We start from the raw sequence: 72,089 nt of genomic DNA on the forward strand, positions 1-72,089 counted from the left end.
GACACAGCCGTTGCCTGCATTGTGGCCCACAACAAACGGGCACCGGCCATGCGCACACCGTATCTCGGATGCAGAACTTTTCACTTGAATGGGTCCATAATTCGGAATACGCAAATTATGGTCTCCAATGTACAGAACGACCGGCACACGTTCATGTGCAAGAGCCCTAAGGGCAGGGCCGCACCACCAATTAGGCAAGGTGAGTCGATCACATCTGGCGACGCGGCCTTGGTGACAAGTGGGGGTGGCGGCAAGGCACAGGGAGATGAGCACTTCCATTGTGGAAGTGCTCATCTCCATAGTCTTCTATATCGCCGTCCTCAGGACAGAGATACAAATGGATGCTGCGGGGCAGGGGAGAGGCATCTCCCTTCCCCGTTCCTCTAATAGGCTGCGGGCACTTGTGCGGAACACAAATGACCAGTGTCTGTGTTTTGCGGATCCGCAATTTGCGGACCACAAAACAGTTGAATGTGAATGGACCCTTGCACTGTATGTTCTGTAGTGATATACGTAATGTTGGGAGGGAAGGGGTTAGGTTGAGAATTTGGTGGGGGGGAACTTTTAAAATTTTTGCCTCAGGCAGCAGAAAGGCTAGGTGCACTGCTGCCGTAGGCTATATGCACACGACCATTGTGTGTCCTCAAATTTCGGATCCGCAAAACACGGATGGCACCCGTGTGCGTTCCGCAATTTGCAGAACGGCGCGGACAGCCTTTAATATAATTGCATATTCTTGTCCACAAAGCGTGGACAAGAATAGAACAGGTTATTTTTTTTTTGCAGACCACAGAACGGAGCAACGGATGCAGACAGCACACGGAAGGTGCTGTCCGCATCTGTTGCGGCCCCATTGAAGTGAATAGGTCCGCATCCAAGCCGCCAAAACTGCGCCTCAGATGCGGACCAAAACAACGGCCGTGTACATGTAGCCTTAGGATGTTATATACATCCGAAAATCGTCACAGGAGGTGCGGTTATCTGTGCACTATGTGTCTGGCGTTCCTGAATTTTATGACTATTTTTCAATAAAGGATTCCATTGTTTTAGGGCTCATGCACATATTTTCTTTCCATATGTCCGGTCTGCAAAAAAATTGAACATATCTTATGATTTTACGGACAAGGATAGGACTGTTCTATTATCGGCCAGCTGTTCCGTTCCACAAAATGCGGAATGCACATAGACGTCATCTGTATTTTTTGCAGATGCGTATTTTGCAGACTGCAAAATACATACGGTCATGTGCATGAGCCCTTATCCAGAGAGAATTAACTTTTTTCTTCTATTTGTCATCAGATTTTGAGAACCACATCTGATTTTCACTTACAAATAGTTGTGTTAAGCCATGCCCCCACAACCCCCCCCCTTTGGGGTGTGGCTTAATTTGGAAGGTATTTTTGGCGGCAACTAGTGTTGGTTGAGCACCAAAGTGCTCGGGTGCTCGAGTAGAACACCTCGGAATGCTTGGGTGCTCTACTAAGCACCCGAGCACAATAGAAGTCAATAGACTGTTATGCCTTCTTCCGGCCACAAGAGGCCACTGTGTCTTTAAGCAAGAAAGAAAATAAGTTGTTGTTTCAGAGGATGTAGGAGGAGTTCAAGTTCTCGGGCTCAGAGAGCTGAAGACTGCATCCTTGCCAAGGTGTGCAGAGATAGTCTGCTGTTGTGGGAGAGAGCTATAGGGACTATAAAGTGATTTTTCCTGGCTGCTGTGGGACAGATCAACAGAGACTGCAAAGTGTGTTCCAGAGGAGCAAAGTGTTCAATTCAGAGACCTATGACAGGATGGGTTACTCCTGTCAGAGATGGACTATGTGGATTCCTGCACCTGCACTCTAGACAGAGAGAGAAGAAAAGACCGCTCTGGGACAAGCAAGCGACCGGATCAGGAGCCAGACTGCACCTGCCTTCACGTGCCAGATCAAGACAAGCAGCTACCTGCAGAGTGTGCACTGGTGCTAATCTGTAGTAGGACCAGGGGTCAAGTCCTGGGAAAAAAAGTGTGGGAACTCACCCAAGATCCACTGCAACCCCCCCCCCCCTCCAAAAAATAAAAAAGCACAGAAAATCTAGCATGCTGTAGTTTGTGTCGCTGCGGACTAAAAAATAAATTAAAAAAATAGCACTTTTAGAAAAGTTTGTCCTGGGATTCGATCTCATGACCTCTACACAGCAGAAGCAAGGAATATGCCCTCACAGCTATGAAAGCTGTCTAGCTTGCTACTTAAAAAAAAATATATATAAGACTTCTACTGTAGGTAACTTTGCCCACTGTGTATGGATGTAGCAGAGCTGGATGTGTTGGGGCAGCTGTCATGTGTATGGTTGTACACTAGGTATCAGTACACAAGGTATCAGTAGAAGTATCAGAAAAAGAAAAAAAAACACTTTTAGAAAAGTTTGTCCTGGGATTCGAACTCATGACCTCTACACATTACAGGCAAGGCATTTACCCTCACAGCCATAAAAGCTGTTGAGGTAGTTGCTTAAAAAAAAAAACTAAGACTTCTACTTATACCTAGTGTACTGATACCTAGTGTACAACCATACACATGACAGCTGCCCCAACACACCCAGCTCTGCTACATCCATACACAGTGGGCAGCTGTCATGTGTATGGTTGTACACTTGGTATCAGTAAACTAGGTATCAGTAGAAGTCTTATAAAAAAAAAAAACACTTTTAGAAAAGTTTGTCCTGGGATTCGAACTCATGACCTCTACACATTACAGGCAAGGCATTTACCCTCACAGCCATAAAAGCTGTTGAGGTAGTTGCTTAAAAAAAAAAAAACTAAGACTTCTACTTATACCTAGTGTACTGATACCTAGTGTACAACCATACACATGACAGCTGCCCCAACACACCCAGCCCTGCTACATCCATACACAGTGGGCAGCTGTCATGTGTATGGTTGTACACTTGGTATCAGTAAACTAGGTATCAGTAAAAGTCTTATAAAAAAAAAAAAAACACTTTTAGAAAAGTTTGTCCTGGGATTCGAACTCATGACCTCTACACATCAGAGGCAAGGCATTTACCCTCACAGCCATAAAAGCTGTCAAGGTAGCTGTTTAAAAAAAAAAATATAAGACTTCTACTTATACCTAGTGTACTGATACCTAGTGTACAACCATACACATGACAGCTGCCCCAACACACCCAGCTCTGCTACATCCATACACAGTGGGCAGCTGTCATGTGTATGGTTGTACACTTGGTATCAGTAAACTAGGTATCAGTAAAAGTCTTATAAAAAAAAAAAAAAACACTTTTAGAAAAGTTTGTCCTGGGATTCGAACTCATGACCTCTACACATCAGAGGCAAGGCATTTACCCTCACAGCCATAAAAGCTGTCAAGGTAGCTGCTTAAAAAAAAAAATATAAGACTTCTACTTATACCTAGTGTACTGATACCTAGTGTACAACCATACACATGACAGCTGCCCCAACACACCCAGCTCTGCTACATCCATACACAGTGGGCAGCTGTCATGTGTATGGTTGTACACTAGATATCAGTACACTAGGTATAATTAGAAGTCTTATATTTTTTTTTTTAAACAACTACCTAGACGGCTTTCATGGCTGTGAGGGTAAATGCCTTCCTCTGATGTGTAGAGGTCGTGAGTTCGAATCCCAGGACAAACTTTTCTAAAAGACATTCTAAATGATCTCGTAGTGAAGGAGATGAGGTCATTAGGGGGCGGGGCGCCATGAGAGGAGTCGCAGGCAGCGGCACCGCACAGACAGCTTCCTCTCAACTGAAGCCGCCCCTCCTCCCTTAACCTGCCCTGCACAGTGCGCTCCGTCTCCCCCTGTGAATCTGATTCAGCCGTGTTCTCCTGGCTTGAGGCTGAAAGGGAACGGCGTTCCTGCCATGAAAAAAGTGCAGGAACCCCGTTCCCATGCGTTCCCCCTCCACTCGACCCCTGAGTAGGACATAGAGCAGGAGACTTAGTCAGTGCATTTTAGAAACATGCCCTGAGTAGCAGGGACAGACAGGTGTATATTAGAGGAGAGTAGCTTGCATTTTTATGTGTTTGCGGTTTAGAGCGTATTTTGTTTGGATGCAAAGTTCAGTTATCCTTCTTGTAAATTTATGTAAACAAAATTGCGCTCAGCACGCGGTGAGCGTGGTGACGTCAGCGCAGATCTTCTATCTTCATTCAACAGGACCTGCGCTGACGTCACCACGCTCACTACGTGGTGAGCGCGATTACGTCATCAAAGGTCCTTTTGCAGGTCCTGAAAGAAGAAGAAAGAAGACAATGCCGGCTGCGCGAACTAGTGGATGAGGTGAGTTAATTTATTTTTTAACCCCTCAATCAACAATTTAGTAAGCATTCTGTATTAAGAATGCTATTATTTTCCCTTATAACCATGTTGAAGTCTTCAACAGGCAAGACTTCGCTGTCCTCATCAGGAGGATCACTCTCAATTTCCTTATCCTCTTCCTCCTCTTCTACCCATCCACGCTGAACAGATGGAATAAAACTTCCATAGGTACTACCCTTTGTAGCGGAGGCAACCGTCTCCTGCTCCTCCTCCTCATCATCCAATTTGCTCTGAGAAGACGAACTGAGGGTGGTCTGGCTATCACCCTGTGTACTGTCTTCCCCCATTTCCACCTCTTCCACATGCAAAGCGCCTGCCTTAATTTTGAGCAGCGAGCGTTTTAGTAAGTGGGATGGTTACGCTGATAATAGCATCATCGCCGCTCACCATCTGTGTTGATTCCTCAAAGTTGCGTAAAAAACTCACAGAGGTCAGACATCAACGCCCACTCATCGCTTGTAAAGAGCGGAAGCTGACTGGAAAGGCGACGACCATGTGGCAGCTGGTATTCCACTACTGCCTTTTGCTGCTCACAAAGCCTGGCCACCATGTGGAACATGGAGTTCCAGCGCGTGCTCACGTCACACAACAGTCGGTGAACTGGCAATTACAAGCGCTGCTGCAGTGTTGCCAGACCAGCGGAACCTGTCGATGACTTGCGGAAATGTGCACACACGCGGCGCACCTTCACCGGTAGCTCAGGCAAATTGTGGTAGGTTTTGAGAAACCGCTGAACCACTAGGTTGAACATGTGGGCTAGGCATGGGATGTGTGTGAGCTTGCCGAGCTCCAAAGCCGCCACCAAGTTACAGCCATTATCAGACACCACCATGCCTGGTTCTAGGTTGAGTGGCGAGAGCCACAGCTCAGTCTGGTCCCTTATCCCCTGCACCAGCTCTGCGGCGGTGTGCTGTTTGTCACCTAAGCAGATCAGTTTAAGCACGGCCTGTTGCCGCTTCCCCACTGCAGTGCTACACTGCTTCCAGCTACTGACGGATGCAGATCCATTTTTTATGGACCGCAAAATACATACGTTCATGTGCATGAGGCCTTAGACAGGATTAGGAAATTTTCCCAAGAGCTGTTGTTTTTTTTTTTTTGGGCTCACCCTGTACAAGCAACAGTACGCTGATGATAAAGTGTGGAAGCCATAAGAAATGTGTCTAAAAGAAGGGTACGGCCACACAGGTTTCTACATGCAATTTTGGAAGCCAAAACCAGGATTGAATGTTAAAAAAACAGAAGTCATATCCGTCCTTTATAGTTTCCCTTCTGATGATCTACTTCTGATCTTGGCTTCCAAAACTGCATGAAGAAACCAGACTTTACCCTAAGGGCTCGTTCACACAATCATTTTTTGCGTTCCGTATATGGGCCGTTTTTTTTGTTCCGTATACGGTCCATATACGGAACCATTCATTTCAATGGTTCCGCAAAATAAACTGAATGTACGTTTTTTCGTTCAAAGATAGAACATGTCCTATTATTGTCCACAAATCACGTTCCATGGCTCCATTCAAGTCAATAGGTTTGCAAAAAAACGGAACACATACGGAATGTACTCCGTATGTCTTCCGTATCCGTTCCGTTTTTACGGAACCATCTATTAAAAATTTTATGCCCAGCCCAATTTTTTCTATGTAATTACTGTATACTGTATATGCCATACGGAAAAACGGAACAGAAAAACGGAATGGAACCGGAAACACTACTGAAACAAAAAACGGAAAAACCGATCCATTAAAAACACTCAAAAAGGCCTCTTTCACACGACCGTATGGCTTTTTCAGTGTTTTGCGGTCCGTTTTTCATGGATCCGTTATTCCATTTTTTATTTCCTTGTTTCCGTTTTTCCATATGGCATATACAGTATACAGTAATTATATAGAAAAAAATTGGGCTGGGCATAATATTTTCAATAGAAGTTTCCGCAAAAACGGAGCGGATGACATACGGATGCATTTCCGTATGTGTTCCTTTTTTTTTTGCGGACCCATTGACTTGAATGGAGCCACGGAACTTGATTTGCGGGCAATAATAGGACATGTTCTATCATCTTTCAACGGAACGGAAAAACGGAAATACTGAAACGGAATGCATACAGAGTACATTCCTTTTTTTTTTTTGCGGATCTATTGAAATGAATGGTTTCGTATACGGAACGCAAAAAACGCACCGCAAACGGAAAAAAAAAACGGTTGTGTGAAAGAGGCCAAAGCCATACAGTCATGTCAACAAGCCCTAAGCAGGTAAATATTCTCCCAAACTACATATGTTCTCATATGCTCATTTATCTTGGCATCAGGATGGGGAGTGGGCCAGCGCCCCACGTAACAGGCTATTAGTGAGTGTATCAAGCTGTGCAGAGGCCAGGCATGTGTGCAGCTTGTGAGATGTCCAGCTGGTGGGAGGTAACTTCTAGCATTGTGATCGAATTAGGAGGGGCTCAGCCAACAGCAGGCTTTGAGTAACCACAGCTCTCGCTGACTACAGAACCAGAACACGCTACACCTCCAGCCTCAGCACTGCGTACTCCACTATTCCCAGCAATCATGTCGGTTGATTTCAATGGCTACTGGAAAATGCAGAGCAATGAGAATTTTGAGGACTATCTGAAGGCGCTTGGTGAGTCAGGTTTGCCGTCAGGTGTCCTGTTTTTGGCAGGGTGGGCTGCGCTCTGCAGTCAGGAATGTGATGAGAGGTTTTGTTTGACTTTCTATGGATCAATGTGCAGCCCCATTAACCAGTGAAATCCTTTGTACGTCCGCTGTGATTCATGCAGCACTGGGCAGAGGCAGGAATGCTCTTCCTAAATTCCAACTTTTGGTTCCCCCACAGATCTCATATTACAGCACTGGGTTGAACATGCTGACTTCCCTTCCCTTTTTTCAAAGATTTTGACCTAATTCATAGATTGCCCAGGGCTTCTTTGCGAATGTTTGGTCTGTACGTGATGTTACTTATACGCGCATTTCATAAAATCTAAGCTCGGTTGAGGTCAATGTGATTTAAAGGGATACGGATGTAGCGGGGTTAACACACATGCTTTATGAGACCTGTTATCTAAACTAAATGCGCTAAGCAATTGCTTTTCAATTGCTTTTGTTTCAAGATAACTCAAATTTCTTAACTCATCGCGTTAAGTCTGTGTTTTACCCCTGCTACATCAGTATAGCAACAAAGAAGTGATGTCGGAGTAACTCTTTAGGACTGTATTATCTATTCATTCTAATGACCTAATACAAGTAAGGCGCGGCTCAGATTTCCGTAAAGGGGGATCCTTTTAACACCCCTATAATGGCCGCAATACCGCAAACTTCTGTGATGTTGCTGAACCTAACGCAGATCACTACAGAACCCTATAGACCTCTACATTTGGTTTAGTGCAGATGCTCATTTTTCGCCCACTTTATGACCAACTGAAACTGACCTAACCATAACGGAGTAGGCTTACCTGCATTCCTATGTAAAAAAAAAAACGGACATAACTTCAGAGTGAATTGCGCCATTGACAAACTCAGTCCTGCTGCATCCATACCATACAGAGACTAAGCATCCAACGCACTTACAGTAATTGACGTATACTCTTTGTTCTTGTTTCTTCTTCTAATGTCTACTACATATAAAACCAAAACTGCATGCCTAATCCCTTACATCTATAATACGTGTGCCCGTCTTCTGAGAGCTGGACTACGAGCCATTTAATGCCCAGCTAGCGTTACCACTTGTATCAAAGGGACTCGAACAAAGGCACTTGGTGACGTCACTATCCAGCTCTACAATGTCCAGAAAATTGTTCTAATGCTGGTTCCTAGGAGGCACAGTTTTATTGCTGGTCCTCTATACCACCAGCATTACAAAAAATATATAATGGGCACTTTACTAAGGCGCGTATTACATAGGCGCAAGTATATGGTCTTTGTTCACAGGGACGCAGCATCAATCACACTGCCATATGCAGTCAAGCCACAATGTGTGTGTATTGGAAACTGTATGTGTGTGTGTGTGTGTGTGTGTGTATGTATATATATATATATATATATATATATATATATATATTATTGTATTACTATACTATCATGGTGCTGCCACACTACCTTTTTGGGGGCTTTTTCTGGATTTTAAATGTATTTTTTACAACGTATTACAATTTTTTTTATTTTAGATTGTAGTTTTTAGTTAGGACTCATGCCCACGACCATGGTTTTTTGTCCATTCAATCTGCATTTTTTTTGCGGATCAGATGCGAACCCATTCACTTCAACGGGGCCACATAAAGATGCATCCGTATGTCCATTCCGCAGCCCTGCAAAAAATAAAATAGAACATGCCCCATTCTCGTCCGTTTTGCAGACGAGGGCAGGGCATTCTGTTCACAAGGCCAGCATCTATTTTTTGCGGATCCACAATTTGCAGACAGCAGAAGTGATAATGCCGTGTGCATAAGCCCTTAGGCCCCTTGCAGACGAGCGTGTCCGGATTAGGTCCATTGCGTCTGCGATCAGGCAAAATTGTGAGAGTAGGTACGCAATTGCAGTCAGTTTGGACTCCGATTGCGTTGCGATATTCAGTTTTTAATGCGCAGGTGCAATGCGTTTTGCACATGCGTGCTAAAAAACTGACTGTGTTACCCAGACCCGAACCCGGAATTGGTGTTCTGTATATTTTATTATTTTCCATTATAACATGGACCATTGTGGGGTTAAAAAATAAATGTAACTCCACTTGATCGCGCAGCCGGGCTGGTCTTCTTCCTCTTGCAGGACCTGGCTGGAAAAGGACCTTCGATTACGTCATCGCGCTCACCACGTGGTGAGCGCGGTGACATCAGCGCAGGTCCTGCTGAATGAAGATAGAAGAACCTTCTATCTTCATTTAGCAGGATCTGCGCTAACGTCCCCTCAGACCCCTGAGGAAGCCGGATTGCTCCGGCGATACGCGGTGGGCGCTTTTTCATTCTCCCAGGTCCACTGTACCAGCTGCTCATGTAGGTTTGGCTCTCTTATTTTGACCTCATTTTGGTCTGTCTGCATGTTTGGTGGTCTTACCTCATGTCATATTTGCTTTATGCTCTACATTGGATATTTTATACGCTGGTTTATAACACATATGCCTATGGTTTGGCAACCCAGTGGACCTGTATGTGCTGATTACATATTATCTATTGCATACCGCACTTTGTTCTAATTGTATAAAAAAATGTAATGTGTCTGTTGGTGTGTCTAATAAACTTTATATATATTTTTGATACTGATTATTGTCGGATGTGCATTCATGGGGTGGTTCTGGTGACTCTCTCTTGGGTCAGATGATATTGTTTCATGCTCTTTTCACCGCCCCTTGCACTCCGTCTATTATTTGGTGTGCCCCCTGACTCCGTTACTTCACGACGTCAGCACACTCGCCACCATATTATAACCCCACAATGGACCTTTTACTTAGCATTCTGAATTAAAGAATGCTATTATTTTCCATTAAACGCATTGCACCCATGCGCTAAAAAACGAAACATCGGAACGCAATCGCAGTCAAAACTGACTGCAATTGCACACCTACTCGTATGATTTGCCCTGATCGCAGACGCAACGCATCCGAATCTAATCCGGACACGCTCATCTGCAAGGGGCCAAAAAGTGAGAAAACTGACTTTAACATTTGGCCTTGGCATTTTTGCTCCATGAAAAGAGAAAAATGCAGACAAAGGGCTTATGCACCAACAGTTAAATGTTTTGCGGTCCGTAAATTGTGGATCATCAAAACACAAATACCGGCTGTGTGCATTCCATATTTTGCGGAACAGCTGGCCCCTAATAGAACAGTCCTATCCTTGTCCGTAATGGGGACAATAATGAGACATGTTCTATTTTTTTGCGGAACAGATATATAGACATATATACGTAAATGGAATGCACATGGAGTCATTTCTGTTTTTTATTTCTGGCCCCACTGAAGTAAATGGTTTCGCATATGAAATGCAAAAAAAAAAAAGCGGAATGGAAACGGAAAAAAATACTCATGAGCCCAAAGAGAGGCACATGCCTAATTTATGAACATGGGGGCATGTTAAAGACCAGCATAAAACTTTTTTAATTTTCTGGCATATTTTTGCTACTTTTTGGCAAAAAGTAAAATGGTCATGTTTGCTTTTTCTCACTTTTTGGGACATCTTTTGGGTACATACATGGATTTTTATATTAAGCTGCATGATCTAGGTATGAAGATTTTCCCATAGACTTCTCTATAGGAAACAAATATGTGACCAGAAAAACAGCAACGAGTTTATAAAAATGCATGAATTTGATGGCATTTTATGTAAGCCCACAAAAAACTGCCACCAAAAATTTTATATGAAGGAAGATAAGATAGCGACTTCCTAACCAGGTCATCACGTGGCCTTATCATGTGACAAGTGCAACTTTTTTTTCGATCACATTTTCCTTTTTTCTATGGCAGTTGCATGTTATGTAATGTATCCTTATGGACTTGCTGTGGCTACAGTATACCACATATATCCACAGATTATCCCTGGCCAAACAGTCCTTGTTGGTGAAGCACATATTTAGTTGCCAACTTTCTCGACCTACTTCCCACCCCCCCCCCCCCCCCCCCAAGGGCTCATTCATACGAACATATTTTTTTTCTGTCCCGTTTTTTTTTTTTTTGGTGAACCGTATGCGGAGCCATTTATTTCAATAAGTCTGAAAAAAAAATGGAAGGTACTCTGTGTGCATTCCGTTTTCGTATGTCCGTTCCGCAAAGGGTTAGAACATGTCCTATTAGGGGCCAGCTGTTCTGTTCCGCAAAATACGGAATGCACGTGGACGTCATCCGTATTTTTTGCGGATCCATTTTTTATGGACTGCAAAATACATACGTTTGTGTGTATGAGGCCTTAGACAAGAGCTGTTGTGTGTTTTGTTTTTTTTTTTTTTTTTTTGTTTTTTTTGCAGATCTGTGTTTTGCTGACCACAAAATACATAGTCATGTGCATGAGGCCTAAACATGCATACTAGGATCAGCTGAGCGTGCATGTTGATTACCCAAGACAGAAGTGAATAATCCTATTACTTTAGATAACAAAAGATCAGGTTATGGTATGTTTAAATCCAACAATCCTGATCCTTGTTGACCCGACCCTCCCCATGGTTGACCTTTATAACCCCATGTTGTGAAGTGAATAGGATTTTATAGAATCCTATTCACATGTTGCAGTAATAAGAGATTGTCCATTCATACTTACAGAAAAATTTGGGGTAAAGGGCTTGGAGTTGGTTAAAAAAAAAAAGAAATGATACTCGCCGCTCCTGTTTCTGTCACTTACTGGGTTCCTGCTGGTCTCAAATCAACACTCAGGAAATATTCACTCAGGAAATCACCACAGGGGGTTATCCCAAGAAAACAATTTATTACCTATTTTCTTCTCCCGAGATCAGAGAGTCCCTGTATTTCCTCTCTGAATGGATTGTAGTGCACATGTTGGTCCACTGCTCCATTTACTTCTGTTGGACTAATAACACAGACAGCACTCCATCAGTCCCATAGAAGTGAATGAAGCAGTGGACAGACAAGTGCTCTACGATCCATTCAGAGAGGGGACTCGGAGACCCATCGTTATTGGGATTGCAGAAGGTCCCACTGGTTAAACCCTCCCAATTATCTAATATATTTGTTTCCTATCCTGTAGCATAAATCCTTCACTCATTGTATAATGAAAGGCTACAACTTCTCTCTTTTTAAGATTAATATTTGCTGTCAGTGAATGGAAACAGTCTAGTTTAGTATTTCCTAGACAATTGTATTAAACCATGGTGTGCAGTAGTTTGCTGTAGAATGCTGTAATTCAGTTGTTCTATTGACATTAGTTTGGAAAATGTCATGTAACAATTGTAATCGTTATTCCACATAAAAGCAATTTTGGAGACCTCTAGAACCGGAGCAGTGCAGACCATTTGATTAGCTGACATTAGGATAGGGAGCTATAATAGTGGTGGTCATGAAGCCTCCTTAGAAACACTTGTCACACAAGACGGCTCAAGTCTGTATTCACATCTACACTAGGAATCCTGTTCTTCTGTTCCATCATACAGTAGGATAAGAAAAATGGAATTCAAGCTGTGAAGGATGCTTCTTGTGATGGACACCAACAGTGCTTGACAGATCCCATTTACGAAGGGCTCATTCCATTCCACTATTTTGCGAAAGGCGTGCAGACCCATTAATTTCAACGGGGCCGCAAAATATGTGGACAACACACCTTATGCTGTCCATATCTGTAGTTCGTTCCGCGGCCCCAAAAGAAAGATAGAGCATGTCCTATTCTTGTCCGAAATCGCGGACAAGAATGGTCATTTCTATCATAATACCGGCCATGTGCGGACTGGAAAACACAATGGCCATCAGACCACACTATTTTTTGGTCTGCTTTTTTGGAATCATCCATGTGCTTTCCGCATTCTATGTCCGTTACACAAAAGGATAGAACATGTCCTATACTTGGCTGCAAAATGCGGTTCATGGACGCTTTGAAGTCAATGGGTCCGCAAAATACATATGGTCATGTGAATGTACCCTCATGATGGGGGACCAGTGGGTTCCGTCATGGAGTCTGTCAATCTACCAGAATAAAATAGTGCTGCGTGTGCTGCACTATATTTTTTCTGGCAAATATGACTGAGTCTGTGACAGAGAGCCTCCAGCGCAGATGTGAACAGAGCCTTAGGTTCTTGTGTATGTAGTGAGAGGTGAAAGTCACCAGGGTAGACAGCCCAGAGCATTATCTGATCAGTCAGCTATCAGCTAGTTTTTTTTTAAAGTTTTTTTTATTAACCCTTCCACCATCATTGGTAATAAGTCGCTGCTCTGTCTGGTATGAGGGAGGGGAAAGTATTTGCCAAGTGCCATCATTCTCTGCACCACAAAGGGCTACATAATTGATACTACTTTCATACCCAGAAACGCATTAGCTGCAGCATCTCGGCATGTGCTCCCTCATAACTGCAGCACTTTACAGACAGGCGTCTGTCAGTGTAATCTGTGAGGTTCACACAATACTTTTATTGATGGGTTAAATCCAGTGAGAAAATAGCGTAATGCTCTGAATATAGGTATTCATAATGCCGCATTTCTAGGCTAAAGTGATCATCCTGGAAATACTGGGATTAATCTTTTGAGCTTGGATAAGTTACAGCAGCTTTGCAGCCTCACACGTGCTCTGTTTTTGTAATTGCCATTGAGGTTTTCATTAGATCTGGGTCCAAAAAAATAAATAAAAAATCTTCCCATGTTTCCATTGTTTGTCGTCTGTTTCTGGCTTTTACCATAAAACAAAGGCATCAGAAACTGAACTATAAACAGATGGCTTCAGAGCTGATACACAGGACCTTCTGTGAACATCCTCCCAAGTCTCTAAAGGGGTATTCCCATCTGGGACATTAAGGACATATCACTATGTTAGATCGGAGCAGGTTCCAGATGTAGGACCTGCACCTATCTCCATAAGGGCTCATGCACACGACTGTATGTACTTTGTGGTCCGCAAAACACAGATCCAAAAAAAAACTGGTGACATTTTTGCGGATCGCTTTTAACAATGACTGTCCTTGTCCGCAAAACAGACAAGAATATGACAAGTTCTATTTTTTGGGAACTGACATATGGAAAGGGAAGGCACACTGAGTCATTTCAGGGTTTTTTGCGGACTCGTTGAAATGAATGGTTCCGCATACAGACCTGTAAAAAAAAAATGGTAAGGAAATTAAAAAAAGTTTGTGTGCATGAGCCCCAACGGCGTAAAGTGGGAGTAGGATTTTACTGTAAAACAGTAGTAAATAGGAAATAACTGATAAGGCCTCCTGCTGCGGCCCACAATTTGTAATGCACGAACACCGACAGTGGGGCAGCCGTAACGGATCGCGGACTTATTCACTTTAATGGGTCTGCTATCCGCCCGTTCTGCAAAAAGATAGGACATGTTCTATCTTTTTGTGGAATGAAAGTACTGGACAAAACCCCACGGAAACACTCCGTGCTTCCGTTCCACACCATTCCGCATCTCTGAATTTGCAGACCTATTGAAGTGAATGGGTCCGCATCCGTTATGCGGAATGCCCAAGGAACGTGCATTGTGGATCCTCAAATGCAGTCCGCAATACGGCAACTCTGGGTTAACCCTGTCTTCGGCCGCATGTTTGTGTGAGGGGAGTCTACTTTTCACGTCGTCTCTCAGGGTTTACCATAATCAGACATTTACCCTGTCTTCAGCCAACGCCTGAGTCTCCCTCATACGTCGTCTCTCAGGGTATAGCAATGAACAGAGTCACTTAAACAACAACTACTGGGAGCTGATTCTGAAGTGACTGTGTGTTTAAAAACTTAAACAACCTATGTTCCCTGTCATGGGGAATGCTATGTTCAAGGTTGCTGCCTGCATGTGCGTCTCGCTATGGCCGAAGCGCTGCACGGCTCACATGTAGTCTTCTGTCCCCGTAAACCAGCCTCGGAATCTCCTGTTGTGGCTTTCAGCCAAGTCTGGGGCCTGCTTTGTGGCTGAAGGCCAGAGCCCCTGGAACCTGCTCATTCAGCAGCTCAGCTTCCACTGCCTCACATAGCACACATCTACCTCTCTCCTGAGTCCTGGCTTCCTCCAGGTTGCTGTATACATCTCACACAGCTCCTATAGGCAGGCACAGCACTATGAAGTGCCTTTTGCGCTGTGGCATTTGAAGAATTTTGATATCTCTGACTTTTAGTTTAACCAGACTGTCTGTTACTCTGTAATTCCTCTAGCGCCGTTCTATGGAAACAGTAGGTTTAAAGAGCACACCAAATGCTTGAAATAACTTCTTTATTAACTTCAACTTTTCTTCATATAACAATGCCACCTCCACAGCAGATAGTCCATGTACATAACATGTGTTGAAAAGATATCACAAAATGGTGGTATGATTAATATGGTGGTTCAATCTTGTCATTTAACATAAAATGGGGGATATATTTCTCTCGAGTATCTGTACTCTCACTTCAAGTTATTTAATCACTTTATGATCTCTCTGAGAGGTATATCTGAGGTCTAACTAATAGTTCACTTGCAGTATGCAGTTAGCAGTGACTATTTGCAGATTGGTTGAGTATGATCTGGTATGTTGTATGCAATTTGAATTGCAATATGGAATCTGAATGCTTGCAATTGTATGCTTGCAATTTGTAATTGTATGCTTGCAATTAAATTTGGTGGAACTGTAAGTAAACACATATATATCTAGTTCAGTATACAGTTCTAAACTGAACATTATATAACTGTTTTAAATACCTATATTGGCCTCTTGTTCCCATAAAACCCAGCTCTCAATGGAGTGAATGTCTCTTCATCTCCTATCTCTGGTGAATGATTCTAGCAGTAGGAGCTGTGGGAATTCCCAGACAGGCTGTGTGGGAGCTGGCGGTGATTGGTGAAAACTCTTGCTGTGTGAGAAGCTGGCTGTGATTGGTCTAGACCAGTGATAGGCAAACTGCGGCTCTCCAGCATCTCCAAACTCCGGTTCTGAGAAGGCCTCAGACAACAGGCCAGGGCCATCATAATCCTCACCCTTGGGTCTGTCGTGCTCAGCCATCCAGGGGGAGTGCCGAATCGCATGCCATCAGAGTGCCTGGTAGGCGTCATCTAACCAAAGCTCCTTCCATACCAGGCTTTCGAGTTCTGTCACCCACTCATCCAGGGGCTTCTCTCCCAGAAGGGGCATTCGCAGGGCCACTCGCATCCGCAACTGCTGCTCCGCACTGGGGAGACACTCGCCCCGCCGATGCTGTACATCTTCCAGGGCCTTGTGCCAGACGCCTTTCCAGACTGCATCTCTCCAGTCCGGGTCATCATCCTCCTCGTATTGGAATGCTGTTCGAAGACTAGTCACTATTCCATTCTGCTGTAGCCAGGGGCACTGTACGGATACTAGCGTTGCCCTCAATTTTGTAAATCCACGAACGGTGTCTCCGAGCTGCTTCTCCTCTCACTAGGATGCCATCCCACTGCTTGCCACCAATGTAATGGATCTCCTGGCACCCTGACCGGGTACCTCCGTCGATAGATGCTCCTAGCGCTTCCCGAGGACTCCAAGCACTCCGCTCTACACCAAAACCACCACAGGAACAATGAAACAGGTCTTTCACCTATACTGACCATTATATAACACTAAGGCCTCTTTCACAGGGGTGTCACGTTCTTTGCCCGGATAAGAGGCAGGTGCGTTGCGGGAAAATGTGCGTTTATTTTTTATTTTTTTCGCGTGAGTGCTAAACATTGTAATGCGTTTTGCACTCGCGTGAGAAAAATCGGCATGTTTGGTACCCAAACCCGAACTTCTTCACAGAAGTTCAGGTTTGGATTAGTTGTAGTGTAGATTGTATTATTTTCCCTTATAACATGGTTATAAGGGAAAATGGTAGCATTCTTAATACAGAATGCATAGTACAATAGCGCTGGAGGGGTTAAAAAATAATAATAATAATTTAACTCTCCTTAATCCACTGAGCCGTGCATTCAAATCACTGCGCATGCGCACAGCATTACCCATTATGGGCATCGGCATCCGAGCGTTTATTGCGCATGCATCTAGATCGGGATGTTGGGGCTGGCGCATGCGCAACAAACGCTCGGGTGCGGATGGCCACAATGGGTAATGTTGTGCGCAGGCGCGGTGATTCACACTGAAGGGATGAGGTAATCAGAATAACCTAGGGCGGGCCAGAGGGGTGAAAAGGGAGGGGTTTCAGATGAATAGCGACGAGGGGCTTGGGCACCGGCCGCTTGAAAGCCGCCCCCTGGGCACCTTGAGACCTAATTTGCATATTGAATAAAAGTTTTTCTTGAAGAAAATAAGCGACGGACCGCTAAACAGTAAGTAGCATTTACATATGGGGACTATAATGCTGATAATGGTGTTAGTGTTCTATAACGGTCAGTATAGGTGAAAGACTCCCTTTTAAAGAGGGGTTCCTTGTATCTAGATGTGCTAGGATGGAATTTGTGGTAAGATCTTGGTACTGCCATTCTGATATTAAGGAGGCAGCAGGAGGAGGCCTCATACAGATAAGGCGACTTGGATGGTCAGAGACAAAGGCAGCACTCTAGACGGTATAATCCTTATAATCACTGAAGTCCTGATATTTATGTATAGACTGTGCAGAATTGTGTGGAGAACTTCCAGGTGGCAGGTGGCCAGAAAAATGGCTTAAAAGCCCCTTGACTCTGGCTTCCAGAGCCCTGACCAGCTCTGTTTGGAGGGACTCTCCACGCACATATTATATTTATTTCTGTTTTTCACTCTTAATCTCTCTTACTGTCCTTGAAAAATCCCCTTCTCTCAATAAACTCTACGTCTTAAAAACATTGTTCTAGGTCAGGGATGCTCAACCTTCACCTGCTGTAGGACGATGGCTATAGGCTGTCCGGGCATGCTGGGAGTTGTAGTTTTGCAACAGCTGGAGGGCCGCAGGTTGAGCATCCCTGCTCTAGGTGAAACAAGAGACTCTTATTTAACCCCTTCAAAGGGGTATTACCATCTTAACCCCTTGCCTACCGCTGCACGACTTTATATGTCATCGTGGTAAGCTCCTATTTGCACAACGTATAATAGAGCCGGGTTGCATCACGATCTGCCGGTCACCTGTGCCGCTGCAAATCACTGTGACCACGCTGTCCTCAGAGGGAGATGTGCCATGACCAGTGGAAGAAGTCAGGCAGTGATAGATTCCTGTAGCTCTGTGTTACAAGTGTCTATCACATTGTCCAATCTTATATAGGAGCGCCACCTGTTGGCTATAAAATTAACTGTCAGTCTGCAGGCTGGGAATTGACCTCTTTCTGCCTTGTAGCAAGAAAGGGTTAATTCATAAAAAAATAAAAATAATAATAATAAAAAAAATAAAGAGAAATACAAATAATAAAAAAAGTTATAGCAATAGTTACTAGTATTAGCAATAGTATAGCAGACTACATACACACCCATACAAACATCCCACCCCTTTTTCGTTCATAAAAAATAATTTATATTCATTAGTTTTAGCAACAGTATAGTGTAATTTGTGTGTAATATACAAACATACAGAATTTTTTTATTTAAAGGGAGTCTTTCACCTAAAATGACCATTATACACCACAAACATCATGATATCCATTACATTCCCCATATTATAATCTTACCTTTCATATTGCTGTCCGTCGCCTATTCTCTCTTAAAAACACTTTTATTCCATATGCTAATCAGGTTCTGAAGGTGCCCAGGGGCGGCGTTTATGCGGCCAGTGCCCAGGCTCCACGGCGCTGTTCAAATCAAACCCCTCCCCTTTCACCCCTCTGGCCCGCCCTCGGTTCTTCAGATACCATCCTCCAGTCAATGACAAATCCGGCGCCTGCGCACTCCATTACTCACTAGGGCAGAGGCAGCAGAGCGTTTAATCCGCATGCGCCGGCCCGTACATCCCGATCTAGCCGGCGGAAGTAAACTGCCAAAATATCGGGATGTACGGGCCGGCGCATGCGCATTAAACGCTCTGCTGCCTCTGCCCTAGTGGGTAATGGAGTGCGCAGGCGCCGGATTTGTCATTGACTGGAGGATGGTATCTGAAGAACCGAGGGCGGGCCAGAGGGGTGAAAGGGGAGGGGTTTGAGTTGAACAGCGCCGTGGAGCCTGGGCACCGGCCGCATAAACGCCGCCCCTGGGCACCTTCAGAACCTGATTAGCATATGGAATAAAAGTGTTTTTAAGAGAGAATAGGCGACGGACAGCAATATGAAAGGTAAGATTATAATATGGGGAATGTAATGGATATCATCATGTTTGTGGTGTATAATGGTCATTTTAGGTGAAAGACTCTTTAAAAAATCTAGGTATTAGCATATTTTTTCTTTTGTGAAAAAAAAACTTATTGGTTTTAGAAATATTTTATTTGAAACCTTTTTTAACAGAAAAAAAAGAATTGATAAAGGAAAAATTTTAATATTTTTTTTTTTTATATTATATTGTTCATCTAATGGCACAAGAGAAAGGTCTAAGATGTCCCATGAAAAATAATATCAAATACATGTAGGCTGGCTCAGAAATGTAATCAGTTATTTGCAATTAGGTCAATCACTACACCTGAAAAATTGGCCTGGTAATCAAGGGGGATAAACACTGCGGTAATTAAACAGTTAATAATCTCTTATCAAAAGTCGTTGAAATTTGCAGATGCCTTCACCTGGCCAGGTTCTCCGGAGCGAGCCTGGTTTGATCATTCACATTAGCTCCCGGCCGCCTCTCTAGTTCAGTAGGACGGCTCTGGCGCATGCTCAGCAGCCTCAGAGCCATCTTTTTGAGCTCTGCTTGGCAGTTGCCTAAAAGAAATAAGAATAGCGGAGCCATTATCTGGGCTGTCAGTGCCAACTCTGTATCTGAGCTGATCTACAAAGCCATGCTCTACTTTCCTCTCTACTCACTATAGGGTGAGGGAAGGGAGCCTGTCACACACACAGTCAGGCTAGGACAAGGGGACAGGGGAACAGGGGAATCCGCTCATGGGCCCCTGAGCAATGTAGATCCCCAGTCCCCCATCCCTTGCACAAGTGGCACTAAACTGCATATTCCAGATGAGGCAGCACCAAAGCTTTGTAAAGTGGTAGTATCACATCCCTGTCCTGCAAGTCCATGCCTCTCAGTACAATCCAGTATTCTGCTGGCTTTAGAGGCAGCTGATTGACATTGCATGCTGTTATTTAGTCTGTGATCTACAGTACACACAAATCCCTCCCTACAAGTAGTGAATATCCCAGTGTTACTCCCCATAGAACATATGATGCATGTAAATTGTTAATACCATAAGTTTACATTTAAGGCTCATGCACACAAGTTGGATGTTTTGCGGTCTGTAAATTGCGGATCAGAAAAAACAAGGATACTGGCCCATGTGCATTCTGCATTTTGCGGAAATGCTGGCCCCAGATAGAACAGTCCTGTCTTTGTCAATAATGCGGAGAATAAAAGGACGTTACATTTTTTTTGCAGGTATATGGACACGGAGTGCCCAGAATCATTTAAGTTTTGTTTTTTTTTGCTGCCTGTATACAGGACACACAAAAAACGAATGGACACGGAAAAAAAATAAGTTTGTGTGCATGATCACTTATCCACATTGAACCCCATTTGCCAAGTTGATGCCCAAACACTCAGAGTCCAAGTCAGCTTGTAGTTTTTGGACCTCTTCCATAGACTGCACAGTGCTACACAGCTTAGTATCATCTGCAAAAATAGAAACGGTGCTATTAATCCTATTCTCGATATAATAAATAAGCTAAAAGGATTATCCCATGATCAATGTAAAAAATAAAACTCGGACATCATATAGTATATGACAATACCTTCCTAACAAAGCTAGAACCAGCCCTGTACCTCACATGGATCCAGAGATCTTCCCTTACATTGCTCCAGTTCTGCTAGATTTATTGCAAGCTGGCAGCTGTGGAGACGAGTCCTTTCTGCTGCAGTTCTCTCCCTACCACAGCTCAGGAGGCGGTTGAGGCATGAAACCGAGCATGTGTGTCCTCCTCAGCAAGGTGTGTAGAGAAATTAGAAAAAAACAGGAGGTGGCGCTATACAGATTAAATTGAATAGCTCAGTGGCTATACTACATTTTTAATTACTTACAATTACAAAAGTATACAGATCCCGATGCTGGTTTAAAAACTGGAGCAATTTTTTTGTGGGGCAATCCATTTAAATAGGGGAGCCAGCACTAAACCTTGGGGTACACCACTCATAACCCGGGAACATTCAGAATAGGAATCATTCTCCCCAACTCTCTGGACACGATCCTACAGCCAGTCTTCAATCCAATTACAAAATATAATTTCTAAGCCTATAGACCTTATTCTACCCAATAGGTGTCTATGAAGGAATGAGTCTAATGTATCAAAAGTCCCAAAATGCTATATCCGCCCGCCCCCACACCCCCATGATAGATGTTAGAGCATTTTGATCTAAATCATTGTTTACCTATCCAGAGTCTGACCATTGGACCCTTTAAGGGAACCTGTCATCAACGTTATGCTGTACTCACTGAGGGCAGGATAAATTAGTGACAGAAATGCTGATCTCAGCGCTGTCACTCATGAGCTAAAAGTCAGTGGTTGCTGAGAACCAGCATCATAATCATTACAGCCCAGGGCTTGAGAAGAGTCCAGGTTACACATAATCTCCTGCTCTCACCCCCATCTGCTGATGATTAGCAGTTCTCTCCTAGAGAGAAAAGGAGAAAACTAGGTAGAAGCCGGTCAGCCATCAGCAGGTGGGCAGGAGAGCAGGAATTCATGAATACCCAGGACTCTTCTCAGGCGGCCGGGACTCTTATCCAGGCCCAGTCTGCAATGATTGTGATGTGGGTTCTCGGCAACCACTTACTTTTAACTTTTAAATGACAGACCGCTGAAATCCGCTCACCTGTCTCTACTTTACTTTATTCTGCCATTAGTATGGGCAGTATACAGTTGATGACAGGTTCACTTTAATTTACCACTAGGCCCCTCACTGATCCTCACAATGACTCCACTCCCCAGTTCTATCCAGATGCAAGACCCCAGGAGGAGTGTTATTGGAGAGGGGGTCGAGCATGCACACTGCCCTTTAATTCAAAGTCTAGGGCTCAGACAAAAAAATTCTACCTAGTAAATGCCCACTTATTGCGATTCTGCTTATATTCCTCTGAAAAGCATTGCAACGATAAACTTATGGGTTGGCCAAGTCTACAGGAGCTTGAGGAGACCTATGGTCTGATTAGCTCTATCACTTCTTCCATGTGGGTCAAATAAGGTTATGCCGAGCCCTCCCTCTACACATGCATCACAAGGAGTCCAGGGATGGTGGTTCATAAATTGTGGGATGTGGGAACGGCACTTTAAACATTGATATATGATGGCCCTTCTCTATGTACAACCCTATAAAGGCCACAGTAAAGCTAATCCTACAGTTACTGGCCCTAAGCCTCTTTCTTTCACAATTAATTGCATGCTTTGGCTCACATCAAATAATTAAACTGGAATGTTCATTTCAGCTTTATATACGCCGTAGATTAAGAACATGGAAGAACATTTCTGAGAGCAATCAGCTCAGGTTTTTAAGGGTTTGTCTTGAAGGACAATAAAATGTCTCCTCTCCTCTTCTCTATGCAGACGTCAATGTTGCCATCCGGAAAATTGCCACTCTGCTGAAACCAGACAAAGATATTGTTCAGAACGGTGAGCACATGGTCATTAAAACGCTGAGCACTTTTAGAAACTACATCATGGAGTTCGATGTGGGAAAGGAGTTTGAAGAGGATTTGTCTGGAGTAGATGATCGCAAATGCATGGTAAGAATTAAGGCCAGATTAGCCCATTTCTATAACAAAGGGTGCCTTATTGAGAAGATTAGTTCTGTGTTCCCTTATACCACCTCTGCTGGAAGGCAATTTCATGAACTTTGCACCATTACACAAGAGCTGTTCTTTCATACGTCCTTCTACACACTGTCAAAGATCTGGCTCGGTATAGTCTCTGCTTGCGGGCTAGTAGTTTGAATGAAAATGTATATAGGCCATGCTGAAATTAAGGTTGATATAGCCTTCCAAGCCTTGGACTATGACCAAAGGCTATATTCCAAAACACCAGTATCAGGCACAGTCCGCTATATACCCACTAGAGGCCTATTAAATAGTAAACAAAGTAAGTGGCTCTCCATTTTAATAACAGATGATTTTACTAAATCAAATCAGACCTAAAAATACAATCTAATGCATGTAGTCACGGTACCTTTAAGATGCCGAGTTGCGGAGCTCGCGTATGTGCCAGCCAGTTATAAACATTATATGACCTTAAAGCCGTCCTTTAGCTGATCAATGCAACAGTTATTTATCCTTTTCAGTTCTACACCGTTGGCGACATTATAGTATTATCAACTTTCAAAGTAGATGCTGCACAATGTATATATTCCACTATTGCAATTGTTATATATGGTATCATTTGGAGCATATATTGCAGCTGAATAGGGTATTGTATAGAAATGACTTGCACTCGTAGCACGTTGCACCCTCCTTATTAGTCTGCTGTAGTCTTTAGTTCACCAGTCCTCTGTCTCGTGTTGTTAGTCTTCGCACAACAGATTTTAGATGATAGAGCAGCAAATGGACTAATAAGTGGTCTTTGAATGGACAAATAAGTCAAAATTCGATATTTTTTTTTGTATTGAGTGTATTTTTGGACTTTTTTTGGGTTCACTGGATACACATGGGTAAATTCTGTGTTTTCTCATTCAAAGGTGGCGTATAAGGCTTTTTTTTTTTTTTTTTTTTTTTTTTTTTTTCCACCTCACTTCAGGTAGATCTGAAAAGCAATCAAGAGATTCTGATGATCAGCAGAGCTCAGCATTACTCAAGCCCTTAATCTTAAAGGGTTTATGCTATGATTAGTCTAAAGAATGATAATCAGGCATCTTATACTTTGACAATCTTTCTGACAAAATGACACCCAGTCCTGTACCTCACATGGATTCTGAGATCTCCCATCCATTGCTCCATTTATTCAGTTTTTATTTATTTTTTATTTATTTCAGGTTGGCAACTCAGGGGGTGGGTCCTTTCTTCTGCATCTCTCTCCCTATCACAGCTCAGGGGATATGTCCTTTCTGCTGCAGCTCTCTCCTTGTAACTTCCTCTAACAGCAGATGCAGTTGAAGGACAGAACTGAGCATGTGTGACCCTCTCAGCCAAGTGGACAGGGATTTAACGGAAATCGCAAACAGCAGGTGCTGTTATACAGATAGATTTTATTTATTTTATCAGTGGCTACGCTAAATTTTTATTAACATGCGATTACAATACAAAAGTATTCAAATCCATGTGATGCTTTGAAAAATGTAGAATAGTTTTCATGGGACAAGCCCATGAAACTTTTCTTGGTCTAACCCGACTGGGGAATCAAAATGGCTATTGGAAATAGTTCAAGCCCATCGATTTCTATATGTTATCGTTTGTTTTTGTTTTTTAAAGAAAATTCTGACCGTGAAGATGAGGATGAAACTTCTTCAGGTTTTAATTCATTATTTTTGATATGCACAATGGTTTATTTTATTGTTTATGAATCTAGGGTACAATATGGGGGTGTAATGTGAGGTTGCTCTTAAGGCTAGGTAATTATAATAATTGACTAGGATAATAACTGAATGCTGCAGAAGAATGTTTTTATAGTCATTATCTGTCATTACTGTGGGCTCTGCAGTCATTCTCAATGATAAAAGCACGCCAGTAGTGATGTATGTGCTGAGAACATCTGGATGTCCTCTGCAGTGAATAAACACCCACTTCCTTTTAGTTTGTTCACCTCAGGTCAAGTTATATCTCCCTGTAAAGGTCATGCTGACTACTTAACTTTTAGCGGATGCAATCAATGATATCTTTTAGCAAACCCCAGTTTAATTAAAAAGTATACAGTGCATTTGGAAAGTCTTCAGATCCTTTCACTTTTGGCACAAAGCGCAAAATAAAATTTGAAAAATAAAAAAATATTTAAACTTTTCCCCCATCAATTGGCATTCAATACTAGAGATGAGCGAATCAAAGCTGATAAAGTGGAATTCCATCCGAATTTCAGGAAAAATTCGATTCGCACCGAAGCCGAATTTCCTCATGCTTCGTGGTAGGTAATGAATCGCATTTTGTCCTAAAATGGCTGCTGCACGTGTTAGGACATAGAGCAAAGAACTCAGGGAACAAGGGATCACCCACAATGCCATTATTTCAGCCAGTCAGCCCCTGTGATGATAAATAGCCTCAGCCATCTTGGATTCTGCCATTTTCCAGTGTGCTTAGTGCAGGGAGAGACGTCAGCAGGCACTAGGGACAATGTTAGGAAAGACTTCATTGTGCAAAAAAAAAAAAAGATTTAAAAGTTCAGGCAAAGATTATTCAAGGTGTAGGGAAAAGATAGGGAGGCATCATCTACACTCTAAAAGGAAAACGGTGCAATAGGGGAGTGTACAGCCTGGGTAATAGGAGCGATTCTATTACACCTTTCTGCACTAATTGGGAATCCAAATTGGTGTTAATACTGCTGCTTTTAGGTTGTTTGCACTATATGATACCACACTAATTCCAGCCAACCTTGCTTGTGATTGGGATGCAAGTTCTGTGTGATACAGCCATTTATGGAGTGTATTAATATGGAAGATAAGTACGTCTTATTCGCTGTTCTGCGTTGATTTTTCTTTTTTTAGGGGGTGTATTAATAGGAAAAAATATGTCTTAATTGCCGTTCAGTGGTGAAGTTGCATTGTTCTACAGCCATTTACGTGGTGTATTAAAAGAAAATATACATACGTCCCATTAGCCATTCTGCAGTTAATTGTGATTGTTATATTTCTTTTTTTGGGGTGTAGTAATAGGAAAAAGAATACGTCTTAATTGCCATTCTGCGGTGCACTCAGTGTGGAGTGTTGGGGAGGAAATGCCATACTCGGTGGTGTAGCAATTTTTTGTTAGGCCACCGAAGTAGGTGAACATGGCCATTTGCCGAATTTGTGGGCAGAAGGTGAAGCGTGGCCAGGGTGCCAATTTTGGCCCCACCTCTGTCACAGGTGAAGTTGCAGATAGCTGGAACTTATAAATAAATGACCGACTGGCTTGATCCCAAACTAAGGAGCATATAGGTGAGCCCTTTAAAACCCTAAGAGCTCTCCCTGACTGCTATGCACATGCAAGGGTCTCAATGGTAGACAATTGTATGTCCACGTACCTAAGACTGTGTGACACCTGAAAACCCTATAATAGTGAGGGGACACGACCACCGGCTCGCTCCACTGAATACGGACAGAGTCAGGGTCACCTAGAATCAAGCCAGCAAGGAAACACAATAAAGGAAAACACTTATCTGAGCAAGCAGCAGCAGCAGCCTCCAGCAGTGAACACTTCATCCAGGAAGTAGTATAAACCGCAAAGTGAGGCAGTATGGGAGGGAATATAAAGGAAGACGATTAGTCTAAATAAGTGACACCTGGCAGAAGGATAGGAGCTGACAAAGTGAAACCAAAACAAAGAACGTCATACAAGAGGTAGAGAAGAACGTCTGTCAGACCTTCTCACAGAACTGGCGGTGACAACCGCTCTGCGTCAACACATGCAGCATCACCATAATGTGGCCTGGGAGAACCATGGCTCCGATGTGGTGGTCCAGCCTGCCGCAGCAACAGCTGCATCACCCAGTGGCAGGCACCCAATTTTATGCAGTCAGGGCTCCACCACCTCAGCCAAAGGGGGCTGTCTGTTCTTCCCATCATTTGCTGGTCCTGATGCTCCTGCTCCTCCTAGTCAGTCATTCTGTCAGCAAATGAATACCGAAGTGATTGCCAAGAAACAACAGTATGCATGCACTCATCCAACGGTGAAGAATCTGAACGTACTCCTAGCCAAGTTGCTGGTGCTGCAGTCCCTCCCTTTCCAAGTGGTGGACTCTGCACCTTTCAGAGAACTGATGGCTTGTGCCGAGCTGAGGTGGAGAGTCCCAAGCCATCATTTCTTTGCCAAAAAGGCAGTACCAATCCTGCACACATATGTAGAACAGAACGTGGGCCAGTCCTTGAGCCTGTCGATGTCTGCTAAAGTGCATGGCAGTGCCAATGTCTGGAGCTGTAACTACAGTCAAGGACAATATGTGTCCTTTACGGCCCACTGGGTAAATGTGGTTCCTGCCCAGCCACACCAGCAACTTGTCCGCATCCACGTTCTCACACATTTTGTCCTGCGACAATGTTTGCTTCTGCTTCCTCAGCCTCCACTGCAGGGACAATTCACAGTGCTCCTCCAGCATACCACATGTGCAGGGCCCAGCAGTGTCACGCTGTTCTGCACCTAGTTTGCCTAGGCGAACTGAGTCAAACGGGGAGGAACTACTTTGCATCCTTCATCAAGAAATTGAATCCTGGCTTTCTCCTCGACAACTCAAAATGCATGGCGCATGTGTTCAATCTGGTTGTAAAGCGGTTCCTGAAGCCTTCACCCCATCTGCAAGATGTATGCACTTCAGCCACTCGTACACCAAAAAGCATACCCTCCTTGAGCTGCAGTGACAGAATGGCGTCCCCCATTCCGATTTATATGAACAGAGAAAGGCCATAAATGATTTCTGGGTAATGCAGGCGGACAGAGGTACTCCCCTGTGTAACTTCGATATTAGCCAGTGGCAGCTTATGCGCGACACCTGCCGTTTGCTCTGGCCCTTTGAGGAGGCCACTTTACTTGTCAGTCGCCAGGACTACGGGAAAAACGTAATTCCACTAATTCATGTCCTGGAACAGATGCTGCTAAATCTGGCTGGCCAGGGGACAGGAGACTGCATCTCACGGCCACATGAGCCCTGTGTGGGCTGAACTAAAGGAGGAGGACATTTGAGTACAAGCGATGCATAGAGAAATGGGTGGTTTTTCTACACAGTGACAGGAGAGGAGGAGCAGCTGGAGGAGCTACAGGGCGATAAGGAAGACGCGGTAGATGACCCAGACACACAGTGACATTATGCAGTGGAAATGGAGGTAGGGAGTCTCTCCGAGTCCCTTGTGCAAATTGCCTGATGCATGCTCAGTTGCTTGCGTAGTGACAGCCAAATTGTCACCATTCGACAGAAGAATGACTACTGGCTCTCCACCATGTTAGACCCTCGCTACCGGTCCAAAATGGGGCCTTTTTTACACCCGCTTCCTGGCACTAACATTGACCTGTTTACACTTGAGTTCAGTTTTGGCCCCATAACTGCCCAAATGAGTGAAGTGTGCAGTGATTCTAAGAGCGACGCCTGTCATGTGCGTGTCATACTGGCTCACAGTATTGTTTTACTACCACGGCAGATTCCCTATGCATGTTACTGCAAGGCACAGTGTTTTCTCCACCACTATACAGGCTCTCTACAGCCAGGAAATAGCTGTTTTTAATGCGATTCGCCGTGAATAAATTCTGATCAAATCAAATCTTTTCGGAAAATTTGGAGAACCGACCGAATTGAATTTTTGAGAAATTCGCTAAGCTCTACTCGCCCATAATGAGAAAAGTTTGCAAATAATTTCGCTTGGACATGAGTATTCAGGCCTATTGCTATGACACTTGAAATTTAGCTCTGGAGGCTTCCCATTTCTCTTTCCTCACCTTGACTGTAATCCACCTGTGATAAATTCTGTTTATTTGACATGATTTGGAAAGACCCCCCCCCCCCTCCCCAGTCTATATAATGTTTTACAGTTGACAAGCCATGAGACCAAAAGAACTGCCTGTAGAACCCAATGACAGGATTGGCATAAAAAAATTCCAAGAGAACAGCGGCCTCCATAACTCTTAAATGGAAGAAGTTTGGAACAACTAGGAGTCTTCCTAGAGAAAGCTGCCACACCAAACAAAGTAATCGGCAAGGGGGAAAGTGTCCTTGGAAAGAGAGGTGACAAAGAACCCAATGGTCACTGTGGCTTAACTCCAAAGATCCTGTATGCAGATGGGAGAAACTTCCAGATGGTCAACCATTACTGCAGTAACCAATCAATCTGGGCTTTATGACAGGGTGGCCAGAAAGAAGACTTTCCACAGTAAAATAGAGATTACATTTTGAATATTTTTTAAATAAAATTCCTAAAGGACTCAGACTGTGAGAAACAATATTCAATATTATAATTAAGTTTCAAGTGGACTTTCTAACAGACACATTTCGAAAACTGTCTAAAAGAAAAAATCTTTGTAGCCTATAGCAACCAATCACAGACCAGCTTTCATTTTTTTTTTTTTTTTAAGACCACTATAAAGAATGAGAACTGTGCTGTGATTGGTTATGAGAGATAAAGGCAATTTTTCTTTTAGACTATATAAATCTTCCCATAATGTTTAATATATCTGAATAGGTTCAATTTTATTTGAATAATTTCTTAAAAGGGGTTGTCCGAGTTATGAAAAAAAATATATATAGCACTGAAAATCTGATGGGCAGCAATATATAACTCGGCTAAGCAAGTTTTATGGGAAAAATATATATATATATTTCCTCATTTCCCTGGTTCTTTTCTGTCCCTTTGTTTACATGCAATAAAAACAATCTCTGCCCCCTCCCCCTGCACTGCTAAGGGAGTGGATACAAGAGCTGCCCTGAGTGACATGTCTGCCTGCTGGGAGACTCTGCAGCATGTTGTATGTGTAGGACTACATGTCCCAGCTGTATAATGACACTGCTAAGGGAGTGGATACAAGAGCTGCCCTGCGTGACATGTCTGCCTGCCTGCTGGGAGACTCAGCAGCATGTTGTATGTGTGGAACTACAAGTCCCAGCTGTATATTGACACTGCTAATACACACAGGCTCTTCCCCTACCTTCTTGTGCAATGCTGTCTAGTCCTTCAGCTCCTGTACCCCGAATTGTCACTGCTGCAGATATCCAGTGTGTGCAGCTAAAGTGGTTAAGAATCCTAGCAGAGAGCAGACGGCAGTGAAGCGGGGCGTGGCCAGCACAGCAACGTCTCCTTTACAGGCTTGAATGTAAACGACCTTTATCAATGCAGGGAGAGAAGCTGACATCACAAGTCATGTGACCCACAGTGAAATCTGAGAAACCAGCCACTGGAGATAAAGTGAGTGAATTGGAAAGCTGTAACATTTTCCCAGTTAGGAACATAGAACAAAAAAATAACTCTGACAACCCCTTTAACGATAGCAGTCATTGAGCTCAATGTACAGACTGTATTCAGAGAGCTCCCTCTAGTGGTGGCTGCAGGAGTCATTATTCCAGAACGGGCATTTAGCCACCTTCCTAACCAGGCGCATTATTAGTTTTTTCAGTACATGCAGTTTTTGAAAGGCATAACTTTTTTCTATTCAGTTTCAGTTATGTAAACAATTTGTGCTCTTTTTTTTTTTTTTTTTTTTTTTTTTTTTTTTTTTTTTTTTTTGGGTCATACGTGGGACTTTATTTTTAGTAACATAGTATGTAAGGCCGGAAAAAGACAATTATCCATCCAGTTTGGCCTGTTATCCTGCAAGTTGATCCAGAGGAAGGCAAAAAAAAACTGAGGTACAAGCCAATTTTCCCCACTACAGGGGGAAAGAATTTCTTCCCGACTCCAATAAGGCAATCGGAATAACTCCCTGGATCAACGACCCCTCTCTAGTAGCTATAGCCTGTAATATTATTGCGCTCCAGAAATACATCCAGGCCCCTCTTGAATTCCTTTATTGTACTCACCATCACCACCTCCTCAGGCAGAGAGTTCCATAGTCTCACTGCTCTTACCATAAAGAATCCTTTTCTATGTTTGTGTACAAACCTTCTTTCCTCCAGACGCAGAGGGTGTCCCCTCGTCACAGTCCTGGGGATAAATAGATGAAGGGAGAGATCTCTGTACTGTCCTCTGATATATTTATACATAGTAATTACTATCTCCCCTCAGTCGTCTTTTTTTTCTAAAGTGAATAACCCTAATTTTGATCATCTTTTAGGGTACTGTAGTTGCCCCATTACAGTTATTACTTTAGTTGCCCTCCTCTGAACCCTTTCCAGCTCTGCTATGTCTGCCTTGTTCACAGGAGCCCAGAACTGTACACAGTACTCCGTGTGTGGTCTGACTAGTGATTTGTAAAGTGGTAGGACTATGTTCTCATCACTGTCATGATGCAACCCATTATCTTATTGGCCTTGACAGCAGCTGCCTGACACTTTTTTACAGCTTAGTTTGCTGTTTATTAAAATTCCTAGGTCCTTTTCCATGTCAGTGTTGCCACAAGTGTTTTACTATTTAGTATGTACAGGTGACTTGCATTATTCCTTCCCATGTGCATAACCTTACATTTGTCAGTGTTAAATCTACCACTTAGCTGCCCAAGTGGCTTTATTATAATTTTTTTTATTTTATTTTTTTACACCAGAAATGTTTAAAGAAGGGGAAAGTCTTCTTCTTTTTCTTTTTATTTTTTAAAGGTTTTTTTTTTTTTTTTTTTGTTAATAGTACAACATCCAACTAAAATATCATATTTTTTTTTTTTTTATTTTTTTTTTTATAAATGGATCTCCTTTTCCATGATCATTTTGATATGGGTTATTGTTGCTGTGGGTGTGACTAGAAGCTGTATTTTGGAAGTGGTGGTTTTTAATTTGTTTATTTATTTTTACACTTTGTGCCCCCCATAAGGTCATACAAGGTCTTTAGGGTGAAGTGTCCCACTGCTACAGCAGTGCTACAGGCAAAGGAAGGGTTAACAATGTGCTAATATATTTTTATGCATTTTGCATAGGCTGTAGTATATATGGGCAATATGTGAGAGAGAATCTTGGGGACCGTCCTTTTTAAGATATGTAAATCCTGCCCCTATCTTTTAGGGGTTATGTTTTTTTGTTTTTTAAATAACTTCCAGATTTTAAACAGATTTTTGGTCTTTCCAGTTCTGGTGATTTTCTAAAGATATGTGCAAGCAAATATAGACCTAAGCAGTATGAGCTTTGCACAAGTTGGACATAAGAGGTGTGGTGAAACATTAGTTTTATGCAAAGTTGCATGAAACTGTCTGTGCCGTTTTGAGAAAGTTCTAGGTGTCTAATTTCAGAAAATAGATGGGTATGTGGAAGGGAAGTTTTTAATTTGTATTTTTTATTATTATTTTGTAATGTACGGTAGGTTTTATTAGTACATGTCAAAACTGCAAAAACTGTCCTTGCTACCACAGGTGCAAGATGTTCAAAAACTCATTGCAGCAAAAGGGTTAACTTACATTGGGCGACGAGAGGTTAATAATTACAGCCAAATTCTTTTCAGCAGTATGTAAGGGCTTCCCTCTCTACAACGTAAAATGGAGGTTATACTGTACGGCACAGAACCTAGATGGTTAGTCCATGTGAACGGTGATTGGTTATCATGACAATGACATGACTGAGACCAGAACCACTTGGGTCACGATGATGTCACCAGGACAGCAGCAGTTGGTAGGAGCTCAATTAGGATCTATGTGCAAATATAGGGATCCATTGGCCAGCAGAATAATAGATGTAAATGTGAGTTCTCCACCTTAATTCACCACTTAGTGTGCCAAAAGTGTGTCCTTTATGCACATGTTCAAGGAGTGAGCCACAGCTTATCTTTTAACTGTACTGAGAAGTGTAGTCCACCACCATATTTTTCAGGGCAAGAGCGTCCTACAAATTCATGTGTCCCACTTTCACGGACGTTCCCACGACAGGTGGCAGGAGATCGGTGAGACTGGCAACACATGGTTTGATCATGTTTTCCATTTGGATCAAATGATGTCTGTGTTGTTTCTGGTGCTTGTCATGCCTTTTTTCCCCAGGTGTGGCTAATATGATCATTTAACCTTCTCTATTTATAGTTGCTTCTCCCACAATGCTGTGCGGTTTATAGCTTCTGTTTGGACCTTTTGGATAGATTGAGTTCCTGGTGCTTCCATTGCTCCTTTTTGAAGTTTGTCTTTCCTTTCCCTTTTTGTATTTTGTTTGGGTTCTGTGTGTTGCATTTCCCTATTGTTTGAATTAGGCCTGAAGGAGACTCCTGTTCGTCCTTCCTTTTTAAAGAACAGGTAGTCTCATCCCTGCCACATTAGTACCAGGGTCCTATAGGGCTTGATAGGACTCTAGGTATTCCTGCGTATGAACTCGCCTACCTTTTGGGGTCTGTTCATACTGGTAGTTAGTCAGGATTTTGGTTAGGGTTTTCACTAGGTGTCCATTTTCCTTCCCTAGTTCTCAGGCCTGGTTCCATGTCCCCCCCCCCCCACCCTCTTCCCTCCTATGCTCGGTATTGGTGTTTCCCTCCCACACTGAAGTGTGACCCACCCGCATGTAATCCTATGGACGACATATCACTGAATAGTATACAGTGACATACATTGGTTTATACGGTGATGGACCTTCCTGGTATCTGCACCAAACGTAAGGCTGTATACCATGTAAACAGAGCCTAAAATGTAGTTCAGGCAGTCTAAATGGAGTCTGTCCCCTACTGTTTGCCTCCCATTAAAATAGTATCTCTCTAGTCTGTCCCACATTGAGATCCTGAAAAACAGTACTTTATAAAGTTACGCGTTCTACTGCTTTCTCTTCCTCTGGCTTGGAGATCTCGTGCAAGCACTGGCCACCGCTGGGCCTGCACATGACCACTAAGAGCAGAGGCACTGATCTTAACAGTGTGTGTGCGAAGGCCCAGCGTTGACTGGTGCTCGTGCAAGATCTCCAAGCCAGAGGAGGAGGACAAAGTAGGAGAGGAGGGTGGGCCAGAGGACTGCAAGAGGAACTGTTATCTGGGCACATAGCTGAGGGGTCTGGGCAAATGCGGCTGTAACTCTGCCCATGGTCACTTCCAACAGCTAATTTGCATAACTTTAAAAAGCACTTTTTTCAGGATCTCTAAGTGGGACAGCAGTGGCGTGCCTAGGGTGTTTGGCACCCGGGGAGGGTCTTTTCTCTGGCACCCCCCCTCAATACTTGACCACATACCTCTTACATCCAGGGACATCTCCTGTCATGTAGACCTTCTCTTTCCTCTTCTCCTCCGTTAGACCGCCATGACAAATTCTTTCAGCCGCATCTCTTCTCTACAGAGTTTATAACACAGACACATTAGATTTCTCAGTTTTTCAATTAACTTCCCCATCCTCGTGTCCCGACAATGTCATCCTGCTGCCACACCATATGTTGTGCCCCCCAATGCCCCAGGTACTATACTGCTGAAAAAATAGTGACCCCAGTAGACATAATTGGGGTCATTTATTAAACTGGTGTAAAGTAGAACTGGATTTCCAAAAGAGCTGTCAAAAATGAAAGGTGAAATCTGATTGGCTGCTATGGGCAACTAAGCCAGTTCTACTTTAGACCAGTTTGATAAATTGCACCAAATGTCCCTATAGTGTCCACATCAGCTATAATCTCCCCTAGAGTGCCCCAGTAATAATAACACCCTATATTGTGGTCCAGGTAATAATCCCTGTATAGTGTCCACAGACACTAGAGAGGTACTATTTTAATGGGGGGGCAAACGTTCTATAATACGATCTGAGCTATCTAAAATGCTCAGAGTAGGTGACAGACTCCCTTTTAAGAAGATTGCTTACCTTGGATACACTTAAACCCACTCTGCTGCTGATGTTCTTTGATATGGTTACAATATCAAATCTAGTGTTGAACGAAGCATTCAAAGTGGAATTTGGTCCAAAGTTTAGGAAAACTTCAATTCTAAACGAATTAAAATTTCCTCACGCTTCGTGGTTATTTATTTATGCACTTATATAGCGCTACTATATTCCGCAGTGCTTTAGACATTAGCATCCAACTGTCCCCAATGGGGTTCACAATCTAAGGTCCCTATCCGTATGTCTTTGGAGTGTGGGAGGAAACCGGAGTACCCAGAGGAAACCCACGCAAACACGGGGAGAACATACAAACTCCATGCAGATGTTGCCCTTGGTCGGATTCAAATGAATCCGTTTAACTAAAATGGTGGCTGCCCGTGTTGGAAAGTGAAAGCAAGTGTAGAGAAGACAAGCCCAGGAATACCACATAACCCATAATGCTGTGCAGCCGGCCAATCCACAGATAGCCATCCCGTGTGAAGTAACAGCCATATAAAACCCATATCCAGCATAGTTTCTGCCATTGTCCTGTGAGCTGAGCATAGGGAGAAATGTGGCAAGTGCTGATGCTCTAGGGACAGTGTTTCTGTAAACTGTTTTCAAGAACAATATTGAAAAGGGAGTGTACAGGGAGACTACAGGGAGAGTGTATCGCCATGTGCATCACTGTGCAGTGCACCAACATTTATAGCTAATCCAATCTGTTATGGATATAGTTACTGTGTCTCGGTATTAAAGGCAAGTGTAATATGGGAAGAATATAGAATATGATTAGGCAGATTGGGCTGAGTATACTAGATTTATAGCGATTCCTGACAAATTAATTGGGAACAAATTAAATTTCTTGTTGAACTTCGGTGAAGCTACCGAATCAAATTTTTAAACTTGGCTCATCTCTATACAAGTCCTCAAACTAAATAGTGAAATGACAAATTCGCCTCTACCACATTAGTATTTTTCTGTTTCAATAGTTTTTTATTTTGAGTTTTTCATTTAAAACGGTTAAAGAAAGTACATTACAGTTTGATTTGTTACAGTGTCGAGCAGAATACCATTATAGTCAGGTAATAATCAAAGGAGAATATAAATTCCAATATAATAAAATTATTCAGATAACATTATTTTCTGTAAAGAATCATCCTATTCTTTATTGTGCTTCAATGAAGCAACCTTCTAGTTGGTGCTTGGAGCCTGCTTTGTGTGGCCAAAAAGTATTGTGTACTGTATGTAAAGTGTAGAAATAAAAATAAACTGGTAGGTGAGGATAGAGATGAAATAAACTAAAAGATAGGTAACTAGAGAGAACATAGAAAACCTATTTAGGTCACTTATGCAAAGGAAACAATGTACTGTACATCACAACCTAATCTAACTGTCTAATAATGAGAAGTACCTCGAAGAAGACCATGTTTCTGGAAAGAACCCTGACACTTTTGTTAAGCCTTGATATCGACAGGTACTTAGTCCCTGAAAAGACTGTTGTCTGTCATAATTTAACAGCCTCTCTCCAATGTATAGCGCAAAATTGGAAATCCTCATCAACTCCTCACATGTCTAAAATAATAAGGAAGATAAATGTTAATTGTAGCTTTAAAAAAATGATTGCCAGAAGCAACAATCCACTTAATAAATACACAAAAAATTGGACATATTAGTATTTTTCAAGCCACCTCCTCTCTTAATGTACATGTATTCGGGGCAGCTCTGTAAGTGCTCCCAGATGAGTCACTAGTCATCTTTGACATGGTATTTTAGTACTTAAGTTAACGTTCCAAAGGTCACTCCACGTAGGCTAGAGGGGAAAGGACAAAGTTAATTACCAGGGTGAGATAATCGAACTGTGTAAGATCTCAGGAATATGCCAAAATATGTGGAGTCTCTGCTCTGTAAGCTCAGTAATGCTATACTGTGAGCCACACTGGGAGTTACCTTGCACTAGTTAATTCCCTGAGTTACTACATTGGCAAGCCAATTTAATATTTTTTGCACTGTTTAACTAATTTACAGTACATGTTACTGCCTTTATCAGGGCATTGTTTCAGCCTGATTACATTAATATGTTATGTATTTAAGGTAGAATGTGGCACTCGTGTACTATTGTTCTGGTGCTCTAGTTGTGGGGTCCCAACCCTTTTGAACAATCAAAATTTCAGTTTTGTTTGACGTATTGTGTTGATTTTTATTTTGTTTTCATATGCAAGGCGATTTTATATGTTATGCTTATTTCTTAATATATCTGCAATTTTGTTGTGAAAATTTAAAGGAGTTGTTTCATGAAAAATATTCTACATTTTTAAAACCAGCATCTGGATCTGAATAGTAAATTAATTGCATGCCATTTAAAAATTTAGTGTAGCCAGTGAGCTATTTACTGAAATCTATCTGTATAGCGCCACCTGCTGTTTGTTCTTTTTCTCATTTCTCTGTCCACCTCATCACTGAGGTGGACGCACATTCTCAGTTCCATCCTTAAACTGTCACTAGCCAGATCAAGCGTTAGAAACTGTGACCGCTACAGGGAGAAAGCTGAGGCAGAAAGGACACACTCCCTGAGCTGTGACAGGGAGAGAGCTGCAGCTGAAAGGATATGCCCCCTGAGCTATGATGGGGAGAGAGTTGCAGCATAAAGGATACCACCCCTGAGCTGTTATAGGGAGAGCTGTCACCTTGAAATACATCTAGCAGTGCAAATGAATGGGAAGATCTTTAGATCCACATGGGGTGCAGGGCTGGTTCTAGCTTTGTTAGAAAGAGATTATGGTACTGTATAGTGTCAGATTTTCATTTTTTACATGAATCATGGGATAATCCTTTCAATGAAATCATGAATCTAAATTTATTCTGTATAGAGTATGAGCACCACAGGCAGAATAACATGTGCTTACACGCCTCAGCATGCTATTCGTGAGGTTATTAATGGTCATCTGAGAAATGATCTGCCATGCTGAATGCACTTGGGAATGCAAATCATCGAGATCCGTTGTTAGCAGCTCCCTTTGCAATTGGCGATCAATGACGACCCAGATATTCTTGATGGGAGACAAGTCTGGAGACGTTGCCGGGGGTAGACTGGGAACTTAAAGTGGCTCCATGTTGTAGGCAAGTCCAAACTGACAGAAGGTGGGGCAACACAAGTAAGCAGGGCCAACACCAGCCAAATGCAGCCAGGGACAAAAGAAGTAGGTGGGGGCCACCACAATGCAGCACAAATACCTCCCGAGCAAAACCAAATACCACAGTGCAGCATAAAATACTGCTGTATCACCATACTGAGGACGGTGATACTGTTGAATTCAGGAGGGCTCCTGCAGCCACTGTCCAGGTGCATATTGCAAGTACCTGATGCTCCTAGCATTAATGCTGAGGGCATCAGATCATTATGTACCTGTCCAGATGTAAGCTGTGTACCGGGGTGGGCTCCCCAGAATACAGCGAAGTCACAGACAAGGAAAGCGACACTGACACCAGCTTACTATGCAAGAACAGAAACTTTACTTAGACAACGAGTAATAACATAAGCATCACCAAAACAATACAAACATGTATAAAAAACTCTCTATCCCCGGACCCACAGTCAATGTCCTGCCCACTGGACAGGCCTAGCCGATGGTGGACACAGCAGAGCCTGCAAGTCATGCTGTGCCGCTACAGAGGACACCCCTAGCCGATGGCAAACGCAGCAGAGCCTGCAAGTCAATAACTGCGCTGCAGTCCAGTACAGTACAGCCTAGCAAAACGATCTAATCCTAACTAACTAATTCTAGGCCTAGGCTAGTCTCTGTAACTTCAGGCGCCAGACAATATAATAATCAGTAACCAGGTGTACTGACCTGCATCCATTCTGGTCCGAGGATGCAGCCTACCAGGGATGGCCACCAACCTCTTAGCAACTGTGCGGCCTTGCTTGATGATGAGGCCTTCTGTCCACACACTGAACTGGTATTCCTGGGAAACCTCTCTTTCAAAAGAGCTGGATTCAGTCAGGGTCTAACAGCTACTCTCCTTCTTCTGAGTGTCCATTAACTGCCAGACATCTGCAAGACAGGATGGAATCTGATTCAGTCCCTCACAGCACAATCCTTCCACCATGCCAGATCAACACTTCCTGGTTCACTCACAGGCAGCAGCATGAGTCAGTGGCCTCTAGTGCCCGGAATGCCAAATGACAGTTTAAGTACAGACATTATGCAGAAATAGCTGTTTCACAATCTCACACAGAGGCCATGAAGAGGGCTTTGGCAGCCCCATGAGCATTGGCCAATCAGAAAACGTTCCCAGTAGGGTTTAGGGCCAGTCCACCCCTGAATGTTGCAGGCCATGGTAGCACTTTAGACTACACAGGCTGCTCACAGTAGAACAAGCAACATATGAACTAGTGCTCTCCTGTTGAAAAATGGTTCCTAGGACCCTTTGGAGAAATGCCCGTACCAAATTGTTGTAATGCAGTAGTGTACCTGAAATTAAGATTAGAGAGGTACCTTACATTATTCCACACCATAATCCTGTGAATTGGACTGGTGTAATGTTCCTTTTGTGAAGGCATCGCCCACGTGGTCTCCAGAGCAATCTCCATCTAGCATTGTATCCAGGACAAAATCTGGGCTTATCACTAAAGAGATCTTCATTCCAGCCTCCATTGCCGTCCATCACGATAGCCTTGGACAGTGGTCTCATGAGGTAAATGGAATACCTGTAGCTAGACATCTGGCTCATAGCCCAGTGTCATGCAAACAACTTCTGATGGTTTGTGTAGACACTGTTTTCCACCCTAGGCTTGGAATGTGATGTCCGATTTCACTTGCAGTAAAGAATGCCATTCTTCTAACCAGATGCAGAGATTTGCCATTGTGCACCACTTGCTGTCATTGCAGTTAGTCGTCGCTCTACCAACCACTGGGACACGCAACGCTGAACAGCACTGACATTTTGGTCTAAGTGCAAAGTGATCTTCTGGGGTGCTAAACCAAGGTCTCTCAGTTCAAGGATTCTGTCCCTCTAAGTTTGTGACAAGTGGTGATAACTGGCACCATGACTTAGAATTGTCATCGCACAATCATCCCACACAACTTGATCTGATTTTTGAAGTTTCATGTAGCTAAAAAAACTTTGCTTTCAGTCTGTCTTTTATGCCATTGCACATGCCACTGATTGGAGATAGGTGCTTGAAAATGTGATCTTCTGCAGATCTTCAGAAGAACCTTACAGCTTGTCCTTCATGGTGCTGCAATTTTAATGTTGAGGGTGTGTGTGTGTGTGTGTGTGAATATATAGATGTATAAATTACCCCTAGTTCTATGAATGAATACACCGTTTAAGAGATATTGTTTCCCTGTCTGTTCTTTTTTTTTTTTTTTGTGGCCTATATGCAGAACCATTCACTTCAATGGGGACTCAAAAAACCAGAATGTCTGTATGTCCATTCAGCAAAAAAAATAGAACATGTCCTATTATTATCCACATTATGGACAAGAACTGCTCTATCGGGACCAGCTGTTCTGTTCCGCAAAATACAGGAATGCACACAGATGTCATCCATATTTTTTGAGGAGCGTATTTTGCGGACCACAAAATACATACGGTCATGTGCATGAGCCCTAAGAGGAAGCATTTGCTAGGGTGAAACACAAGTCAAAGCACTATATTTGCCAAAACATCATATTGCCTTAGCACCTGCCAGTTACACATGGCAATTAGACAGGGGAGGATAAAGGGATAGTACAGTATGTGAGCTATAGAAAGTTCCACACAGATCGGGTATGATACAGTACTTTTTCACTGCTTCTTTTCTCGTTGTTGCTGCTGTTTACCTTTTAAAATCACCAACAACTTCCACCCTTTGTTCCTTCTATCCACATGAGTCCCTCTCTTCTTCCCTCAACCATGTTCAATTCACATACTTTTTACCGTTATGCCTCACTAACCCATCTTCCTACATGGTGAAGCATAAAAAATAACCTCCCAAATCACTCAACCATCTGCTAAGTCTTTATATTCTCCTGCTACTACCCGCAGGCAGCATTTCACCACTATCCACAATCCATGATTTATTTATTTTTTCCTTTCAAAATCTCTTGACTTTCTATCCCTCACAGAAAATTTGCTTCAACCTTCTGACACCACTTCCCCTGCCACTCTATCTTATGATGGGCTACACTTTTCCCATACCCCCAGACCTGATAACAGGCATGGTGGAGGAGTAGGCATACTTTCCCTCTGTACCCTCTCTCACATTTACTTCTTTTGAGATTCACACCATCGGACTCCTCCGCCCACTTTCCCTGTGAGTGTTTGTTGTCTATCACCCCCAGACTCTCCCCACCGGTTCCTGGATCACTTTGCTGCTTGGCTTCCCCACTTCCTATCAACTGAATTACCAACTCTTATCATGGTTGATTTTAACATTCTCATTTATAATCTCTCCATCAGCTTCTCACTTTCTTTTTATAACCTCCTCTCTTGGCCTCTCACAATTCACTTCTCCTGCCACACACAAAAATGGCAATTCACTTGATCTAGTCTTCTTGCTCCCCTGCTCAATATCGGACGTTCCCTTCCCGTTTTCTGACCACAATCCTCTTTACTATGAAGACCTCTCATTCTTCTCATGACATTCCTACTTTTCCAACATACAGAAGCCTACACACCATTAACTCCCAGCAACTTATCGACACTCTACAGTTATCTCTCATACCAATCTTTTTGCTCTTTTGTCCAGATCTAGCTGCCAATCATTACAACCATTCCATCAAAGCCACCATGAATGAAGCAGCTCAAACCTTTCTGACATGGACCACAGCCACCCTGAAACACATTTTCTTTAGTGTTGCTCTAGGTGTGCCGAATGCTTATGGAGAAAATCACAAATACCCTTAGATTTCCTCTATTATAAATTGATGCTTAAAACCTACAACTTGCCTTCCACATTACAAAGCAGAACTACTTCACCTCTCTCAACTCCTCACTCTCAAATAACCAAAACGACTTTTTGATACTTTCCATTTTAAGCCCTAAAGTGCACATGCCCATCACTGACCTCTGTGCTGAAGACCTGGCCACTTACTTTAGAGATAAGTTTGTTAAAATCTGACAGGAAATATTCTCCCAGTCCCCAACCAGCCTCGATCCTCCTCCCTCTCACACTTCCTCGTGTTCTCTTTTCTCATTTGAATCTATAATGGAAGAAGTCTGCAGGCTTCTTTCTTCTTCTTGATCCATGATCTGCAGCAGTGATTCTATTCCCTCACCCCTCCTCCAGTCCCTCTCCCCGGCTGTCATTACTCTAACCCTACTGCTTTACCTTTTGTGTCATCCTTATTCCCTCATAGATTGTAAGCTCTTGCGAGCAGGGCCCTCACTCCTAGTGCTTTATTTGTTTATTACCCTGTAATTTTATGACTTTTGATTTGTACTTAAGCCCACTGAATTGTAAAGTGCTGTGGAATATGGTGGCACTATATAAAGATTATTTTTATAAATGTGTGTGTGAGTATGTTCTCATTACTATATTAGGCTAGGATGATTTTTATTTATTTTTTACTTCATGGGTACTTTTAACCATTTCATTAAAAAACGCATAGCGTGAAAAGGGGTTCTATAAATTTGGATGGATATATATAGATAGAGATATATCCAGAAAAAGGACGGCACTCCGGTCTTGTAAAAGTGGAAAAGTTCTTTATTCAACCATGCGGTGCAACGTTTCGGCTCCACTGAGCCTTTCTCAAGCAGTGTTACAAATCAAGTGATTGCAATTATATAGGTGAGTTAATTAAAATTCACATCATGTGATCACACCACACCCATAGGGGCGTGTTCAAAAAATACCATTGCATAGAACATGAGATGCACAGTGCAGGTGCAAAACTAGAGCAAATGTCATATATCTAGTGATAATACATCATGAAACTGTAATCAAGTACAAAATCAGACATTTGCGTATTAAAGTGAAAGAGGACAGACCCATCGATCGCACTCTTATACAAGTGCACAACCCGTGGGTATGTCCAGTGTACATGGAAACACACCGAGGGGGAGGAGCTGAGGGACGTGTTAAAGGACACCTGCAAACATTAAAGAATTCCTTCCAGGCGTACACTAGATTGTCTATACACATACACTTACATCGGAGCGGCATAGCATCAGACAGGAAGTAGTGATGACATCTACTACAGGACGCCGAGCGTCATCAGAAGCGGCCCACGTTCCTACGTCACCACAGCGCCACCGCAGTCAGTCTGGGCGTATTGCGGCGCATGCTCCGTCCATAGACACTCTCAGGACGCCATCTTGGAAATTGGAAAAGCAGCCCTTACCTGTATGCGGCCACCAGCAGGGTATTGCAAATTAGACCAGCACGGGCAGCCCGGTAACCAGATTGCCCTCATGCTGCACCCTGATTAGAGGCCACTGACAATACGGAAAACCCGTTATGTACAGGAAGATCTCCATCAGGGGTGTCTGGTCGCATATATACCCAAGGAGGGTTCTCCTCCAATTAGTGCCCAGGTATCACAGGGAGCAAAGCCATACCAACATGATGGAAAAGCAATTATAGCACCATCACAGCCCAACTGTAGTACTCATGATGCGTACCGAATCCGACAGTGAAAAAATTTTTTATATAAAAATTAGATCAAAACTTCTTTAATAGAATAAAAAAGAAAAAAAACATATAGTTTCTAGAGGTATCCACCTCATATGTATAAAGATGTGTCCACTTCATCCTTGAGCTCCACCCCTCAATATGTGAAATGCTGGTGATCTGTGTGCAAAAAAGAGAAGAAAAAATTACTGTTAGTCCAACAGTTTTAAAAAAATAATAAATAAACACAGTGTGTACAAAAAAGTACCTTGGCATAATCAGCATAACACAGGAGGCAAGCCATTCCTCACACCACCTCCCCAAAGTTAAATTCTACATTCAATCCATTGGGTCTAAGGCTGTTAAGCCTGTGGATCCAGCACAACTCCCTACGTTTAAGCAGCTTAGACCTGTCACCGCCACGTCTGGGTTGTGGCACATGGTCGATGATCCAAACTGTCAGATCACCCTCCCTGTGCCCAGCCTCAGAAAAATGTTTAGAAACTGGTAAATCGAGACGTTTCTTACGAATGCTCAGGCGATGGTTGTTAAGGCGGGTCTTCAGGTCTGTTGTTGTCTCTCCAACATAGAGTAGGTTGCATGGACATGACAACACGTAAATCACGTAGTTGGAGTTGCACGTGAGATGAAATGATATCCCATAGGATTCACCTGTATGAGGATTTATAAATGTTTTTGCTTTTTGGATGTATCTACAATTGACGCACCCTAAGCAGGGAAAACAACCCAAGCCCGGCTGCGTCAATGCTGTCTGTCTGAAGGATTTCTTAGGACCAATATCCGCCTTGACCAGCTGGTCACGAAGATTTCTGGAACGGCGGTAGGAGAACAATGGCGGGCTTTGAAACTCTGGTATATATCTATATCTCTATCTCTATCTCTATTTGAAATTAGAGCTCAATACAGAACATATGTCCAAACTTTTGTATACTGAGTTATCTACAGTATCTACTTGCTAGTGGGCTGCTGCTTTGGCGATGCAGACAAGACAGTGTTGACTGGAATATGTCCACCTATACAGGCTGCTATATGGATGTGATGTCTGTATTCTATCTGGACATTCCCTTCCCCAGAAGAGTGTTCATTACTATCAGGAATCCCCTGTATTCAGCTGTTGTCATTGGAGTAAGATGTAGATAGCTGCAAATGTGGTATTAGCTCTCATTGAAATATATGGGCAACCATGTAATACATGGTTGCACTCCAGTCCACCAGTGTGGTAGCTGTTGTTTGCAGTGGCTCTCCACTCTAATAGTGAATCCTTGGAGCACTGCTTTTGTAATGCTCTGCACGTTTGCCCCCTCCCCTTGATTGACGTAGTTAGACACCAACATGCTAAGGGCGGAACTGTGTCCTAGCATGTAAATATCATTTACAATACTTATTATATAGCATTACCATGTTTAGAATAGCGAACACATGTTACTAGTTAACTTACAGGCACAAGATATGATTATAAGGACAACAGTAATATGTATTCGCTTTCTAAAAATGGAAAACCTCTATTCTCAAAATAGTAAGGCTATAGCCTTTTTATTATGGTTTAAATGAGGGAGGAAAAAATAACTGGAGAAAAGATTTAGAAGTCTCTCTGTGATATCTACATGCAAGGCTGATTTATTATTTTCCATACTTTGAGAGCTAATGCAGATAACTGGTATCTTTATTTGTTTTTATTTTATGAACTTATATAGCACTACTATATTCCGCATCGCTTTACAGACATTAGCATCGAGCTGCCCCCGATGGGGCTCACAATCTAAGTTTCCCTATCAGTATGTCTTTGGAGTGTGGGAGGAAACCAGAGTATCCAGAGGAAACCCACGCAAACATGGGGAGAACATACAAACTCCATACAGATGTGGTTTATAATCATATATTGTGCCTGTGAATTAGCCAGTCATATGTATTGGCTTTCTATGCATATAAATCTTCTATTCTCAAGACAGTAAGGCTAAAGTAAGTAGTGTATATGATATGTACAGTACATGCTAGGACACAGCATGCTGATGTCTAGTCCTGTCAATCAAGTGGAGGGAGGAGTGTGCAGAGCACAGGGGGTGTTACAAAAGCAGTTCTCCAAGGATTCAGCCCCACCCTCTGCTGCTCCACTTTGCTCATTTGCATATGAATCAAAATGCAGCTGTTTAACATACAGACACAAGAAAGGTATGGTTTTAACCAGCAAGATCAACCCTACCAGGCAGTGTGTTTGGTTTAACATGGTTGATCATGCTGACAGAGGCTCTTTAATGAAAACAAAAGCATTACGAAATATTCAGCTATTGTGTTGCTCTTGTATAATAATATAAAACCTTCAGCGTGTTCTTGTTAATTTTGTTGCTAAGCTGCTTCTGTCCGTGCACAAGGAGATTAGTTCTGCTACTTTACTTCCTTCTTTGCATGTAGCTTAACTGTATGAGCACTTCATCCTGCAACGTCACTAGTTGCAAAAGATGTCACTGGCAGGGGTGTCACAACCGGGCACAGATGACCCAAAGGTCCCTACGGCCCCACTGCTACAAAAGACACCAGTATTATAATTCCCATGTAATAAGTGATCGGACCAAGTCAATATCTATGTGGAAAGACTACTTGGGTTCATCCCTTTCTGTGGTTTGAATTTGCAGTCAACATGTGTATAAATTATGCAGCAGCCCATATGCTTTCAATTCAAGTGAATGAGCCATAGACAATTAAACAGTGAAGCATTGTTATATGACATCAGTAGAGTCCTGATAATAGCAGGAGCCTATATGAGCCACGTTCAGCAGTGTAGCCATATTATACTGATTTAGTTTTATAATTCTAGAAATCTATGTGACATATTATTGCATTGTTTTATAATATCCTTTGTCTTTAGACCACGGTCAGATGGGAAGATGACAAGCTGGTGTGTGAGCAGAAAGGTGAAAAGGAAGGACGTGGCTGGACTCAGTGGGTGGAAGGAGATGAATTACACCTGGTACAGAACTTTTTACTTTGTATTATTAACTGTATAATTAAACAGTAAGGCTTGTGCGTCATTCAGAAAAACTAACCGTGACCGTAAGATTTCTGCCACTGTTCTGCAGGGTTCTTTTGCATTATTTTGATTAAATTCTTAATTCTAATGCAGAAACAGAAAATAAAGACATTTATTATATTACAGTTAAAATAGTAAATGGGTGCACTGCTCAGTATAGGACACAACCCACCATGTCATATACAAGCAATAAAGGGGTATTCCAGTTTTTATGACATAATGACCTATCCTTGGGATGGGTCATCAATTTCAGATCAGTGGGGGTCTGACTCGGCTGTTTGAAGGGGCCACAGTAGTCGTGTGAGCGATGCGTCCTCTTCACTGTTTACCTGCCCACAATATACATTGTAGTGGTCGAGCAGTGTAATTATAGCAGTTCGTTCCCACACCATCACTACAGTGTAGGCTGTATGCTAGTAAACATTGAAGAGAAAGCAGCGCTCACAGGAGAGCTGCTATCATGAAGAGATAACTGTCAGCCAAACAGGACCAAAAGGAATGGTCTCCACTTTTTTTTAAAAGGCACTTTGAAAACACATTTGTTTCACTTGTTCCAATGCTTGTGCCTTAAAAAAAATAAAGGAAGTCTGTAAATAGTTTTAAATAAAAATCTCTACAGCTCCTATGCAGCCCTAGATGTCTCTATAGTTAGGGACTACAAACATACCCTGTGTAGTCTGATCTTGAAGGCATATTCTCTTGTATACTACTCGGAATTCAGATGAAAGAGAATGTGACTAAAAGTTCAGACTACATATGTTTTTTGTAGTCTGTAACCATGGAGATGAATACATAGTTACTGTAAAAACAAAATATTTGGATCATTTTAATTAAACAAGTAAACTTCCTTTTAGTCCAGATCCTAATGGTCTGGAAATCACATTGATAATCTTACTTTTTACATACACTAAATGTGTGCAATTTTACTGCATTGACTTGTGAAATATTAATTCAAAAATCCGTATCTGTTCTCTCTAAAAAGCTGGTTTCTATATTTAACTTTTAAGAACTCTATTCTGATTGCGGCTAAGGGTTCTGTTTTGGTCCTCATACACAAAGAAAACCTTTCATTGCCCCGTCTATTTAAATCACACATGGACGTAGATTTTACATTTCAGAATGCTAAAGGCCTCTTTCTCACATTTGACACAAGCTAAACCCTCGACATGAAAGGTTTGGATTGGACCTGAGCAATGTTCAACCAAAGCGCTTCAAACACAAAGACACCATTCTCCCCATCCCTCTGCTGAAGCGTAAATGCTGCTTCTCTTCCAAGATATCTTCTTTCATGTTCCCCTTTTCCTTTGAATTATTTAACAAAACCACATAGATTCCTGCAGGCAAAATAAGAATTGTGTATTTGCCTCAGTATTCAGCAAGAGAAGAGGTAGAATGAGTCACTCGTTTGTCATTCCAGGCGGTGGTCTATCATATTTTTTTTTAGTTTAAAGATTTATTTAAAATGAATTTTAAAACTAAATCTGAATACATGTATGTGCCTTATATTGAGGAGCCCTTTGACAGTGAAAACTTACCGGTCAAGCTTAATGTTCTTCTAGAAGAGAAGACAAGAAATCACAGTTTAAAATTTTTGCAAAATATGGAGCATTGCCCATAGGAGCCCAGTGGCAAATGCTACAGTCTCATGTGGGCAGTTCCCACTTACTAGAATAGCTCCCTGTATGCCGCAGGAAGATGGCATATTTTAGACAGGAGGTAAAAACTGTACAGTTGCTCCCAGGGGCATACATAAAGCATAGGCATAACTATAGCCATGGGGCCCAATCAGGTGCAAGAACATTGTATCTTTTCGTGGGTAATAACAATATGGCTATTATACATGCCTATAATTTTATGCTACTTTTTAAATATTTTTACACTAAGTGGTAGGGGGCCAGGGACCCATCTTATTTTGCTATTGGAATTATAATTACAAAAATGCAAAATATAAAAAAATTGGGCCCCCTTCAGGGACTGATTAAGACCACCCAAATGCCCTCGGTAGAAGGTCCAGGTGTCTGCAGCTAATTTTTATGACTCAAGTACATTGTATACATTTCCAAATTTTTAATCCCATCTTTGTACAGGTTCTCACCACCTTATAAAGGGGTTGTGCATCTTTGGGGGGTGTTTGGCAAACCCCCACTCTTGGGCAGACCTGTGAAGGGAAGCATACTTGCCTGCTTCCCGTCGCTAGTTCCCACTCCTTCTCTTCCCAGTCTCGGCTGCTCCATTGTGCTCCCAGGATATAAACTTCCATTTTAATGCCACTGTAGCCAATCGCTGGCCACAGTGGTAACCTGCTCCCCTTGCGTCATGTCAAATGGTCAGCATCTGGTCGAAGGCAGCACAGTGGAAGGAAAATTTGAAGAGGCCAATTGCACATTACCTACCAATATGGCCATTTGGTTCGAGTGGTTGGACTTCCAAAGATTAGTCCAGAGGTCCCCACCCTTTTATTGTTTGCGAGCCTCCTTTCAATGGTGGTGTTCAGCCAGACTGTATAGTAAAAGGAGGCAAAGCCTATTAACAACCCCTTAAAGTATAACTGTCATCTTCTTTTTTTTTTTTTTTTTTTTTTGGAGTATTGGATTGTGGTGATTAATATCTCCTTGATGGCCCTATTTCAACTTTTCACTGTGTACTCAATTACCCCTTAATTCCACAGTTTTGTTCCCTCTACTGCCTATTTTTACCTGTGCTTAAAATCAGGTTGCTGTCCTCTGTGTTGAAGGATGGAGGACACAGAAGCACGCAGGTGCAAGGTCAGATTCCTGACAGCCAGGGACTGTAGGTAAATGATTAAAGCCAGGTCCTTCCCAGCAGCTGATAACAGTGCCTGGGCTGTGTGCACTTCTCCCTGTCCCTGCGCTTGGCAGACGCTCCCTCACTCAGCAGAGCTGGACAGTGCAGAGCCGGAGCAGCGCAGACCAGGGAAGGGAGATCTGCCGTCTGCTCAGTGTATAAATGAAAGCAACATGTGGTAAGAGGACCCCTTTGTGCTGCAGGAGATTAACCCTTTAGGGGGGAGGGCTCTGGTTACTGACACTTTTGGGGGGCTATTGTTACTGGCTAGTGAGGGCAGGCGGGATTAGCCTCAGGGTGAGGGCAGTGGCGGCCATCTTAACTGAACAGTGAGATTGCAGTTTTATGCAGACTGGTTGCTAAGGGCTGAATCTTATTAAATATGGGGTAAGTCAGTCTAATAGTAACTGATTCTGGAATATCATGTTATTAGTAACTACCAGTGGCGGATCCAGGGGGGGGGGGGGCAACGGGGCAATTGCCCCCCCCCCCCCGAGCTGGCGGCGGGCGGCGGCAGCGGGGCACAGGGAGATGAGCGCTTCCATTGTGGAAGCGCTCATCTCCAGTCATCTGTATCGCTGTCCTCAGGACAGCGATACAGATGCCTGCCTGTGCTGCGGCAGGGAGGGAGAGGCCTGTCCCTTTCCCTTCCTCTGATAGGCTGCAGGCACTTGGCCTGCAGCCTATCAGAGGCCGGCGCAGGCGGCGCAATGACGTCATCGCGCTGCCTGAGCCATACAGCGTGAGACACAGGCCAGAAGAGGCCTGCATCGCATCGCTGACATGGAGGTAAGTATGTGTTTTTTTATTTTTTATTATATACAATACTTTTACTGGGGGCTGTTATCACTGGGGGCGCTTATTACTGGCACAGGGGGGCTGTTATCACTGGGGGCTCTTATTACTGGGGGCACTTATTACTGGCACAGGGGGGCTGTTATCACTGGGGGCTCTTATTACTGGCACAGGGGGGCTGTTATCACTGGGGGCTCTTATTACTGGCACAGGGGGGGCTGTTATCACTGGGGGCTCTTATTACTGGCACAGGGGGCTGTTATTACTGGCAAAGGGGGGCTGTTATTACTGGGGGATGTTATTACTGGCACAGAGGGGCTGTTATCACTGGGGGCTGTTATTACTGGCCCAGAGGGGCTCTTATTACTGGGGGCTGTTATTACTGGCAAAGGAGGGCTGTTATTACTGGGGGCTGTTATTACTGGCACAGAGGGGCTGTTATCACTGGGGGCTGTTATTACTGGCACAGGGGGGCTCTTATTACTGGGTGTGGAGCACTATGGGGTCATTTACTAGGGGCACTATATAGGGGTATTTTATACTGGGGCATTACAAGGGGGTATTTTTTGCACTGTCACATTATAAGGCGAATTATTTCTACTGGGGGGCATTATGGTGGGCTTTATTACTCCCCCCATGGTATGACCCCCTAGTAGCAGCACCGGCCTCTCCCTGCTCTGCTATCCCTCTGCCCCTTCTCCAAATCCTTATTATGAAATCTTTCTCATTAGGATAAAACACAACATCAGCTCCGCCAAGCCCCCGGCCAAAGTGTGGAAGTGGCGTCCGAGATCCCCAAGGGTCAAGTCAAGTAATTGTAAGTTTTCATGTGAAATATGTTTGTTATACACATATAGCCTACACTGTGCCCGACAATATACAGTATAGCGCTACACTGTGCCCCACAATGTACAGTATACCGCTACACTGTGTAGTCTGTTCTATAAGTACCATTGTTTTGTGGCGGCGGACAGAAAATAATCTGAAAGTGCCCCTCCCGAGACCAGGCTCTGGATCCGCCACTGGTAACTACATATATGAAAATTGAAATTGGGGTCTAAGTGTGACAGTTATCCTTTAAAGATGGGGCCTATTTCCATTTTTACATTTTGGATTTTTCCTCCCAGCATTCCAATAGCCGTAACTTTTTTGTTTTTCCATTCACTTAGTTATATGGGGGCTTATTTGTGTGACAAGATGCATTTTGTAAATCCACCATTTAATTTACCATGTCTTGTATTAGAAAACTGGAAAAAAATTATTTGTGTGGTAAAAAGAAAACTTTCGGCAAGGTTTTTGGGGTTTTGACATCACAGCGTTCACAATGTACTAAAAATGACCTGACATCCTTTTTTCTGTGGCTAAATACAAACGCAGCAATACCAAACTTGAATATTTTTGGTTTTTGTTTTACTACTTTAAAAAAAATAAAAACCTTGCATCACCATATTCTGACAACCATAACTTTTTTATATTTGTCTGAGGGCTTGTTTTTTGCATAACAAAATGTAGTTTTTATTGGTACCATTTTTGTAGTATGTAAGACTTTTTTATCACCATTATTCAATTTTTGGGGTAAATGGTAAATAGCTTGTTTTTCTTTTTTACGTTCACTGCACAGGAATTTTTTTTTAAATATTTTAATAGTTCAGACATTTTCAAATGTGGCGATATCCAATATGTTTTTTTATTTTATTGTTTATATATTTTTATATGTAAAATTGGGAGAGGGGGGTGATTTAAACTTTTAATATATTGGTGTTTTTTTAACCTTTTTTTTTTTTTTTTTACTTTTTTAATAACTATTAGCCCCCTTAGGGGCCTAGTACATGGGATCTTTTGATCCCCTCTCCTATTCACCCTAATAGAGATCTATTAGAGTGAATAGTATTTTTACCATCTCCATTCTGAGCTATGCCTCCTGCATAGCTCAGTATGGAGAAAGCCGTGACAGGCCTGGATCGTTTTAGCAGCGTCCAGGATGCCATGGCAACCAATCGGAGCCCCGTGATTTCACTGCTGGGGCTCCGATCGGAAGCAGAAGGGAGCCTGATCCCTCTGCCTTCACTAACAGGTGCCGTGATCAGCGTTGATCGCCGCACCTGAGGGGTTAAATGACGGGGGCGGTGCAATCGCCGCTTCTGGTCAGTGTCGGCTATATGATGGTCAGCATCCGCCGTGTATGGAGAGAGCCCGCTGCAGAGGCCGGCTCAATACACATGCAGACGTATATATACGGCGCTATGAGTTAAGGGGTTAAAGGTACTATCATGTCATGAGGCTTGCACCCTACTATATGATGAAAATGTATGGGGGAGTTAGGGGGGTGAGAGCCACGTGGCTCCCATGCCGCTGGTTGGAGAACACTGGATTAGACATTGATGGCATTAATATTTTATCGATGTGCAAAACTCCCCATCAACCCCTTTAATCTTGGTAGTCATCAGGGGAGGACTGGCAGCCTTAGTCCTGGGGGGCAAATCTAGTCAAGTGGCCCATTTTTAGCCCCGCCCATCATTAAAAGCCCCTCCTACATATAATAGGCCACTCCCAACACACACTGTACAGCTGACATTTTATAGTTGCGGCCTGTCTCTACACATCATACGGAGAGGGGAGGCCGTCCTGGCTGCACTGCCTGCTTATATAACAAGCTACAGCCAGGAAGCTCCTCCGCTCTCCTCCCTACCCTGATCCTGCTCAAGGCCTGTGGTTCCCCCCACCATCTGCCACCCGCCCGTGGCCTGCTGCCCCCTTTCGTCATCCTCACCCAGTTCTGAATCCTCCTTCTGCAAATGGCAGGAGGAGGAGCCGGAGCATCTCCTCTCCTACATAGCACCACATACCTCTTACATCCAGTGATGTCACCTTTGTTGTAGACGTTCTCTTTCCTCATCTTCTTCATTCAGACCAGACCGCCATGATGATTTTTCTGCCATCTCCCGTCTCTGCAGAGATTGAGAAACAGACATTAGTTTCCTGCCACCCCCAATACTATACTGCAGAAACAGTCCCCCTGGAAATACAAACTACCACACAGATAGTGCCCCCAATACTGTACCCGCTATGCCCCCAATACTATACTGCAGAAACAGTCCGCCTGGAAATACTACTACCACACAGATAGTGCCCCCTTAAACAATTATTGGCACACAGCGCTCTAAAAAATAACTGCGCCCAGACACTAATAGTATAAAGATAATGTCCCCCAAAAATAATTGTGCTAAGCTGATACTATGCCAGGGTGCCCCCAAAGTAACAATGCTCCCCAAAATCCCACCAATAGAAATAATTCTCTGCCAGAGCACACTTAGTAGTAATAATGCCCCTATAGTGCCCTAGTAATCATGTTCTTCATAGCCCCTAGTAGTAGTAAAGCTCCCCATAATACCCCCTAGTAGTACTAATTTTCCCTATAATATGACAGTACATGAAATACCCCCGCTTAGTGCCCGCAGTTGAGCTAATGTCCCCATAATGTATGCAAGTATAAAATACCTCTATATAGTGCCCCAGTAAATGCCCTCATACTGCTCCTCTCCCCCTTCCCCATAGTGTCCCCATAATATGCCAGTAAAAAAATGCCCCTTAGTGCCCCCAGCAGATGCCCCTATAGTGCTCCTCTCCCCCACAATGTACCAGTAAAAAAATGCCCCTTCTTAGTGCCACCATATGCCCCAATAGTGCTCCACTCCCCCATAGTGCCGCTCTCCCCTATAGTGCCTTCCATAATGTGCCAGTAAAAAATGCCCCCTTAGTGCCACCAAATGCCATAGTGCCCCCCATAATGTTCCAATACAAAAGGCCCCTTTAGAGCCCCCACTTCCCCATAGTGCCCCCAAATAATGCCCCTATAGTAGCACCAGATGCCCCATAGTGCTGCTCTCCCCTATAGTTCCCCCCAGAATGTGCCAATAATAAAAAAAAGCCCCTTTAGAGCCCCCAGTTACCCCCATAGTGCTCCTCTCCCCCATGGTGCCCCCCCATAATGTGCCAGTAAGAAATGCCCCCATAGTGCCAGCTCCCCCAATAGTGCCAGCCCTCCCCCCATAGTGCCAGCTCCCCCTATAGGCCCCCCATAGTGCCAGCTCCCCCTACAGTGCCCCCCATAGTGCCAGCTCCCCCTACAGTGCCCCCCATAGTGCCAGCTCCCCCTATAGTGCGCCCCATAGTGCCAGCTCCCCCTATAGTCCCCCCCATAGTGCCAGCTCCCCCTATAGTACCCCCCCATAGTGCCAGCTCCCCCTATAGTACCCCCCCATAGTGCCAGCTCCTCCTATAGGCCCCCCCATAGTGCCAGCTCTCCCTATAAGCCCTCCCCCCATAGTGCCAGCTCCCCCTATAGGCCCCCCCATAGTGCCAGCTCCCCCTATAGTGCCCCCATAGTGCCAGCTCCCCCTATAGTGCACCCCATAGTGCCAGCTCCCCCTATAGTACCCCCCATAGTGCCAGCTCCCCCTATAGTACCCCCCCATAGTGCCAGCTCCTCCTATAGGCCCCCCATAGTGCCAGCTCCCCCTATAGTGCGCCCCATAGTGCCAGCTCCCCTTATAGTGCCCCCCATAGTGCCAGCTCCCCCTATAGTGCGCCCCATAGTGCCAGCTCCCCTTATAGTGCACCCCATAGTGCCAGATCTCCCCCCCCCCCCCATAGTGCCAGATCTCCCCCCCCCCATAGTGCCAGATCTCCGCCCCCCCCCCCCCCATAGTGACAGATCTCCGCAAAGAAGGAAAAATAATAAAAAAATACTTACCTCCATCAGCAGCGTGTGCTGTGCTGCCAGCTCAGGCGTCGCGATGATAATGACGTCATCGCGCTTCCTGAGCCAGCCTCTGATAGGCTGCAGGCATTAGTGCCTGCGGCCTATCAGAAGAACAGGGGAGGGACACGCCTCTCCCTCCCCTGCCCCACAGCACACAGCGGCCGCAATTACATCCAGGGCCGCGCCGCCTGTGGTGATCGGCGGTGCGGCCCTGAAGAATAAAAAAAAAATATTTTTTTTTTTTAGACGGGCGGCCCAGCGGCCGTTTATTTAGGGAGGCCTGGGGAGCAATTGCCTCCCTGCCCCCCGGCCCAGTCCGCCCCTGGTAGTCATGCAGATGTGTCTTTCAGTTATGTGGATCACACAAGTTTGATGTATTTGGTGACTCTTATCTCCTATCCTGATCTTTGTTTTTTTTCCCTAGGAAATGCGGGTTGGAGATATAGCCTGCAAACAAGTGTTTAAGAAGGTTCATCAGTGATGCCAACTTTGAGCGAGACTGTCACCATCCTAAGAAAAACCTTAGAAAATTCTTTCTGCTCCCCCAGGCAAATTGGCTCTTTTTACTATGTTATTTTCTGTCAGATTTTCTGTGATTTTCTTTTATAATGTGATGTTAGGTACTTTAATAAAAACCTTATCCCGATTTTACACTGTGTCGTTTCATTACGGTTTGATTAAACAGACTCGTCAGCTACAGGAAAAGCTGTATTAGTTCCTTCATACTGAGCTCTCAGGCTGAGTCTACACACACATTTTTTACAGTTTTGACTATCGAGCTAGAGAGGTTACCCAAAGAAATACATTAAGTTACATACAACTTTGTGAACTGCAGCTATCACTTAAATGTTTAAATCAGCCTTGCACCCGCACTGAATCCGGACCTATTCATTTCTATGGGGCTGTGCACATGAGCGGTGATTTTCACGCATCACTTGTGCGTTGCGTGAAAAGCGCAGCATGCTCCTCTTTGTGCGTTTTTCACGTAACGCAGGCCCCATAGAAATGAATGGGGTTGCTCGAAATTCGCGATGCGGTGCGATTTTCATGCACGGTTGCTAGGTGACGATCGGGATAGGGACCCGATCATTATTATTTTCCCTTATAACATAGTTATAAGGGAAAATAATAGCATTCTGAATACAGAATGCATAGTACAATAGCGCTGGAGGGGTTAAAAAAAATAATAATAATTTAACTTCCCTTAATCCACTTGTTCGCGCAGCCGGCATCTCTTCTGTCTTCATCTGTGAGGAAAAGGACCTTTGATGACGTCAGCTACGCTCATCACATGGTCCTTAACATGAGTCATCACCATGGTAATGGTCATGTGATGGACCATGTGATGTGCGCAGTGACGTCACCACAGGTTCTTTTCCTCACAGATGAAGACAGAAGAGATGCCGGCTGTGCGGACAAGTGGATTAAGGTGAGTTAAATTTTATTTTTATGTTTTTTAACACCTCCAGCCCTATTGTACTATGCATTCTGTATTCAGAATGCTATTATTTTCCCTTAAAACCATGTTATAAGAGAAAATAATACAATCTACACAACCTTGAACCCAAATCTGAACTTCTGTGAAGGAGTTCGGATCTGGGTACCACAGTTAGTTTATTATCACACCCGCGCGATAAAAACTGAACAACTGACTGCAATTGCGTACCTACAGGGGCGGACTGAGAGCCCTCAGGACCCCCGGGCAAAATAAATCAAGGTCCCCCTTACAGGCCCCACCCATGTTCTGCTGCAAGCCCCACCCCTGTCCCGCCTCCATGCCCCGCCTCCAGCCACACCCTACACAATCTTTTTAATAAGATTTCAAAGTTAAAGTGACACAAAAGGCACCCAGACCACTTCAGCTCATTGCAGTGGTCTGGGTACAGTGTCCCTTTTGCAAATCGAGCTGCAATGTTATAGAGAAACTGCATTGTTTACGTTCCAGCAATAAGTCAGCCTCTAGTGGCTGCCAGCCACCTGAGGGCTTCCTGGATTAAAACAGACCTTTGGTCCGGTATCTGACGCTGGACGTCCTCACACCCTGCATGATGACCTCCAGGGTCAAATTTTTCCCCATAGGAAAGCATTGATTCAATGCTCTCGTATGGGGTGATCTAATCTCAGCGTCCATTAGTGAGCCTCTGTTAGAAGCAGTGTGGGCATAACTACTGTGAAGGGGGCACATATCTGGGCATAACTACTGTGAAAGGGGGGGGGGGCCTTCACAGTAGTTATTAATCCCTTTCAGCAATCCCCCCTTCAGTGAATGGGGGACTGCTGAAAGGGGTTAATAACTACTGTGAAGGGCCTAGCCGTCTGGGCAACCCAACAGATCATCCCCCCACCCACCTTGTACTTGTTCCACTGATCCGCTACTTCTGGCCAAATGGGCATGAGTTCAGTCATTTATGCTATATATGTGTCATCCACAGATCCCCCCCCCCCCATAACAGTGTCCCTGTGAGTGAATGATCCCCAATACAGGGTCTGGGGGCCGGCATCTGGTGTTGTAATGGCAGCGGGGCCCGCTAGGAGGAGCAGGCGCGTGACGTCAGTGAGTTGCGCTGCCGCCCGGCCTGCTACTGAGTCTGTGAGTAGAGAGAGGATCGCAGAGGATTTCAAGTTGTTCACATATAAATATTAGTATTACAGTGAGCGGGGTCCGGTGTAATGGAATACAGTGACTGCACCGGGCCCCGCTGCCATTACCAGGCCAGCATAACATTCGGAATCGGGGTGCTGGGCAATGCATAACATTAACACATTATGTTATTCTGCGGTGGGCCCCCATCCTGGCCGGGCCCTCGGACCATGTCCGAAGTGCCCGACCGGTCAGTCCGGCCCTGCGTACCTACTTGCGCGGGTTTGCCTCAATTCATCGGGGCGCATCCGGACCTAATCCAGACACGCTCGTCTGCAAGGGGCCTAAGTGTAGCCTCAGCATTGCAATGCAACTCTTGAGGGGGTCATTTATTAGGAGTATTTCTGGTGCAAGGTCCTTTGTGCTGCAATCCGTGTATAGCTATGCCATAAGAAATGAATAACGTCCCTAGAACTGCTTCCAACTAAAGAGGAAAAAAAAGTATTTTCAGAAGACTTGAATGAAGAGAGCTATACACATATGTGCATCCACTGCTCCATTCATTCTCCACCTGGATGTGACCACTTAGTGCTGAGTAAGTACTGATCACAAATGGCACAGAGGCCTAGGTCTACATAGATGACAACCGCCAAAAATGACTACAAGCTCTAGGTAAATAAGAAAACTAGTGTTGAGCGAAGTTCTCAATTTCAGGGAAAATTGTTTTGTTACCACAAAGCACAAGGAAATTCGGCTTTGCGGGGAATCAAATTTTCCCTGATATTCGGATGGAAGTCCACTTTGTGCACTTCGACTCGCTCAACACTAAATAAAACATTTAAATATTCCACTTTAAAGAGCTTTCTTAGCTCGAGATAAGTGTTGCTAAGGAAAATCCGTCTTCAGCGCTCAGTAAAAAGCTAAAGACACCTGTGATAACAAGTCAGGTTGGCAAGGTGATGGGCAGTGATGGGACACATGTATATAGTCGGGGACTGGGGTAGTGATGAGAGGCAGGGTGGAAACACTGGTGTTTTCAGTGCTCAGTAATGTGCCTAAGACTAAAGAAAAATCCTCTTTAGCAACACTGGAAGAGCTTTACTAAGAACAGTGCAGTTTCTAGGTAAAATTTCTCTCAGGGCGAGTGCGTGAGGTACAGTGAGTGAGCGCCGCCGCCCGCACTGCCTGCCTGTGGGGGGACATTATTTTTAATAAGGATCACTATGGACATTATTTAGAATGGAGGCTGCTGTGGATGTCATTATAACTGTATAATGTCTGATAGGCCTAGTCCTGAGTTATATTACTCTGCCCTGTATAATAATGTATCCTGATACCCCTTAGTTATATTACTCCAGCGGGGTAATATAACTAAGGGGTATCAGGGATGGGTACATTATTATACAGGGCATGGGCAGGGTAATATAACTCAGCTCAGGACTAGGCCTATCAGACATTATACAGTTATAATGAGTAATGACACCAACAGCAGCCTCCATTCTAAATAATGTCCATAGTGATCCTTATTAAACTTAATGTCCCCCACAGTGACAGTGGCCCCCATTTTCATGTCTCCCACAGAGGTGATTTTCACGCATCACTTGTGCGTTGCGTGAAAAGTGCAGCATGCTCCTCTTTGTGCGTTTTTCACGTAACGCAGGCCCCATAGAAATGAATGGGGTTGCTCGAAATTCGCGATGCGGTGCGATTTTCATGCACGGTTGCTAGGTGACGATCGGGATAGGGACCCGATCATTATTATTTTCCCTTATAACATAGTTATAAGGGAAAATAATAGCATTCTGAATACAGAATGCATAGTACAATAGCGCTGGAGGGGTTAAAAAAAATAATAATAATTTAACTTCCCTTAATCCACTTGTTCGCGCAGCCGGCATCTCTTCTGTCTTCATCTGTGAGGAAAAGGACCTTTGATGACGTCACTACGCTCATCACATGGTCCTTAACATGAGTCATCACCATGGTAATGGTCATGTGATGGACCATGTGATGTGCGCAGTGACGTCACCACAGGTTCTTTTCCTCACAGATGAAGACAGAAGAGATGCCGGCTGTGCGGACAAGTGGATTAAGGTGAGTTAAATTTTATTTTTATGTTTTTTAACACCTCCAGCCCTATTGTACTATGCATTCTGTATTCAGAATGCTATTATTTTCCCTTAAAACCATGTTATAAGAGAAAATAATACAATCTACACAACCTTGAACCCAAATCTGAACTTCTGTGAAGGAGTTCGGATCTGGGTACCACAGTTAGTTTATTATCACACCCGCGCGATAAAAACTGAACAACTGACTGCAATTGCGTACCTACAGGGGCGGACTGAGTCATGAGTCATCACAGAGGCCCCCCCATTGTAATTAATTCCCCCCATTGTAATTAATTCCCCCCCATTGTAATTAATGCCCCCCCCCCATTGTAATTAATGCCCCCCCAGACCATCACTCGCCTCACAGCAGGCATCAGCACTGCTCAGGGACTCAGGGCGGGCGGTAACAGGCATGCAGTGCGGCGCTCACTCACTCACTGTATGTCACGCGCCTGCGCCGCCTAGTGGGAGGATCAGGCGCGTGACGTCAGTAAGTCTGACCAGGGCCGGTGCAAGGATCTTTGCCGCCCTAGGCAAGATAAAAATTGACGCCCCCCACCCCCCCCTTATCAGATCCGGAATTGCGGACCCGGATCCACAATTCCGATCCTGAAAAAAAATAGTACATGTCCTATTCTTGTCCCCAATAGCGGACAAGAATAGGCATATTCTCTTAGTGCCGGCAATGTGCGGTCCGCAAAATGTAGTATTAATAACTAAACAATTAAATAATACACATATTGCATTGTCTACTTACCACCAGGACAATAAGATGATCTGGTCTCTGGCTGCAGTCTGGCTCTTGGTCTGGCTCTGCGGACTCCCTTGTCACTCTCTTCTCCCCCCCTCCCTTGTCACTCTCTTCTCCCCCCTCCCTTGTCACTCTCATTCTACTCCCCCCACCTCCCTTGTCACTCTCATTGTACTCACCCCCCCCCTTCTCACTCTCATTGTACTCACCCCCCCCTTGTCACTCTCATTGTACTCACCCCCCCCTTGTCACTCTCATTGTACTCACCCCCCCCCTTGTCACTCTCATTGTACTCACCCCCCCCTTGTCACTCTCATTGTACTCACCCCCCCCCCTTGTCACTCTCATTGTACTCACCCCCCCCCCTTGTCACTCTCATTGTACTCACCCCCCCCCTTGTCACTCTCATTGTACTCACCCCCCCTTGTCACTCTCATTGTACTCACCCCCCCCCTTGTCACTCTCATTGTACTCACCCCCCCCCTTGTCACTCTCATTGTACTCACCCCCCCCTTGTCACTCTCATTGTACTCCCCCCCCCCCTTGTCACTCTCATTGTACTCACCCCCCCCTTGTCACTCTCATTGTACTCACCCCCCCCTTGTCACTCTCATTGTACTCACCCCCCCCCTTGTCACTCTCATTGTACTCACCCCCCCTTGTCACTCTCATTGTACTCACCCCCCCCCCCTTGTCACTCTGATTGTACTCACCCCCCCCCTTGTCACTCTCATTGTACTCACCCCCCCCCCCCCTTGTCACTCTCATTGTACTCACCCCCCCCCCCTTGTCACTCTCATTGTACTCACCCCACCCCCCCTTGTCACTCTCATTGTACTCACCCCCCCCCCTTCTCACTCTCATTGTACTCACCCCCCCCTTGTCACTCTCATTGTACTCACCCCCCCCTTGTCACTCTCATTGTACTCACCCCCCCCCTTGTCACTCTCATTGTACTCACCCCCCCCTTGTCACTCTCATTGTACTCACCCCCCCCCCCCCTTGTCACTCTCATTGTACTCACCCCCCCCTTGTCACTCTCATTGTACTCACCCCCCCCCTTGTCACTCTCATTGTACTCACCCCCCCTTGTCACTCTCATTGTACTCACCCCCCCCCCCTTGTCACTCTCATTGTACTCACCCCCCCTTGTCACTCTCATTGTACTCACCCCCCCCTTGTCACTCTCATTGTACTCACCCCCCCCCTTGTCACTCTCATTGTACTCACCCCCCCCTTGTCACTCTCATTGTACTCACCCCCCCCCTTGTCACTCTCATTGTACTCACCCCCCCCCCCCCCTTGTCACTCTCATTGTACTCACCCCCCCCCCTTGTCACTCTGATTGTACTCACCCCCCCCCCTTGTCACTCTGATTGTACTCACCCCCCCCCCCTTGTCACTCTCATTGTACTCACCCCCCCCCCCCTTGTCACTCTCATTGTACTCACCCCCCTCCCTTGTCACTCTCATTGTACTCACCCCCCCCCTTGTCACTCTCATTGTACTCACCCCCCCCCTTGTCACTCTCATTGTACTCACCCCCCCCCTTGTCACTCTCATTGTACTCACCCCCCCCCCTTGTCACTCTGATTGTACTCACCCCCCCCCCCTTGTCACTCTGATTGTACTCACCCCCCCCTTGTCACTCTGATTGTACTCACCCCCCCTTGTCACTCTGATTGTACTCGCCCCCCCCTTGTCACTCTCATTTCGTCCCCCTTGTCAATGTCACCTCTAATGTAGCGTGGCCGAGCTCTGTTCGCTCCGCGGTACAGGAGCTTTTGTTTCGTGTACCCTGCTGACAGGAAGTGCTCACTTAGTGTGCACTTCCTTTCAGTCCGGCCGGGTATAGGAAACAAATGCTCCTGTACCCCGGGCCGGACTGAACAGAGCTCGGCCACGCTACATTAGCAACTCAGCAGTCTGCAGCGCAGGCAGGCTGCGCAGCACTAAGCCGGCCGCTCAGGAGGCTCAGCATGAGGGGCGCCGCCGGCCGACCGCCCGCCCGCCCGAACCTTTATCACATAACCAAATTTTTTTTTTTTTTTTTTTTACCTCAACGGGCGCCCCCTGCTTCTGACAGCGCCCCGGGCGGCCGCCCGTCCCGCCCGCCCCTAGAAACGGCCCTGACTAAGAAGAATATTGGGGAGTATACAAAAGTGGAAATGATGGGGTGAAATATGATCAAACTATAAGTGAATAAACTGTGTGAAAATATACATGCTGAATTGAATGTGTATGAAGAACATGTATTGTCCTTAAGATTTTGTACTGACTGATAGAACAGTACCATTAACAGGTTAAATAAATAAAACAGGTCAAACAGGAGTACACCTAGTATGAGCAAGAGGAATTGGGCGAAATCCAAGGTTGGGCTGATTGCTTTCGAGTGCCATATCACATGAGATTTTATGTACACGCCTTTTTAATTTGCTGTATTTTAAAGACTTTTCTTTTATCGGAGGTGTTGCACTGTGTCTCATTACCATTACGTTTTAGCATCTAAGATAAGATAAAGCCTACTACAGATATCAGCTTGTGGAGCCACAGAGCTGAGCCGAGAGGTGGACACAGTCCTGGAAGTAAGCAAGCTGGAAGAGGACGAGACGTGAGACTGAGAGCTGCAAGTGGAATCGATTCTGCCGATCCTTGTGGTGTGCGGAGAAGTAAGTAATCCTTCAGAAATCCTCCTACCTGTGATTTCAGGACTGTAGAGCAGTAAAATACATTTTTAGGTATTTAAGTACTAGGGGAATATAACAAAACAAGTGCAAGGGTGAAGTGAAGCAGTTGTCTATAGTAATCAATTAAAGGGGTTATGTTATGACTGATGTAGAATTATTATTATTTTTTTCAGACGACATATAGTAACATAGTACATAAGGCCGAAAAAAGACATTTGTCCATCCAGTACGGCCTGTTATCCTGCAAGTTGATCCAGAGGAGAGGAAGGCAAACCCTGTGAGGTAGAAGCCAATTTTCCTCACTTTAGGGGAATAAAAATTCCTTCCCGACTCCAATCAGGCAATCAGAATAACTCCCTGGATCAGCGACCCCTCTCTAGTAGCTATAGCCTGTAATATTATTACACTCCAGAAATACATCCAGGCCCCTCTTGAATTCCTTTATTGTACTCACCATCACCACCTCCTCAGGCAGAGAGTTCCATAGTCTCACTGCTCTTACAGTAAAGAATCCTCTTCTATGTTTGTGTACAAACCTTCTTTCCTCCAGACGCAGAGGATGTCCCCTCGTCACAGTCACTGTCCTGGGAATGAATAGATGATGGGAGAGATCTCTGTACTGACCCCTGATATATTTATACATATTAATTAGATCTCCTCTCAGTCGTCTTTTTTCTAAAGTGAATAACCCTAATTTTGATAATCTTTCAGGGTACTGTAGTTGCCCCATTCCAGTTATTACTTTAGTTGCCCTCCTCTGGACCCTCTCCAGCTCTGCTATGTCTGCCTTGTTTACAGGAGCCCAGAACTGTACACAGTACTCCATGTGTGGTCGTACATGGCAATACCTAGAACCAGCCCTGCACCTCACATGGGTCTAGAGAGGTCTACATTCACTGCTCCAATTGTTCTGCTAGATTATCTTCAGCCTGGCAGCTCAGGGTGGGTGTCCTTTCTTATGCATCTCTCTCCCCGTAACTGACACAGATTCTAACAGAACCTCTGGCTGGTGGCAGTTGAATATTTAAATCATTCGACCAGCTCAGTGAGACAGACAAAAAAATAAAAGAACAACCAGCAGGTGGAGCTATACAGATGCATTTTAGTGAATAGCTCACTGACCATACTAAAGTTTTAATTACAAAAGTATTCAGATCCAGGTGCTGGTTTGAAAAATGAATGAGTATGCTTGGTGACACAACCCCTTTAAATTTTGCTGAAATTGAGACCCATTTTTTTAATTTAATATACAGTATGGACTTGCATACAGGGGTATTCCCATCTGAGACGTTTATGACATATTGCTACGGGTAAACCTCTTGGACCTGCTCCAATCTTCAGAATGGGGCCCCGAAGTGAACAAACGGCAATCCTCGCATGTGTGTCTACCCTCTATCCACTACTATTGAACTTCCAAAAATGGAAGCCTCATGCACACGGCCGTTGCCCTGCCGCGGCCATATTGCGACCCACAAACAGTGGGTCCGCAATACATGGGCACAGGCCGATTGCACCCCGCATCACGAATGCGGAGCCATTCACTTGAATGGGTCCGCAATCCGGAAGGCTGGTGCTGAACTGCTTCCGTGGGGTTTCGGTCCGTGCCTCCGCATCGCAAAAAAGTGGTGCATGCACTACTTTTTTGCGGTGCTGATTGCAGACCCCATTCAAGTGAATGGATCCGCGTCTGCATGCGGCAGCCCTACGGTCAGTGCCCGTGCATTGCGTACCATAATTTGCAGTCAGCAGCACGGGCCCGGCCGACACACGTTAGGCTTTGATAAAATGATTATTGTTCGTTTTAACACTAGGATATGCCATCAAGTGAACAAGAGAACACTGTGCATGTGCATTCACTGCTATGGGAGTTCCAAAATAGCCAAGCAAGCGTGCTAAGCTATTTTCAGAAGTCCCCGAGAGGTGAATGAAGAGTGCACCATGTATGTATGGCCACCTTTCCATTCACCTCTATGGGACTGCCGGAAATAATTGAACCAGCACTCGACTATTTTCAGAACTCTCATAACAGTTAATGGAAGATACGCTCTCCTTTACTTCGAGAGCCCATTCTGGAGAGGGGTGCAGGTCCCAGAGATGGTGGTATGCCATTAATGTCTGAGATGGGAATACCCCTTTAATTTAAGTCTATGTGCCTCTATTCCATTCCACTTAGAAAATCTTGGTTCTCGTTAGAAGGGACATCTGTATTTATCAATATGGGGTTTTTAAAAGGGTATTCCCATTTTCTAATCTTATTGCATATTAATAGATTGTGATCAAGGTGGTCCTATTTCTGAGGGCCATTTGGTACTTCTCCTGCACAGAGGCTGTTTAACCACTGTGCAATTCAGGGACTGTGCTGCAGTTCCCTCCACAGGAGGTGACAAACAGTGTCAAAATGGGAAAAAATGTGTAGAATGATTGTTTGGAAGAACATGGAACACTGCAAGACAAATCCTTAAATTTTTGGCTCAGAATGGGTTAAAATAAAAAAACAAGCCCTACTCGCCCCCAGCAAACCCCACTGCTGCCGTTCTGATGCTGCTCTCCACTTCCTGGTCTTGGCCCGACATACAGGAAGTGCTCAGCCAATCGGCTACCGACCATAGCAGTGACCCAACTCAGCCAGTGATGGCTGAGTGGACCTTTCTTGGCACTTCTTGTGTCGGGCTAGGAGCCGGAAGTGCAGAACGGCAGGGACCGAAGCAGCATCAGGATAGCAGAGGATCACTGAGGGACAGTATGGCTGCTTCTCTGTTTATAACCCATTAATGAGCCATATATTAAAACATTAATACTGCTGGACACCCAATGTAAACATTGAATTAAAATAGCTTCTTCATCCCATGTTCTTTACACCCCAAGTTTACAGACAAATTTCACTTGCTTATACAGCCAGGGGGGCACCCAGGAATTTTGTCTAGGGGAGGTCCGAAAGGCAAAAAAATGTGGCATGTGTAGTGCGCTGTGCTAATTCAATTTTTCAAAGCCCCCTTTATATTTAAAACTGCAGGGACGGGGTGTAGTGTGTTGCGCTGATTCTTTTACTTGGCGATTCTAAAAGCTCTTTAGGAAAATAACAATGCGGCGTGCAAATTTTTGGGCACCGCCCATTATTAAAAGCCCCTCCTACATATAATAGGCCACTCCCAACAAACACTGTACAGCTGACATTCTATAGTTGCGGCCTGTCTCTACACATCATACGGAGAGGGGAGGTCTGTCCTGGCTGCACTGCCTGCTTCACATCATACAATAAACAGCCGGCTGCAGCCAGGAAGCTCCTCCGCTCTCCTCCCTCCCCAGATCCTGCTCGAGGCCTGTGGTTTCCCCCACCATCTGCCTGCTGCCCCCTTTGGCTGTCCTCACCCAGCTCTGAATCCTCATTCTGCAAATGGCAGGGGGATGAGCCGGAGCATCTCCTCTCCTACATAGCGCCACATACCTCTTACATCCAGTCATGTCACCTTTGTTGTAGACGTTCTCTTTCCTCATCTTCTCCATTCAGACCAGACCGCCATGATGATTTTTCAGCCATCTCCCGTCTCTGCAGAGATTAACAAACAGACATTAGTTTCCCACATTTCCATCATCTTCACATCTTCTGAACCCCCTTTCCTGCCACCCCCAATACTGTGCCTGCTGTGCCCCCAATACTATACTGCAGAAACAGTCCCCCTGGAAATACTACTACCACACAGATAGTGCCCCAATACTGTAGCCGCTGTGCTCCCAATACTATACTGCAGAAACAGTCCCCCTGGAAATACTACTACCACACAGATAGTGCCCCAATATTGTGCCCGCTGTGCCCCCAATACTATACTGCAGAAACAGTCCCCATGGAAATACTACTACCACACAGATAGTGCCCCAATACTGTGCCCGCTGTGCCCCCAATACTATACTGCAGAAACAGTCCCCCTGGAAATACTGCTACCACACAGATAGTGCCCCAATACTGTGCCCACTGTGCCCCCAATACTATACTGCAGAAACAGTCCCCCTAGAAATACTACTACCAAACAGATAGTGCCCCCTTCAACAATTATTGGCACACAGTGCTCTAAAAAAATAACTGTATAAGGATAATGTCCCCCAAAAATTATTGTGCTAAGCTGATAACGTGGCAGGGTGTCCCCCAAAGTGACAGGGCTCCCCAAAATAGAAATAATTATCTGCCAGAGCACACTTAGTAGTAATAATGCCCCTATAGTGCCCATACTAGTAATCATGTTCCTCATAGCCCCCCAGTATTAGCAAAGCTCCCCATAATACCTCCTAGTACTAATAATTCTCCCTACAATATGACAGTACATGAAATACCCCCGCTTAGTGCCCGCTGTTGAGCTAATGTCCCCATAATGTATGCCAGTATAAAATACCCCTATATAGTGCCCCAGTAAATGCCCTCATAGTGCTCCTCCCCCTTCCCCATAGTGTCCCCCATAATATGCCAGTAAAAAATGCCCCTTTTAAGTGCCACCATATGCCCCAATAGTGCTCCTCTCCCCCATAGTGCCTACCATAATGTGCCAGTAAAAAAATGCCCCCTTAGTGCCACCAGATGCCATAATGCCCCCATAATGTGCCAATAAGAATAAAGGCCCCTTTAGAGCCCCCACTTCCCCTTAGTGCCCCCAAATAATGCCCCTATAGTGCCACCAGATGCCCCATAGTGCCGTTTTCCCCTATAGTGCCCCCCATAATGTGTAAAAAAAAAAGCCCCTTTAGAGCCCCCATAGTGCTCCTCTCCCCCATGGTGCCCCCCAAATAATGCCCCTATAGTGCCACCAGATGCCCCCTAGTGCCGTTCTCCCCTATAGTGCCCCCATAATGTGTTAAAAAAAAAAAAAAAGCCCCTTTAGAGCCCCCCATAGTGCTCCTCTCCCCCATGGTGCCCCCCAAATAATGCCCCTATAGTGCCACCAGATGCCCCATAGTGCCGTTCTCCCCTATAGTGTCCCCCATAGTGTGTAAAAAAAAAAAAAAGCCCCTTTAGAACCCCCATAGTGCTCCTCTCCCCCATGGTGCCCCCCCCCCCATAATGTGCCAGTAAGAAGTGCCACCCCAAAAAAAAGTACCACCAGATGCTCCATAGTGCCGTTCTCCCCTTTAGTGCCCCCATAGTGCCGTTCTCCCCTTTAGTGCCCCATAGTGCCGTTCTCCCCTTTAGTGCCCCCATAGTGCCTTTCTCCCCTTTAGTGCCCCCATAGTGCCAGCTCCCCCCCTCCAAAAAAAACGACAAAAAAAATACTCTGATACTTACCTCCCGCAGAGATGCGATGCAGACCTCTTCCGGCCCGTGTCCCTGCTGTGTGCTGCCCGGCTCAGGCGGCGCGATGATGACGTCATCGCGCCGCCAGAGCCGGCCTCTGATAGGCTGCAGGCATTAGTGCCTGCGGCCTATCAGAAGAACAGGGGAGGGACACACCTCTCCCTCCCCTGCCGCAGCACAGGCATCCTTAGGACAGCGATACAGATGCATTAGATATGGAGATGAGTGCTTCCACAATGGAAGCGCTCATCTCCTACTGCCCCCCCACCACCGCCGCCGCAAATGCCCGCAATTTACATCCAGGGCCGCGCCACCTGTGGTGATCGGCGGTGCGGCCTGGAGGATAAAAAACAAATATTGGGCCGGTTGTTCTAGGGGAGGTCCAGACCCGCTGGACCCCCCCTGTAGGTGCGCCACTGTATACAGCTGATAGGATAATTAGGGCCATGCTGAACCTGGGATGAAATTACACCTGAGAGTTATAGTTCCACCACAGCTGGAGAGCCCCAGGTTAGAAAATATTCTGTGTTCAAGGCAAACAACAGTTGAGTTAAAGGGTTTGTTACCACATGATGGGGAAAGCTATTAGATCAGTGGAAGTTTTACGCGGGGACTCCTGACCGATTACAAGAGCGGGGATCTCATACCCCCTTTGAGCCTCCTGAAATGAACAAGTGGCAGGTCAGGCATGCAAACTTCTGCTCCATTCATCTGTATGTTATGGACTGTGGACAAAAGCCTACTTAAAGGGAACATGTTGCTGTGATACCGCTATTCTACTAGCAGCATGTTATAGAGCAGGAGGAGCTGAGCAGGTTAATACATAATGCTGTGGGAAAAAAATTCTGTGTAACTTATTGTTTGAAATCCCTGCTCCTAACCTGCTTAGGAGTCCAGTGGGTGGTGACTGGCAGCCTCCCCGCTATGTACGACCACCCACTGGACTCCTAAGCAGGCTTAGCTCCTCCTACTTTAAACCATGCTGTCTGCAGATCACACACATCATGACAGGTTCCCTTTATACTACAGGCATACTTTATGCACCCTAAAATAATAACACATTGCCCTCTGCTAAGCTGTCTTGCCTTCAGCTAAGACCAAGGTTCACATTTGTGTTGGAGACTCCATTGCAAATTCAGTCGGATGTACCGGGTAGGGTAGTGAGGCATGCAGTTCTATTTTGTCTGTCAAAACAATGGGCACCACAAAGAAACCCATTGGGCTCTATCAGGTGTTGGTGATAGATCCTGCAATGTGATGTCGCTTCAACAACAAAGGGAAGCCACAGCACAAATGTGAACAGAGCCTAAGGGGGCCTTCACATGCAGCAGATTTCAATACGGAAAATGGGGTTACTTTGGTAGCAAGCACATGGATTTCTGCAATCGCCATTATTACGGTTTATCTCAGTCCCAAATCAGTTTTATGTCCACTCCTTGCATTGACTTTAATAACTGTCCTGTATGAACCTGGACATACTGTACAATTGTCTTATGCATTTTCCTCATCTACCTAAACATAGATTAAGGCCTCTTTCACACCAGCGGTATGGATTGTGTCAGGATCTGTTCAGGGAAAACCTCATGGTGTTGCACACAAGTTCAATCAGTTTTGTCTGGGATTGCGTTCACTGTGTTTTTTTTCTGTCTGGATTGTATGCTTTCTTCATAAGTGTGAAGAAAAGCTGAATAACCATCTACTTCTTCTAGCAACCATCAGTGAAAAACGAAACATTATATCCAGATGCCTTCCGGTTTTCACACAAACTCCATTCACTTCTTTGGAGCCAGAGTTGCATGAAAAATGCAAAATATAGAACACACTGCAATATTTCCTGAACACAGACATGTGTGAATGTCTCAGGAGTCAAACTTGATCGTGTGAAAGAGGCCTAAGGTGTAAAGTACAACATTGGCATATAAAATATTGGGCCCGGTTGAGAAAGTTAAGGCCTCATTGTCAATCCATGTAATTAAATCTAAAATCAGACTCGATTTATGGTCTTATTACTGGAGATAAAGTATCTTGTCTGCTAATCTGTGATTTAAAACTTTTTTTATCAGGATCCCTGAATCCAGTTTTCTTGCAGTCTGCCCTCCTGTCCACACTTTTCTGCCCTCTGTGCAGCACCCCATCTCTGCCACATCATCATGCCTGCTGACTACAATGGCACCTGGGTCATGGAGGTCAATGACAACTTTGATGGGTACATGAAGGCTTTAGGTATGAGCTTTATAAGGTCAAGGGTATTTAGGAATTAGTAAGAATTCATTGAAAAGAAGGTGTCTTCTTATTTCAAGATTGTATAGTTTTATGTCATTGGGTTTTCTTTACTTTTTTTATGCAGCAACATTGGTATCTGGAGGCTTTAGCACCAGATGTGATCATGCTAGCTACCAAAGTCCATATGGATTAAGTTTTAACAGGGAAAGGCACAGCTTGAAATCACTTGACCCCGGCCTTTCAAGTGGCCTGAGCCCTATATCTCCACGTCAAGCACCAGATGCAACTGTGACCTCTGATAGACCAATAGCAATAGGTAAAGTTAGGGTGTGTTTACACATACAAGAATGCATTTGCATCCTAAATAGTTCCCCTTGTAGTCCTATGGAGTTTAAATCAGTCTATTCTAAAAATCTGTGCAGCTATGGTCCGGATTTTGTGAATCCCTATTTTTCCTTAGATTTCCATGGGAAATCATAATCCACAATAAAATTGCCTTGAAACAAAAAATCCAAACATGCAGTTTTCAATGCGTATTTTACCGCTACCTGTGATGGCGCCCTTAGTCTATGTTCAGATGGGGCAAACAGTTCTTGCACTTGTTCCTTTCATCTTAATGGACTTTGTAAAAATCCATCCACAAGTTGCAGAAACAACCCATTTAGATGTATGGAATATATTTTCAGTTACAGAAACTTAAAACCAAAAAAGTCACAGGTGAATGAATATACCTTGACAGCTCTTGTGAACATGGGGGACAGTATTGCTACCTTCCAGGTATAGCGCCATTGTATAACCACAGTAAAGGCCCCATGTTAACACAGTCTACATTTTTTCTACTTGCATTTCAATGGTAGGCTACCTTTGACCTAATGCAAACTTACAGGAAATGTATGAACAAAGCCTGAGTAATAGGTGGGTTAGGAGATCCATATGGTACCATACGACTAAATAAAAAAAATAAAAAATAAACTGATGCACGCTACCTGTGCATTGGTTGGAAATAACGCAGTTACACAGAAATAGACTTACATTAGGTGATAGGTGGCTACTGTAAACCATCAGCACTACCTGTAGAACGATGCTGTGGCAGTGCACATATGTGAAGGAGGTAAAGGATGAAGTAGTGACGGATCCTAATACAGGTACATGGCAGGATGCACTGAGGACTGTACATGGATGGAAGGGAATGAGTAGTAAAAGTTATAACTAATAACACTAGGAGATTTATGGAGAATAGGGTGGAGAAGGTGCAATTAAATTATCACTTCAGTGACGAAGGGTGATGGGGCACATTTTGAAACCCCTGCCCTGGACACCAACATAGCCCTTGGCTTAAACAGGACTGTGAAATATATCTTCAGTATACATTGTTTTAGTTGTATGTGACTATTGCACTCAGAGACAGAAAGCATGCGAAGCTCTCTACTGAAATTTCTGTAAAATGTACGCTTATTTAAAGGGATTCTCTGGGAATTCAGAAAATAAAACGACTGAAAATACTTAAATGTTACTGTATTCTAAATACATTCCCAAAAACCTTAATGAGTTAGATAGAACTGCTTGTTTTTGCCTAGAAAGTAATCATCAGGTAAAATAAAATGGCCCCTGTCCTATAAGTACACACAAAACCTGTCCTAATCACACAGTAGGACAAGTTACTTCACAACACTGAGCTAAAGAGCTGCCTCATCCTCCTCTCTGCTCTGCTTGTCAGGGATTATGATCCTGAATACAGCTGATAAGATCTTCAGGCATCTCTGTAGGAATGGAGTTTATGAGGAGACATAAAGTACAGAGACAGACGACGATGTGGGACTGCGGTAATGTAGCTGACTGCATAAAAGTGCTGCTGCTCATTGACTATATCCCACCCTCATCTCTGTACTTCACGGTCTTCTCATGAACTCCATTCCTACAGAGATTCAGCTGAAGATCTTATCAGCTGTATTCAGGATCATAATCCCTGACCAGCAGAGGAGG

General features: G+C 44.2%; 2 protein-coding genes across 2 annotated transcripts in view; both read left to right on the top strand.

Moving 5' to 3' along the window:
* Positions 1-6,774: 6,774 nt before the first annotated feature.
* On the top strand, positions 6,775-55,126 carry RBP1 (retinol binding protein 1). Its single transcript, XM_044291596.1, has 4 exons — positions 6,775-6,967; positions 22,536-22,714; positions 45,952-46,053; positions 54,900-55,126. Exons 1-4 carry the CDS (start codon positions 6,895-6,897, stop codon positions 54,954-54,956), a joined length of 411 nt encoding a protein of 136 aa, XP_044147531.1. The 5' UTR covers positions 6,775-6,894; the 3' UTR covers positions 54,957-55,126.
* A 7,213-nt stretch (positions 55,127-62,339) lies between these two features.
* The window catches only part of LOC122935167 (retinol-binding protein 2-like), a 13,957-nt gene continuing 4,207 nt past the window's right edge, over positions 62,340-72,089 (top strand). Inside the window, exons 1-2 of the mRNA XM_044290932.1 lie at positions 62,340-62,587; positions 69,947-70,106. Coding sequence (XP_044146867.1) covers positions 70,034-70,106 — 73 coding nt within the window. The 5' untranslated portion in view covers positions 62,340-62,587; positions 69,947-70,033. The remainder of the gene's footprint in view (positions 62,588-69,946; positions 70,107-72,089) is intronic.

Source organism: Bufo gargarizans, chromosome 4 (assembly GCF_014858855.1).
Source record: "Bufo gargarizans isolate SCDJY-AF-19 chromosome 4, ASM1485885v1, whole genome shotgun sequence".
Lineage (NCBI taxonomy): Eukaryota > Metazoa > Chordata > Amphibia > Anura > Bufonidae > Bufo > Bufo gargarizans.

What these genes read in the sequence shown, in the direction of transcription:
- RBP1 (XM_044291596.1), top strand. Translation starts at nt 6,895, where the DNA reads ATGTCGGTTGATTTCAATGGCTACTGGAAAATGCAGAGCAATGAGAAT. An exon ending in GGACTATCTGAAGGCGCTTG is followed by an intron (nt 6,968 to 22,535) that starts GTGAGTCAGGTT and finishes TTCTCTATGCAG; the next exon opens with ACGTCAATGTTGCCATCCGG. An exon ending in AAGGAGATGAATTACACCTG is followed by an intron (nt 46,054 to 54,899) that starts GTACAGAACTTT and finishes TTTTTTCCCTAG; the next exon opens with GAAATGCGGGTTGGAGATAT.